This window comes from Oratosquilla oratoria, chromosome 12 (assembly GCF_046742065.1).
Source record: "Oratosquilla oratoria isolate Oo_2021 chromosome 12, ASM4674206v1, whole genome shotgun sequence".
NCBI classification, from domain to species: Eukaryota; Metazoa; Arthropoda; class Malacostraca; order Stomatopoda; family Squillidae; genus Oratosquilla; species Oratosquilla oratoria.
Window position 1 is genome coordinate 36,344,487 of NC_134788.1, and position 72,089 is coordinate 36,416,575.

The window sequence follows — 72,089 nt, forward strand, 5'->3', positions numbered from 1 at the left end:
ACATTATGTACATTTCATTAATATAGTATGAAAATTATATATATTATCTGTCTTTTATTCATTATGAGTGCAGACCAATAACATGTGCATATTATGAATCCTTGTGTTTTAACAATAAAGTGATAAATGTTCTTTATTTGTCTATTCATTACCTTTGCAGACAAAAAAACATGCATGTTTTATGAATATACACAATCTAATAAAGTGATACAAATCTTTATTTATTCATTATATTTGCAAACCAAAAAATTATGTACATTTCATTAATATAGTATAAAAAAAACATTCATTTTGTCTTTTATTTATTATGTGTGCAGACCAAAAATATTAGGGTCTATATAACTGATATATTTGCACAAAATAAACCACACACCTTTTATGAATCTTTATATTTTGATAATATACAGTTATCATTGTATTCATTATAGGCTATCTTTTTCCAACATATGTACAAACTAAAAAAAGATACACATATAATGATTTCATATTTTAATAACATGGTAAATATTCATTATTTGTCAATTATTCATTATGGGTGCAGACATAAAAGCATCCATATTAGAATAAGATTTTTATTCATTGTATCATTCATGTGTGCAAATAAAAGATATATGAATATTCCTATTATTCAACAATTATAATATTGTTTAATATTCATTATGTGTGCAGACTAAAATAAATTGCAAAATTTATAAATCTTAATGTGTGTATGTCTAATGGATTTGTTATCTCTGTGCACCCAATTATGAATTGATTATTGGTGCTGCAAATTTTATGAATAATAATGTGTGCACATCTAATGGGCCATTTACATGTTCAAACAGCTTGACAAATCCAATTTGTCAAGCCTATTTGTCAATGAGGTTTGAAGAGGTATCAGATGGTCAAACCAAATTATCCAACCTCAGTGTGACTGGTGTAGTTAAGCAAAGATGCCTCTCAACTAAGACATACTAATTGCTATTTGTTTCGTTATGGCATTATGGAAAAATAAAAGATCAAACTGGACAAAGGATTAGTTGTTGAAAAAGAAACCAAAGTTCACATACCAACTTGTATGTCAATTGGAAAATAGAGCTGGAACACATGCGGTGGTATACTAAGAATGAGGAGGAGATTGAAGAATAGTAGATGTGAGGGCTAGCAAGAGCTTGAAAATTTGCTCCAGTCTTCTATAACAGAATCAACCTAAAACAAAACATGCCTTAGATGTATCTACCAGACATGTTATTTTACTGCCAGGCATTAATACAGTACAGACAACAGTAATTATTTTCATAGGTTTTTAGTGGGTCAGGGTTAAGGTCTGAGCAGGTACCAGCCCTGCAAACCATGAAATGCCTCAAGGGTTTCATGCCTCTTGAAATAAGAGAATCAATTGAATAGATTGATCTAGTAAGTGTGCTTGAGGGGACAACTGAGGATGAAGGGGGCACTGAGTAAGAGGGGAATGTCTGTTGAGCAAGGAAGGGAAAGGGAAAAGGCAGGAAATAGAGATGAGTGGAGAATAAATGTGCATGGATGATACTATTATGCAAGGAAGGGAAGGATGGGAGGGTAGGGGGTGCATACATGCGAACGATATTTTGACACATCCTGTTTTCTCTTTTCCTGGATGAGGGAATGGAGATGGAGGGGGTTGTTGATTAAGTGGAGCAGCCTTGCTGTGGATGTACTGTGTCTTGCTGCATTGTGTTTGACCCATGGCGGTTGGTGGATACAGGGTTGACCTGTCATCCAGGAGCTGAGATGGGTGGGAATAGGTACATGCCTCTGACTTAGTCACCTCCCCTATAATGGGGGAAAAGCTCTCAGTACATAAGTTGATCCAGTGATTCTGCTTATTTGCATTGGCTAGTCATGGGCTACTTACTCTTCTGCTCTCCTGTTGTGCTCCATATGCAAAGAATTGATTAAACCACATGAAAAGAGAACCATCTTTATTATTCAAAAAAGGCCCTTCTCCAACATCATTCTTCAATGAATTACTCTAAGAACCAGCTTGACCCTTACAGGTCAAATGCTCACACAAAAACAAGTTACAAGGATGATGAGAAGCATGTTAGACCACTGGTTCTTAATTGGGTAGGGTGGAGGCTCTTTGGGTTCAATGAGCATTCAAAGGGGTGGACATAGGCCAAGGTCAAGTAGTCAATAAATGCTTAGTGGTTTAGTCCAAGTTGAAATTAGTTAATCTCCAGGAAGTTAAGAGGTAAAGGATCAACATTGCATATGGGATCTGTGAACATTCAGTGGAAATCCACTGTACCCCTTGATGGCTCATCTTTACCTTTCAGTACACACTAACGATGATACATGACGTCGTAAAGCGGATGAAACATGATGATCCGGTGAGAAGATAGTGGAATGCACCACCACAACAGGGCCGAGGTGTAGTGTGGTGCAATGTTAGCAGGATAGCAACCGGCGTTGTCTTGGAGATAGGAGGCGTGGTAGTCGAGTCCAAGATGGAGCGTGGCAGCGAAAAAAAGAATGGCTACCATCACATCAACGTATCGGAGTTGGATGCGGCTACAAAGGAAGTCAATTTGTCGCTGAAATGGGGACTGCGTGAGATCGAAATCAGGACTAACTCAGCCAGAGTAGCGGGGTGGATGAACTCAGTGCTGACAGCTGAGAAGAGAGTACGCACGAACGGGGCTGCAGAGGTCCTTGTGAAGTGTCGTCTTGGGATCCTGAGGGAGCTAATAGACGAGTTCGACATGAAGATGAGAGTGACCGAGGTGCCGTCGGGGATAAACAAAGCTGATGCGCTAACCAGAGTGAAGAAAAGCTGGCTGAAAATGAAGAAAGAACCTAACGAGATGTTTGAAGTGTGCGCTGCAGTGTCCCTCCGCCCGAAAGAGTTGCATGGAACTCACCACCTAGGTGTCAATAGGTCATCGTTCCTGGCAAGCAAGGTTGACCCGAATATATCGAGGTAAGAAGTCCGGCGGGCGGCTAGAGCGTGCGTCCGATGTCAGTCAATAGACCCCGCCCCCAGACCGCACGTGGCGGGAGAACTTAGCGTGGGAGAAAACTGGAGGAGGCTGGCGGGTGATGTAATCCACTCTCGGCGAGGCAGGTACTTATCGATAGTTCACTGCGGCCCGGGACGCTTCGCCGTCTGGTGGGGGCTGAAGACGGAGACTGGAGAGGTGATTGCTCTTGTATGAGCATGGACTCGCACATAGAGACATCATATGGAAGGCACCACCACCACCATCATCGAGAGGAACGACACCAGAAGACTAAAGATGACAGAAGCGGTGCTCATTTACAATAATAATAATAATAAAACGCTATCAATACCCAGCAGCGACCTGAAACATCGCTACCAACCAGAAGACAGCGAGCGCTTCCCGTGCGCTGATTGGCGGGCGGACGTTTTAGCTCTTCGCTCCACAGCTGATATATATCAGCAGCATGCCAAACTGAGTCATTCACCTAGACCACACCGTACAGACTATCTGTCAGCTGCGCCCGTCCCACGTGCGGTGTACACGAGAAGACGTGTATAACCGTACCTACAAGTAACACACCCCTTCACCGGCTTGACTGGTGATAACCGCAATAATGTAATAATAATAATAATAGTAATGGTAATAATGATAATAATAATAATAATAATATCGCATTAACTGACAGGCTACTCAAACCCAACCTGGGGTAAAACAGGAATTCTCATGCCTTACCTGGGGCTAATCAGGAACGCCCTCTACACGCGGGAAGTGAAATCTACTCACTAACCGTAAATTACACACACACACCTCTCACGAACATAGCCGCATCCCACGCACAAACATATACACTTCCATTTTCTTCGACTAAAATTCGTTTCCTTTCTCACTTTCTCTTATACTATATCTTCTCATTTCAGTTTACCTCCCACTAAAGATTTTTCCGTTTTTCCTCCTTTCTCTCCTACTACGTCTCCTACCATTTTCCAAACTTTCGTTGGTGATATAATATGCTCTTCCTCCCGGCATTGGCGCCGCCGTCCAAGTTCCTAGCCCAGTTCTCCTAAGCCACGACAACAAATAAGCCCCAAATCGCTCGCAATTCGCCCGGTGGCAATAGCCCTCTTTTATACACTACTATCTTTTCATTTTCCTACAGACATTCTTCCCCTCCCACAAAACCCGATCCCGCGCAAGCGAGGTGGTCTTTCCTTGGAATCCAGAATCCAGAATTCTCCGTCAACCATTCGACCAGTTAACACTCCTGAAGATGGCCAGTTAAGGCCGAAAGACGTCTAGAGGAAAATATACCATGGACTTCAGTACTCTACTAAGAGATCTGCATCTAGACGAACGCACATTGGTGCGTGACATAGAAAGGAAGTTCTATAAAGAGAATAATGCTATCGCAGCTGTAGACTTTAACAACGCATGCATTACCAATGGTCTATTTCCAATATATGTATGTATCTACATATATTTCAGAGTTGTATTAGGAAAGATCCAAAGAGGATTTGTGATTATCATTTCTTTATTTGTGTGAATATTAAGGGATAAGACCCATCAGTAAAATGAATACAGCTAAGTTATATAAAGGATTACAAAGGCGGAGCATGCCGACAGGAGACCTTTTGGTCCATATCTAGGTCGGATGCGAAAAAAGAACATTACAATGATAAATAAATAAAAAATATAATCATGTAAATACTAAATAAAATACATATATAGGTATAGTTATATAATAAACAAAGAGGTAAATAGTAAACAAAAATAAATTGACATATAACTGATAATGAGTGAGTATCAAGCAAACAATAATAAGCAAAGAGACAAACGATAACAAAACAAATAAGCAAATGATATAAAATAAATGATAGTCACTACAGCATCTTGCTTAGATGTTTATCTAAATGATTCTAGCTTCGAACTGCACTACATTGCACTGCCTCTGCAGAGAGTTTATTCCATTCATTAACTACACGGTTGGCGAAGTTCTTTCTACCCACTTCCAAATTAAATCTGTTTCCAGACAGTTTGAGACCATTGTTTCTTGTCTGAGTCTCATTCAGTGTGAAAATTTTGTCACTTTTGTTTTGTCAACTTACGTTAGAATCTTAAAGACCTGTATCAAGTCACATCGGAGTCTACGCTTTTTTAAGGAAAATTGATTTATATGATTTAGTCGATTTTCGTATGATTTATTTTTGATATTTGGAATCAGTTTTGTGGCTCGCCGTTGTACTTTTTTCAATCTGTCAAGGATTACAAATATTCATAAAATGTGCAACACCAATCATGAGTTCATAATTTGGGCAAACAAATAACGAATCCATTAGGAATGCACATGAATATTCATAGAATGTACAGCTTTAATAAAATCATATGTGGGCGCATATAATGATATATAACGCATCCATTAGACACCCACACATGAAGACTCGTTTCTTTTTTGTGCATGGTGAATAATAGGCAATATTCATTATAATTATTGATAATAGAAACGTTTATAGTAATGTATTCTGTAATTATTATAATTTTGTTTTATTCTGCCAATTTCAGACAGAATAGTCGTCTCGAAACGTTTTTTTTTTTTTTCGCATGCTAGGTATGCAGCGACCATAGATACGAAACTACATTCTCTTGCTACAGGGTTTTATATATTGTTTGATCAGGAGTACTCAAAATTAGATTAAATCACTGTCTCGCCAAAGGAACCATTGACTCCCAGAATAATAGGGGTAGTGAATATTATCTAACCGAACCTCACGTAGCTGTAGGTTTGGTTGCGTTTTGAGTTGGTAGAAATCTATGTTGTACAACTTTATTCATGGAAATAAGATAAAAGAGCAGGTGATTACCGGTAGAAGTAAATCTAAGATTCACAGGAAATAAAATATTCTGTCCTAATGTAGATTTCTACAGACCGCTGTGAGTAACGTAATGGAATAATACGCCGCCATATTGGGTGACAAGCCACGAGCTAGAAAGATCTAGTGATGTTGATGATTTCCTGTTTATCATACATAAGAAGCCATTAAAATTATCAGAATTTATTCCAAAATATAAGGTAACGAAGCTTCATTGTTGCTAGATTGGATTTGTGTGTTTAAGTGGCCTGAATCAGAAAAAATAGCATGTCTTAGAAGATTAAAACTTTGATATGCATATTTTCTCTAAGACAGATGGCAGTTTACTGAAGGGACAACCGCAAACTGCCAGTTGGTGATCCATATATTGACTGGGAGGAGACCAAATTATTCACCAGTTTGATTACACAATTTGGCAGTGTGTACTCAGATGCTGGTACTAGTCCCAAAGAAGTGCAGGTCTTCAAATAGTATTCTCAGGTTAGAACGGTCAGCACAGTCTTTGACGATTTATAATATGTTTTAGTGTTTGTTAAGAAATATGATTTTATTAAGTTTTTCTATCCAATAAGGGACATTTTCATTTAATTATATGAGTGTCCTTTTTCTGGAGAAGCATTAAGCCTGGTTCAGAGTAGTTCCATGAGAGTACATAATTAAATCAATTACCAATCCAACTCACACCCAACCTAAATAAACCCTGGTAGAAATACATTTTTCTGCCACTTTTAAACATCTTTCTTGCTACTCCCTTCATCCAGGGACACACAATTTATCTACAGTTAGGTAAATACATAACTGGCAGTAGTAATAGTTCTTCATGGGAACTGATAAACAAGGCCCAATCCTTCCTAAATTAGATCATATTAGAGACCATTTAGTCACTCATTGCATGCATTTTTACCATTTTGCTCTTCAAATATCTTTCTAGTGAAACATTAATACAAAATCACCTCTAACAAATTATTATAACTTCAAATGCAAACCAGAATGCATTTGAGGTGGAGTAGAGATGCCTGAGGGATACCAATGCATGTATGCCAAAATATCAGAATTTGCAAAGAGTATAAGTCTTAGAGATATGTATCACCCCTAAACACATATTCTAAATTGTAATTCTGCAGCAGTCTAGAGCAGTTGCATACCTTGTCAATCAACCTTGTTAGAGTAGGTGGTGACCCTTGTATTCACTTGCCTTGTGCTGTACATTCTAGGATCTAACCCATCCAAAACCTTGCAATGATGAGATAGGGGTGTTTATGTCCAGTGCTCCATCCTTGTACAAATGAAAGAAGACAGAAAAAAAATCCAAAATAAAACAAGTTACATAGTTTATATTATATACCCTGCAAAATATAGCATGATGATCAACTCTTATGAAATTATGAATTGCAACAAAGGATCATAAGGAACATGGGAAATTGTAGTATTTCACTAGAGATCATCACAGCATGTGATTTAATTCTTTCCAGCTCTTCATAGGGAGGCAGTCCCCCTGGGCCTGGGCACTGAGTTCCCTACATTTTTCTCCCTGGATGGTTAAAACAGAGGGGATTCTGTAGTAAGATTTCACCATGTTCCACTCTGAGCATCCTATGACTGCTTAAAGTTGACCATGACAACAATTCTCTGACAATCTAATTGCCCTCTCTTCTCGCTCTTGGTTTGTCCTCCAATATGGCTTAAACATAAATCACAAAACTCCTGATATCATGCGGCAGCAGTCTGTTGGCCAAGTTGGAGGCAAATGACTACTTGAAGATGAACAAGCCTGATATTGTGTTTACTAGAGACCAAACTCCCAAAAAACTTTGATCTACAGTTGGGAAACAGTGGAGACATATGGAGACAAAGATGATAGAATAAGTGAAGGGGTAATTGTTGTGAGAAGTGACATGAAGCTGGAAGAAGCAAATCTGAGTGACTGCAAGGCCGTAGCAATCCACCTGAATATTAAAACTAAAGGGCAGAATAGAAGAGACTTCATGGTACCACATGCATCCCCCACCCCCAAGACAAGAGCTTGAAATGAAGGTGAATATCAAGAAATTGTATGGGACACATCTCTTCTTCAGATATTTATTAAGGAGCAATTCAGTTGTTATTGAAGATTTAATTGCATTGAAATAAACTGGGAGGAATGGAAAGCAAGTGGCAAGGCAGATTCCTGTTAAGTACAGTAATGGAGAACACAGTGACCGAGTGGGTAAAGGAAGTGACCTGGGTAAGAGGAGATGACATTCCCACAACATTAGATCTACTACTAGGCAAAGAGCTCCTTGAACTACCTTTGACTCTTTGCAAAAAATTGCTATAGTTAGTTACAGTTGGAAATGAGGAAATAGAGCCAAGAAATGAATGCCACAGGCAAGGGAGACTCAGTTTTGGAGAGGCAGATTATTAAGGGTTGAAAAGATCTTTGTAGAAGCTAACTTGGAGAAATTCGTGAATATCACAGGAAAAAAGAGGAAATGGGAAATCTTTCTTGACATTTACAAATGGAGAGTGAATAAATGTGTGCCAAAGATTAGTAGATAGAGTGAGAAATGAGGAGGTGAGGAGTACAGGGGTGGAAAGGGAGTTGGGAGATAGGGTTGATGAAAGAGTATTAGGATGGTTTGGACACATGGAAAGAATGAGTGAAGAAAGATTAGTGAGAGAAGTGTGAAAGGCAGAGGTAGAAGGAGTGAATATGAGGGGGCATCCTGGGATGAGATGGATGGATGGGGTGAAAGGGGCTTTACAAAAGAGAGGGATGTCTGTAGAGGAAGGACAGGAGAGGACAGAAGATAGGGGTGAATGGAGAAGGGTTGTGTATAAATGATGCTGTGATGCATGAGGGGGAGTGGGTGGGGGATGGGGGGAGAGGGAATATGTATGAGAAAAGATTTGATGCAGCCCGAAGGGATTTCTCCCCGTCTTCTCCTTTCCTGCATGGGGGGACGGAAGGGGGGGGGGTCGCCGATGTAATGAAGCAGCCTTGCTGTGGATGTGTTGTGTCTTGCAACACTGCTTCTGACCCAGGGCAGTGGACAGGCTGCAGGGATAACCCGTCATCCAGGAGGTGCCAAGATAGGAGGGAGGGAGGAGGAGGGAGGGGAGTGGAATATATGGGAAATGAAATGGGTGGGAGTGATTTCTATGCATTTTTCTTTTTGGCTAACCCCCATGTAAGGGGGAGAAAGCCTCTGGTATATGTATGTGTGTGTGTATATGTATATATATATATATATATATATATATATATATATATATATATATACATATATACATGTATATATATGTATATATACATATATATATATATATACATGTATATACATATATATATATATTTATCACTGCCAAGTAATGTCGTAACACATTAGTAAATACACTAAAAACCCACTGTTGGTTAGATTAAGAAAAGAAAGGAAATAATGTTATTTCCTTTCTTTTCTTAATACAATCAATAGTTGGTTTTTAGTATATATATATATATATATATATATATATATACATATAGATATATATATATATATATATATATACATTGAAAATACTGTGGGAGGAATTGTAACTGATTGTTATTTGCTTGTGCCTTTCCAGTACTCAATCAAAACCTGTTTGAACACTCATACACGTGAGCATTGTCAAAGAACTCATTTCCCTGACCATACCCTGTTTGAAAGCAGGGTTATGTGATACCAGAATACACCACCCCTATCTTTGGCAGTATCCTCTTTGATGGATAGGGCAGGACTTAATTTTCTTCAGGAGAAAGGTGCTCGATTACCTCTAAGTTGTTACATATGCGATCCCCTTTTCCTTCTTTATCTGAAGTTCTCTTTGGACTCTGTTGAGCCCGATGGATGGGCCAGTCGTCTTCTGGAACCCTTCGCCGAAGGACAACCTCCGCTCCCAGTGGGGGAACCTCTTTTGGTACAGCCACTCCTTCAGCATTTGCTGGAGGAACCGTCTCCGGTGTGAGCGCCCAGACCATTGGAACGTCATCACAGTCCACCAGCACTGGGGGGCCATCGACCACTACCGCAGGAGTCACTGCAAGTGGAGGATCTTCTGGTGGTGCGACCGGTTCTTCGACCTCCACCACTGGACCCAACATTCACAGGGCCCTAGGGGATGGTGAGATCAATTACACTAAAGGACTGAAAGCTATTGACGAGATTTCTCGCCTGGTCATGACAATGTTTTTCAAGACCCATTTCCAGGGAGGCCAGCAGCCCATCAAGGACTGGCTGGCGCAGAAAAACTGGAGTAACTCTGAACTGAAGAAGAGGGGCTTCATGAAGGAGCAGCTCGATGTGATTAATGCTGGCACACAGTTCCCAGACATGGACATATCACTTAAGTACGCCCTTCTTCTTCATTGTTGCGACTTCAAAATATCACCTCCAGAGTGGAAAAACCATCCCAACAGTGAGGAATATTCGCTCTACCATATGAAACAGAAACGGAACGAGTTCAGTCACGATAGGAAGAATTTGATAGACAGTCTAAGAGATCCAGTGAATTTTCAAATGTTGTTTGATGAGCTCAAAGATATATCTTTCAAGGCCTTGGACAAGTTGAGGATCTATCTCATCGGCCAGGGTCAACCGGTTGTCGATATTGATCAGTGCGAAGTGGATGTGGAGGCCCACTTGGACGCTCTTAAATTTCAGGATATTATCGTGGAAGTGGATCCTACACAAGCAAAGTTGAAAGGCGGTATGGCGGAGGTGGTGGATCAACAGAAACAGTTACTGGAAATCGAGCCCTTCCCCCACATACTCGGGTTGGCGCCGTTCAGGCTTCAGGACATTTACGAAAGTCCTGACCTTTACATCGAAAAGAGAGGTCTGCTTCCCGAAGACACCCAGAAAATCCCACTGCTGATGGAGAACTTGTTAACGACACCTCTTGTCGGAAGCAGCAATGTGCCCCGTGTCATTTGCGTCGAGGGTCCGAGTGGTGTTGGCAAGTCAACGCTCCTGGCTCGGGTTGTGTCCGATCGTCTAGACCCTGCAGGGACGATCACAGGTCTGAAGTCATTCGATTTGGTTCTTCACTTTGCGTGCAAGCGAAAACACTGTCGAACACTGCGAGATTTAATCAAGTCCTCCCTTCCCTTGGCGACCAGAGACATCAGTGACGATCTCCTCCTGCGTGCCGTCCGTAATCTCAGCCTCCTGGTCATGGCCGACGGGTTCGATGAAGTGAGTGTGGATGGGAGAATCCTGCTGGAGGATCTTTACCAAGAAGCAAGTAGTAGCCAACTCCGAGTCATCCTGACAACGAGGACGGGTAGCTTGGAGGAGGCAGAGTCCATCATGGGAGGCCTGAAGTATCTTCGCGTAACGCTGTCTGCCCTGTCGCCACGGAAGTCAGAATCCATGGCCAGTAAACACTACGGTGCCCTACACACAAAAATGAATTGTCCTCCCTCCGAGGCTCAGGTAGTGAAGGACGTTTGTTTTGCAGCCGAGCGCCTTGCGCGGACGCCACGGAACATTCTCCTACTAACCTACCTCGCCTGCGTACAGCCGGAGAAAGTCAAAGCTCCATTGACTCTCCCCGAGCTGCTTGATACTCTGGACGAGATCTCACTGAAGATGCTTCGTCAGCGACTGCACAGGAAGGACCTCTCTCAGTACGAAATAGAGAACGAGATCAGACTCTTCACTCGAGACCTGAACGCCGCAGCGCTGCAGAGCCTCTTAGAGAGGGAAACAGATATCCCCACCCAAGATCTGCGTCGAATTGCAAACCAATGTAGGTACCCAACAGATATGCTGGACACGTTCCTTTCATGCAGGTGGGAACAGAAGGTGGCGGGGGACCAAGCCTCGTACGTTTTCCCTCACCAAAGCCAACTCGAGTACCGTGCGGCACTGGGTGTCTGTGACAGACTCGGAAGGAACTACCTGGAAGAGGCCGCGACGGTGGGACTGAGCCTGACTACCAAGAAGGATCCTATACATGGCAGAAGATGGAGCATAGTCACCAAGTTTCGCAGCAGACTATTTAAGGTGAAAACAGCCGAGAGTGCCCAGGACCAGGACCAGGACCAGCAGGAGGAACTGAACCCCAACACTGTCCTGTGCCACATCCTCAGATTAAAGGCACGTGGCCAGGGAGAAAGTAACGAGTTGTTAGACTATCTGTGGAATTTCCTCCTGTCTCTTGTTGGCGCCCTTCGGCTCCGCCAGCTGCTGTCTCGCCACGCGGAAGAGATGGCTGAGTTAGTGGTGTCCTCATGTAAGAGGAGTCCCGACGAAGCTCTGGAAGCCATCGGCCAGGGTGGGATGGACAAAACATTCACCGAAGCCGTAACCTCTAAGCTAGATCGTGAGTGGACGGTGACTAAACACTTGCACGTACTGAAGGATCTCCATGTCTTCCCGAGCGAAGTCACCATCAAGCTCTTCGGATGCTGCAACGATGAACCGCAACTGGCTGAAGCTCTCGGTAACGTGCGGAGAAAAGATGTGACAGTTGATCTGCTCCTTTACAGCTGCCTAAGGGAGATGTGCTTTCAGGGGTGCTGCACGTGGCCCATTCAGGCGTTGACAGCTCCTGGCGCACTCTGCACCGTACGAAAGCTGGACGGCCCCTGGGGCCCTTGCACAACTCTTCAACCGTCAGTAAAAGATCTTATTCTTCTCATTCATTCGCCAGAGGGTTTGGTGGCTCTCCAAAGACAGATCAATGTCCTTCCACATCTAGATAAATTAGGTAGGTTGCAGGCTATGGTCTTTACTTATATATATATTTTAACTACGTATTTTTTCAATGGAATAGATATAACCATACTGATTAGATTATAAGATATGATAACCTTAAATTATTGACAGTATTTGACATCTTACATTTTCATGTTTAACACTGTTCAGTCCTGCATGTGTCTGCTGCAGTGGGTGACAAGCCACTAGGACCACCCCTGAAGAAGAAAGTCGAAGAAATAGTGCTTTATGATGTCACCAGTTCTAACTGGAGGTGGACAGTCAACTTTCTTGTTTCACTTCATGCCCAGGGGTAAGTGATTTCTTGAGAGTATTGATGGTATCACAGAAGTGAATCTTCCTAAGCCTTCCAGCGAGTCACATCCTTTTAGATTTTCAAAAGTATTTGGAAACTCACTAGTTTCAGTGTCTGTAGACCAAAGGATTACAAAGGAGGAGCCAGAGGCCAACAGGGGACCTTTTGGTCCATAACTAGGTCAGGTGCAAACAAATTATAATAATGATAAATAAAAATTATAACAGCATAGATAATAAACAAAATAGATAAATGCATAGGTATAGTTAAATGATTAACAGGAAAATAGTAAATAATAAATTGACATATATAATAATAAAAGCCAAGGAAATAATAAACAGACAATAACAAATACACTATATAAAAATGACAGGCATTACAGCATCTTTCTTAGGTGTTTATCTAGACGAATCTTAAAGCTTCAAACTGAACTACATTGCACTGCCTCTGCAGGAACATCATTCCATTAACTACATGGCAGAGTTGTTTCTACCCACTTCCAAATCAAATCTATTTCCTGACAGTTTGAGACCATTATCTCTTCTCAGATTCTCAATGTGAAAATTTTGTCACTTTTGATGTCAATTCCCTTTAGAATCTTAAAGACCATACTTCAAGGTCTTGAGACCTATTTGTCTTAGCCAGTTACTTTCAAAAGTACCCATGTATATGGAGCACCTAGTAACTGTATCAGGATCAGAAGTGCACTAAATGTGCCCCTATGTTATCTAAACCACTTTCCCTTCAGCAAAAAGCTATTGTTCTTTTTCTCAAAATGTCATTCAATCTTTTCCAGAAAATAATTTCTTTGAAATATTTTTTGCTTGCAAACAAATCAAATGTGCTTGTAAGATACAAAGATAGGACATTTTGAAAATAGGGAGATTTCTTCAATATTTTTCTCCTTTTTCTATTCAAGACAACTGGTGAATCATGTAGATACACCATGTTAAGTAACATGAGCTGTCTCATTACTGGAACAATTTGTAAATTGGCACAAGAAGAAATGAATAATTTTAAATTCACAACAATAATAATTGGTTTCAGGGAATTCGGTGACATAATTTTCTACGCGAATGACCTGACAATTACAGACTACAGGTGTCTGATAAAGGAGTGGGCTGTGGCTGGGGTTAAAAACATCGATGACATTCATGTATCTTCAACCCACACGTGGCATACATGGGAGAAGGAGTATAATGATTTGGTCAGTCTTGTCAGTCAGAAGTTTAAGGCAAATTTTTATGTGCTTGTAAGTACTAGTTGCATAACCATGTATGTGTATGTGCACCTCCCCACTTTCATCTACATCAGTGGTTCCCAAACTAGGGGGTGCGCCCGCCTAGGGAGGCGTGAGGAGGAGGATACAAGGGGGACGTGAAGTCATTTGCTCAAAAATATTTGTTTAATTAGAATAATAAAATCATTCAAAGAACAAATATTTGCCATTACATACATACATATACCAAGGCTTTTTCCCCCTTACAAGGGAGGTAGCCAAAACGAAAAAGGCATAAAATCATTCCCACCTTTTCCATGCTTAAATACACTCCACTCCCCTCCACCCTCCCTCTCATCTTAGCACCTCCCGGATGACGGGTCATCCCTGCACCTTGTCCACTGCCCTGGGTCAGAGGCAGTGTCGCAAGGCACAGCACAGTGACCCCCCCTCTCCATCCCCCCCATGCATAAAAGGAGAAGACGGGGAGAAATCCCTTTGGGCTGCGTCAAATTTTGCTCACACATACTACCTCACCCCCAATCCCCCCACCCATTCCATCTCATGTATCACAACATTATCCATATACAACCATTCTCCATTCACCCCTGTCTTCTGTCCTCTCCCATCCTTCCTCAACAGACATTCCCCTCTTCCTCAAAGCCCCCTTCACCCCATCCATCCACCTCATCCTAGGACGTCCCCTCATGTTCACTCCCTCCACATCTACCTTCCATACCTCTTTTACTAGTCTTTCTTCACTCATTCTTTCCATGTGTCCAAACCATCCTAATACTCTTTCATCAACCCTATCTCCCAACTCCCTTTCCACCCCTGTTCTCCTCCTCACCTCCTCATTTCTCACTCTATCTAGCCTAGTAACCCCCATCATACTTCTCAGACACTTCATTTCAAACACATTCAAGCTCCTTCTCTCTTCCTCTCTTATGTTCCATGTTTCTGCCCCCATACAGTGCTGTTGGCACAGTTTCCTCTTAGCATCCATTTCCAAATGTCTATTCCTCATTACACTTTTTAATCCACCAAGACATTTACTTGCTTCTCTCAATCTACATTCTACCTCCACCTCCACTCCACCTTTTCCTGCCACATTTGCACCCAAGTATCTAAAACTATCCACTTCCTCCAGTCACTCTCCCTTAATGCTCACTTCCAGTCTGCTTCCACTTTCACCCCTTGTACATCTCATCACCTTAATTTTACCCACATTTATCTTCAGCTTTCTTCTTTCACACACTCTCCCAAACTCTGCCACCAACTTCCTCAACCCCTCCTCTGATCCTGCCACAAGCGCAGTGTCGTCCGCAAACAACAGCTGGCTCACCTCCCACTTTTCTCCATTTTCTTTAACCATCTCCAATCCCTGACCCACCACCCTTGCATTTGCCTCTTGCACCACCCCATCAATGTATAAGTTGAACAGCCAGGGTGACATAATGCATCCCTGACGAAGTCCCACCTTTACCTTGAACCACTCACTCTCCCCATTTCTAATCCTGACACATGCTCTACTACTCTCGTAAAAACTTTTGACAGCTCCTAGAAGCTTTCCTCCTATCCCATATATCTGCAAATCCTCCCACAGTGTCTTCCTGTCTACCCTATCATAATCCTTTTCCAGATCCATAAAAGCCCAAAAAACACCCTTCCCCTTTCCTATAGCTTTCTCACATATCTGTCTTACCACAAAAATCTGATCTACACAACTTCTACCTGTCCTAAATCCACACTGTCCCTCACCAATTACTCCCTCTGTTTCTCTCCTAATCCTCTCAATCAAGATCCTCCCATAAGCCTTCCCAACTACACTTAACAAGCTAATCACTCTGAATCTACTACACTCACACTTGTTCCCTTTTCCCTTGTAAAGTAGAACTATACAGTCACTCCTCTAGTCCTCTGGCACTCTACCCTCTCTCCAGCAAACATTAAATAACCTCACCAGCCAGTCCACCATCACTGTACCTCCTTTTTTTTTTAGACATTCTGCATGGCATCCATCCAGACCAGGTGCCTTACCTGCTTTCATCATCTTAACAACTGCCTTCATTTCATCTTTCCTTATTTCTCCTCCATTTTCCTCACTCATCATGGTCATTTTCTTAGCACTTGCCACTGCAACTATCTTTCCCTCCCTAGCCTCCTTCACATTTAGCAACTCCCCAAAATACTCTGCCCATTTTCCCCTTACTGCCTTCTCTTCTATTATCATCTCTCCATCTGCACCTTTTACCTTTTCTTTTCGACTTGATTTCCTTCCTCTTCCTCTCTAAATTTCTTTCCAAAACATCTTTTTTTTTTTTTTTCAAAATTTTCTGTCATACACTTACCCCATTTCACATCTGCTCTCCTCTTTGCCTCCTTTACCTTGTGCTTTACTTCTCTTTTCTTTTTTGTATAATTATAGCAGTCACTCCAACCCTTTTTCTAAGCTAGTTCTCCTTACACGTTTTGGACATGTCACCGATACCAACCACAATTTGCTAATGTTCAAATCTTTTTATATGCTCCCTTTGAACCAAATGTTTCGTTTTTATTTACTTAGAAAAATGTCTCTGGAATGTACTATTATTTGTTTGAGTGGCTTTCATGATCAAAATTTAATACAAACAGAGATCTATTTTCCTGAACAATGCTAAGAAATAAATGCAAGAATCATTTCACATGAACAAATGAGGGAGTGGGGGCATGCAGGTCTACTGGAAGCAAAAAGGGGGCGTCAGGTAAGATAGTTTGGGAACCACTCATCTATATATTCTTTGCTTCAAATATGTCCACAACTTTCCACATAGCATTTCTGCCCCACTACTATATGAATTTTTCACATCCATAAAACTTTTACAATTAGAGCCACAATAAACACAAATAACCTATATTTCTACAAATAAAAGTCCTCACAACCAGGCGGACCAGTCTTTTTCCTTTGCTGTATTTCCAATAGGAATAAAGCAGTACATCAGCCCAGTCATACCAGTATTTCTTGTGTTCAAATAAATGTATCTCTCCCACTTTCCATTTGTTTGAACATTGGCTCATACATCCTGCCCATCTTTAAAGTCCTTTTTGTTATTCTCCCTCTTTTCTTTTAGTTGTCTTTTTCCTGTCGTCATAATTCAACTATACACCTTCCTCATAGTATTCTGTAAGGTTATTCCATTATGCTTCTTATATTCCATCATGTCACCTTTTCCATCAACTCCTCATGCATTATCTTCCCCTTTATTGTGATCCACCTGGTAAGGGTTGACTATCCTCACAATGAATACCAGGCACTCCATAGGGATAGAATAATGATTGTTGTAGATGCAAATTCATTCCCCATGGATTTGACATGGGCATTATACATGTATTTTCCCCTTTATTGTGATCCACCTGGTAAGGGTTAACTACCCTCACAATGAATACCAGGCACTCTATAGGGATAGAATAATGATTGTTGTAGATGCAAATTCATTCCCAATGGATTTGACATGGGCATTATACATGGCCATGCTCTTTTCATGTGGAAAGCAAACAGTAGGCAATTTACATCCACTAGGTAAATACACAAAGTTGGAACTGTACATGAATATGAGGCTAGGTATGATAAATTGGTGAGTAGGACACAGAACCTAATGAGCATTGCTCCTTTCCTGTATACTATAATTAGATAAGCATACACACATGCACATGAAGTCTTGTTTCTTACTCTCCAATTGTCATACCTGACTACATATTCACATTTAGTTCAAACTTAAGATATAGATATATATCATACAGAAAAGGAGCAATGCTGATTGGGTCCTGTTTCATGTAATTGATCATAGCTAGCCTCAAATTCATGTACACTTCCAACTTGTTCTATATCCTTAATTTCCAATTACAATATTCAGATTTGAATTCATGTATTGTTCCCACTTGGGCCATATCACCTAAGCTGGTCCAAGTATTTATGTGTCCATATGGAAAATTGTATTTTTTCACATTCTTTAGACATGTAGTCTTTCTTGATTTGTTCTCAAGACTTCAGCCCTCCTCTCCCTAATGAAGACATCTCTTCTGTTAGTACATTCCCCTTTAGCAACCTGAATACTGTAATCATATTTACTCTTTCTCTTTGATCTTTCAAAGTTGGCAGAGCCAGTGCTTTCAGTATCTCTTCATAGGGTTTATCTGCCAGGCTGGGAAATAGTTTAATTGCTGCCCTTTGTATTTTCTCAATCCTGCTTATATTCTTCACTCTCTATGAGGATCATACCATTGATGCATGCATGACCTCTTAATGCTTTGCCATCCCCATTCAAATGATCTCTTTTTTCGATATAGTCCATCACCTTTAGTGACTTGAATATTGTAATCATATCACATTTTTTTCTTTCTTTCTTTTTTAGCTTTGAAAATTGACAGACCCAGTGCTTTTAGTCTTTATATGGTTTATTTGCTAGGCTGGGAATTGGTTTGATTGCTTTCCATTGTAATTTCTTGATCTTATACTCTTCACACTGTATGGGGACCATGCCATCAACACATATTCTAGTCTTAGACTCATCAGAGTTACTATGAGTTTTTCATTATCTTTTCATCCATATAGTGAGAACCCACTTTAATCTTCTGCAGCAGCAGTCTGTATGTCTCTTCCACAATCCTGCTGGTATGTCTGTCAAATGACAGGTTGCATTTCATAAAGACTCCCAAGTCTTTCTCCTCTTACTTTTGTAATGGGTTCACTTCCAAAGGAATAGCGTAAAGATGATCTTTTGCTGTTATTGCCTGTTTCCAGTGCTTTGCATTTTTTCTAGTATTGAAATTAATTTTCAATTCTCGACTCCATGCAAAAATGTCTAGATCTTTTTTGCAATAACCTACAGTCCTCCCATTTTTCACTCTACTCATGATTTTTGCATCATCTGCGACCATGTTGGTATAGTATGTTATACCTGCCATTATATCAGATGCACAAGGGGTGAGGATGGCAGTGAGTTGGAGGTAAGTCTTAAAGGGAAAGGGGAGGAGGTGGGAAGGAGGTAGATATTTAAGTACTTAGGGTCCTATGTAGCAGGAAATGGAAGAGCCAGGGTGGAACTGATATTTAGAGTGAGGGAAGGAAATGTCTGGTAAGAGCAAAAAGTGTCATGAAAATTAGGTATCTGGGGATGGATGGAAAGAGAAGACCATATGAATGGGTGATTGTGCCTTCAACATTGTATGGGCTAGAGACTTGGAATGCAAGGGAGACAGGAAAGAGGAAATTAAATGTTTTTGAGATGAAATGTTTGGCAAGTATGTTGGGGGTTACAAGGATGGATAGTGTGAAATATGAAAATGTGAGGAGAAGAGATGGGGTGGAAAGGGGACTGGTAGATGAATACTGGAGTAGTTTGGGCACACAGAAATAATGAGTGAAGAAAGACTGGCATAAAGAGTGTGAGAAGCAGAAGTGAATGAACTTGAGGAGAAGACAGAATGAGATGTATGGATGGGGTGAAGGCAGCCTTGGGTAAAAAGGGAGTCTGTTGAATTGGGAACCTGAAGGCAAAAGATAGGTATGATGAGAATGATTGTGAATGGACAATAAATTTATGCAGTCTGAAGGGATTTGTCCACGTCTTCTCTATTCATACATGAAGGGATGAAAAGAGAAGATTGCCATGTAAAAATTGGGATAAGATAGCTTTGGCTATTGGTCCCAGCTGTGAATGTGCTATGTCTTACTGCATTGCTTCTGGCCCAGGCAGTCAGTGGAAGAGGGAATGGATGGCCCTTCATTCTCAAAGAACTACCACAAGATTAAAAAAGTGCATGCCTTGGCTGGTTACCTCCCTTATAAAGGGGAATAAATCATAGCCACCACAACCACCCCTATACCTGTCTGCCAGCTGAAGCTGAAAATGCAGTGCTTCCATGCCCACCTAAATGGCATGCAGTGCTATGTGCCAGGACTATGGGATGTGGTAGCAGCAGTGCAAAGATACCTTTATGGTCATGGGCTACCACCAAAGCCAAACATTTGTTCCTACTCCCCAAACAAACTAAAAACAAAATGAAAAGCAATCTACTGAGAAATGATGTGTGACAAAACAAAGCACTCAGATTCTTGCCAAAATGGTAGGCCACTCCACAGCATGGCTAATTGCCACATGCACTATATAATCACCAAAACCCATGACCCAAATTAACATATAGATAACACTCAGAAGGGCCTATTTATGGTAGGCAAATATTAAAAATTAATAGATAACTGAATAAAAATAGATTACCAAAGACTGTTTTCTCTATAAGGTAGGTAGCCAAAAAACAAAGGCATAACAACCACTCCCACCCATTCCATCCCCAACATACTCCACTCCCACCCATTCCCTTCCCTCCCTCCCTCCCTCCCTCTTATCTTGGCCCCCCCTGGATGATGGGTCATCCCAGCATCCATCTTGCCCACTGCCCTGGGTCAGAAGCAGTGTTGCAAGACTCAGCACATTCACAGCAAGGCCACTTCATTAAATTGGCGACCCCTTCTCCGTCCCCTCATGCAGAAAAGAAGACGGGGAGATATCTCCTTGGACTGTGTCAATTTATTTTTCACACATACTCCCTCACCCCCCATCCACTCCTCCTCATGCATCACAGTGTCATCCATACATAACCATACTCCATTCACTCCTATCTTCTACCCTTTCCCATCCTTCCTCAACAGACATTCCCCTCTTTCCCAATGCCCCTTTTACTCCATCCATCCATCCATCTCATCCATGGTTGCCCCCTCATGTTCACTCCTTCCACATCTCTTTTACTAATCTTTCTTCACTCATTCTTTCCATGTGTCCAAACCATCCAAGTACTCTTTCATCAACCCTATCTCCCAACTCCCTTTCCACCCCAACTATAGATTAATGAAATAAAAACAACTATGTCAACTTTAACATGGTAAAGACATTACTCACAGCTACCATACATGGGCACTTCAAATTTGTCAATTTATTTACCTGTACCCTCTGGAGCAGATATGGATGGACTTTTGATTATATAAATTTAAGTCATCATGTTTCTGAATTATAAAGCAAATCAAATACTTGTCCTCTTTTTGAGGCCCAACCAAACTGGAGAGGGCTAACAAGTGAACAGACTGGATCTGTAGTAGGACAGGATTCACCAGCAACTCAGAAGCTCCAGTTCCTTGTTGGATTTTCTGGCTCCTCACCACATATGCTGGACAAGTGGTTGCGGGATTGTATGCTGGTAGAGCTGCCCCGGGAACTTAGCGTCCCCTACATAGTCCAAGTTAAGCTGCGAGCCACCAGGTAAGGTGCTGGAAAGGGTCTATGTGACAAGGGCTTGCAAATTTTAGAGAAAGATAGATTAAATTCAACCAGAATAGAAAAGAAAAGAGCTCATGGTTGTTATAGGTGGCACTACAGGTTTTGTGTGTCTGATTAGTTGATGTAGTCCAGACACTGACTGTCAGACTCTTAGGGCTACATCTTAAGATGGTGAGGATGTTGATGGGCAGCAAGATCATTTTCTTTTGTATCTATCTTGCAGGATCACTTCATGCTGGTACCAATCATTGGTCCCTTTCTTTTGTCTTGGTTAAATATATAAGATTTACATAAGATGGCTTTCAGACATAGGTAAATGAAGATGAACTGCGATAGTAAAGGAATCTGGCATGATGTGATGCAGTATATGATACAAAGAGCTGTCTCGGGTATCATGGTAAGATTAGATTCTTAGGCTTTCTATACGTGAATTATGATCAGAATCTCAATAAATTTCTGCCTCAAGTTTCATTGACCAAAAAACCTGCAGCTCCACTGTAACTGGTAGTGGACCTTGGTCACTCCAAGAGTTCTTCAGGAAGATGTTAGATCACCACCCACTTTGTACAAATTTGTGATTCCATGTTAAGGGGAGCAGTTGGTTGTTGGCTTTCTTCATGTGAAAAAAAAAAAAAAAAATTGTATAAGTTGATAAAAAATCATAAGCTTGATATAGAGGCTGAATGCCAGATTCTTAGGATTGGTACTTATAGGTGGAGATGAGGGTGTTGATGGGAGTTAGAGATGGACAACAGGGATGTTTTCTCCTACATCTGTCCTATATGAACACCACATGTAGGTGCTCATCTGTGTTGAGACATGTTGGGTGAAATTAAAGCCAAGACTTTCTAACATTGTGACTTAGGCCTTTGTCTTACAAGGGAGGATACTCAAAGAATTTTGTTCAAACTTGCCAAGCAAGACTAAAAGGACTCATGTTCCTTAAAGGAGGATATTATGTATCTAGTTCAGATTTGCTGTCTGCAATCACAAAGCTTAAATTGTGGTTATTTACTTTCCAGGGAGGAATCTATGTGCAATTTACAATACAGGTCTCCTAATAACATGTATATCTTCTTCACCACTACATTGTACTTTGATGATGACATAATCCTTTTGATGGAAAACAATCCCTATGATGATGTTGACATTCCCTCCATCCGATTGATTGACTGTGGTCTCCAAGTGGACACTGTCCATTCCTTGGCTGTCAAAGAACAAGAGGACTGTGTGAGTATGGGCTGCCTGCTCCTTTACAAATACCTTTGAGTTCAGGTGATATATAAGAGAGAGGTAGGGATAAATGGAAGGAATTCACTTCTACCAGCTGGAGGGATGGAGACTAGACTCAGTAGTATAAGATCGAGGTAATTGTATATCATGCTGTTAGAATACAGAAGTGTAAGTAAAATTAGAATATCATGGGGCCATAGAAGTGCTGTTGGGAAGTTAAGTGATTTTGAGATTAGAGTGGGATTACCAGGAAATCAAGTATCAAAAAATTATTGCTTGATATTTGTTTAGCTAGAAATGGAGGAAGTCTGATGTCACTAAACTAAGCAGGGTTCCTTAGATTGGAAATGGGATTAGTATGTAGGGAACAATTCATCTGAGCTACTTGGCAATAATGTAAAGGAAATAAAGATTGGGATACAATCCCAGTGGATTTGCAGATAACTACCTGAATGTTTAAAAGATTTACCTGGAATGTGTACTGTTCTAAAGTAGTCATGGTTTCCCAGGAGTTTGGTTTAGACAAGACAGCATGGTATGAATGAAGACCATGAAAGTAACTGTGAAAGAGAGCTGCCTTTCCACTATATATCTTTTTTTTTTTTTTGGTGAATGGATTAGGGCCATATCATTGGTAATTGTTTTTATTTGTTGTAGGACTGAGTTTGCACTTGTTAATCTTATATATCCCTACACATATGAACTTGATTGAACCAAATTTGGGAACACATACTATTTTTTCCCCTTTTTCCAGTATGATGTGGACCTGGATGGCAAGCCACTTGCTAGATGTAACAAGTTTGGCCATTCAGAGGATGTCACTCTGTGTGGCAATATAGAAATGGATGGAGCAGATGGCATAGAAGTTTGGTCTATCAACATTTTGAAGGACTACAGTGACCAAGATCTTGCAGCTGTCAATTGAAATAGTTTGTGTCCTAAGGCTGTAATGACGCATCACAGTCAAAAGCAATAATGTCATGAATGCTTTTGCTGCACTTGACTTAAATGTACATGACAATGATATTAGATTTTATTTTCTTTAGTCAGCAGATGTCGCAGGATACAGGTTGTCATATCTTATTATGAACTAGAGATCTTGACATCTTGGTGGAAAAGCATTTGCTTAATGTCCATACTGGATACAAAAATGAGTATTATCAATAAAGGGACATATGTACATGTTTGCATCCTGTTGGGCTTCCATAATGCCTTATCTAGACAACACATACATGATTCAGTCAGTCAGTTACCCCAAGTCTCTTGCAGGAGACCCATTGCTACCAGATAACTGGCATTAGTCACTGGGCAGGACCATAATTCACACAAAGAATAAATACTGTGTTGTTGTCTAGGGGTTGTTAGAATGGGGTATTGTAGAATGAGGTGCTCTGGGTCTTCTGTGATGATTGCATCAAGGACAATTTGATTCTGTAGGCAGGCCTAGTGTGTGTTGATGCCACTGTAATGCTAGATGGCATCCTGAATGCAAGCATGCTAGTATTATTTTTCTCTTGAGAGGATTTTTCCATGGGACTGACTGATGTTTTGGAGGGTGTTGATAGAATACTGAGTTTCATGGTCTGTCTTGGAGAGGTTGTTTAGAGATCATATTGTGAATGTGTTTTGCATGGATATTTTTTCATGTAGATATATATCACACTCTAGTGTGCTGGTGGCATAATTGAAAATGTGCTGATCTCATATCCATTTAGTTGTGGATTTGAATCTAGCACTCTTGATTCCCAGTAGTGACTGTTACCTGCCCCAACAGTCCAAGCATATAGAGCAAAGGAGGTGATGATAGCTCCATACCCCTTGGGATTGTCTCCTCACCTTCTTCATAAACTTATGTAAATATACACACACACAGTCATATAAACAAACACGCACAAACAATACGTCATGATAGGAAGGGTAAATCACTACTAGAAAAGGGGATTATTATACCTTTGTGGGACAATCATACCAGTTATAGGCATGGAAAGGAGCATCTTGATGTGGGGGGGGGACAGTTAAACTGCTGCTTCAGGTTTCACTAAGTGGAAAACCTGCAGCAGCCCCACAATTATTGCAAACAGTCCTCCTCAGGGCATCCCACAGATCTCCCTGGGAAGAAATTTTGGACTCTTGTCTGTATTGTATCAATGTGGGAGGACTGCTTCTATGTCACTAGTTGAAAGTGGAAGGGGAAGGGGAGCAGTAGCTTGTTGTCACCTCTCCACGTGTGAGAGGGGGATGGCCTAAGTAAGACATAATCCCACCCTTCACCCATTTGTTGTCCCAGCACATGATCCCATGGTGAATCACAAACAAGGTAGATACAATTTTGGGAGGACAAACTTCTAGTTTGAGAGAATATTTTGAACAAGCAGATTGGGAGGAATTACTGAATACAGTAAGACCTCGTTATACAGTACATATGCGTTCCTGAAAACCTTACCCTTACCACAAATTGAAATTACCATATACTGAACTCATTATAATATGTAGTAATAGGATATGGCAGACGTACCTTCTCCCTGCTCTTTCCTCTTCAAAATATCTAGCGGATACCGTATCTGTGAATTTTTCTTACCGTAAATAGAATTGAGGGTAGTAATTACCAAATACAGTAACTGTGAATTTACCAGATAAAGAATTACTGTATAAGGAGGACTCACTGTCCTATCAAAACTGAGACAAAAGAAGAGAAAACCTTTAAAAGTCTCTACAATTTGAGCATGAATTAAGGTTAGCCATGAGACAATTCTATTAAAGGACTGGCTTAATAATGTGAGGCAGAAAAATGGGAATATAATATAAAGAAAATGGAATATTAATTTTTGTCTCTGGTTTCATTGACTGGAAACCCATAGTTCCACAGTAGCTGGCAATAATCCTCAGATCCTCACATAGATTGTTCTGGGAAGAAAACCTGGACCTGTGTTTGCATTACATTAGTGAGGGACTGTTTCTGTCAGCAGCTGAAAGTAGTAAGAAAAGGGGAGCAGTTACCAATTGTCAGCTTTCCTTGTACTTGATAGTTTAGGGAAATACAGTTGAAGTTGATAAGAGAAATCTTAGGCACAGTTCAAACTGGAAGATGATTCTCTCTCGTGTCCAAATTGAAAGACCACCTTATGCAGGCACCCATTATTATACCTGAGAAAATGGAAGAGAGGAAACAGAATAGTTGGAAGAGTAAAGATGAGCCAGAAATTGTTACATGAGAATTCATAGACAGGAAACTTTGGAAAGGGTATTACTGATAAATGCAAAGGTGGGCCTAAACTATTTTAATTTTTTTTTTTTTTTTTTTTTTTAGTTATTTCAATTATGTAAATTTCAAGCCATTTTACCAAGTCTCAGGGATTCTATTAAAAGCGTGGTCAACAACTTTTTGGAACACACTGCATCAGTTTCTTTAATTTACAAAACCCTTTGTACCAACAGTATTTTCAATACACAAGTTACTATCAGATTTATGTAGCCATTGTCTTACAAAATGAGAAAACAAATGAAGTTCTTGGATATCTATCTTTTTTATCTGAACTCATCACATGTTATTTGAAACTGCAGTTATTTTATGATACACTACATTTTTCAAAACCACCTGGTTTTCTTTGGTTAACCTGTCAAGTGCCAAGTTTGGTATACATGCTTGGGGTTGTCAGCCATCTACAGTACTAAATGGTACTATTAAAATGTTTAGTATCTGACCCCCAACTGTATATGCTTGAACTTGAATAAAAATAAAGCCAACCTTTAACTTTCCATATAAATTGATCCAAAAGGTATTTTTCAAAATGTCATTTGAGTTCAAGTTCTAAATTGGCTGTGGAATTATCTCAGCACCAAAGATTTTCTTAAATCAACTGAAACTTTTTTTATACAATTCTTTTAACATATTAAGCAACGAGTCTCATGATACAATTCTAACCCAAGTATTTTAATAGTAATTTGATATAGTCTTTGAAGTTAAATCTCACATATAAAAAATGGGTTTCATGAAATAAATCTAACCCTATTATAGTAGTTTGATATACAGTCTTTGAAGTTAAATCACACAACAGGACTGGTTTGCTTTTATGAAAATATTCAGAATTACACAATATGATTAACAATTGCATTTTACTGCTACAGAATCCATTACATCTATACCCAAATTGAACAAACCTTTAATGGACGACAAAATTTCTGAAGCATAATTTCCTTGCATGTGAAACCAATAATGTTTATTTCCTTGCAGTGTATACCATATGCCATGGTTTATCAAGTACCATATAATTTCTCTTCCAAATCTAACCCAAGTCTCTGACTAAATAGCTGCATCCTCATTTCCACTAGTGTTCTACTCTGATACTCACTATCACTTCCTCCCCTGCCTGAGAATCATTAAGATCATGTGATATTCCAATCCAGATAAATAAACTTTCTTGTATTTCTGCCTTTATTTTCCCTTGATAATCTGATGCTCTGCTGCACTTTGTTGGGGATTTTGGAGAACTTCTAAAGCTACATGACAAGCCAACAATTTCTTTACTCTCATTAGGCATAAAATTTCTTATTGAAATTTCTGAATCATAGTCTTTCGACTTGGTAACACAAATGTCATGCTCATCATAATATTCACCTGAATTTGGTACTTTATTTCCTTGTGTACAATTTGATGTAGACTCTGAACCCACTTTAGCATGAGAAAGCTCTTAAGATTCCTTGGACGAGCATTCGTATCATTGCAAAGAGAACATTCATGAGGTTTCTTATCAGAATGAACTGTCCTCCTGTGACTGACTCACTCCTCACACCTGAGGAGTCAACAAATGTTGCATCACAAAAAAAGGCACACTTGTAGTGTATTCTATGTCTCCTCATATGACGTCAATGGAGGTAGGTGGCAGTGAATGCAGCATCACAAAGGGTGTATTTATGTGGTTTTCCAAAGGATTACAAAGGGGGAGCATGCCGACAGGAGACCTTTTGGTCCATATCTGTGTGCGTTCTGACCAGCTCGCTCCGGCAAGCCGCCAGTAAGTCGTCTCATTCCCTCTTCGCCCACAGCCACGACGCTCGATGAGGCCCTTGATCATTCCGGACCTTCTCCTAACAAGACTACGTCCGTTCCCTCCGAGCATATTAACCATTAAACCTTAGTTTTAATGTTATTATGAGTCATTTTTCCTGGCTTGTCCATACCCATACGCACGACGTCACGACGCATGCACAAAAGCCAACAAATGCAAAGACGACCAAAAATTAATTCTTTCAAAATTAATTCCTTCTCCTTTCTCTCTTTTCTTTATTATTTCATTTTATCTTTAATCTTTTTGATCTGTTAATGTATTTCTTGGTTATTTATCTATTTTTTTTATCTAGCAGTCTCTGCCCATGACGTCACGACGCATGCACAAAAGACAACAAAGCCAACGACGACCAACGATTAACCTGAAATTCAAAATTAATTATTTCTCCTGTCTCCCTTTTCTTTATTATTTAATTTTATGTTTAATATTTCATGTATTCTAATGTATTTCTTGGTTATTTATTTTTTTTATCTAGGAGTCTCTGCCCATGACGTCAAGGCGCATGCGCAAAAGACAACAAACCCGAAGACAACCAACGATTGATCTAAAATTCAAAATTAATTCTTTTTCCTTTCTCTCTTTTCTTTGTTATTTCATTTTATCTTTTATCTTTTTGATATATGAATGCATTTCTTTATTATTTATTTTCTTATCTAGCAGTCTCTGCCCATGACGTCACGACGCATGCACAAAAGACAACAAACCCGCAGACAACCAACAATTAATTTTTTCAATACTAATTCTTTCAACTTTCTCTCTTTCCTTTATTATCTAATTTTGTTTTTTATCTTTTTGATCGACTAACGTATTTCTCGGTTATTTATTTTTCTATCTAGCAGTCTCTGCCTATGACGTCACGGCGCATGCGCAAAAGACAACAAAACTGAAGACGACCAACGATTAATTCTTTCAAAATTAATTACTTCTCCTTTCTCTCTGTCCTTTGTTATTTAATTCTATGTTTTATCTTTTTTATCTATTAATGCATTTCTTCATTATTTATTTTTCTATCTATCAGTCTGCCAATGACGTCACGACGCATGCGCAAAAGACAACAAAGCCGACGACGACCAACGATTAACCTAAAATTCAAAATGAATTCTTTCTCCTTTCTCTCTTTTCTTTGTTATTTAATTTTATGTTTTATCTTTTTGATCTATTAATGTATTTCTTTATTATTTATTTTTCTTATCTAGCAGTGTCTGCCCATGACGTCACGACGCGTTTGCAAAAGACAGCAAACCCGAGGACGACCAACAATTATTTCTTTGAAAATTAATTATTTCTCCTTTCTATCTTTCCTTTGTTATTTAATTCTGTGTTTTATCTTTTTGATCTATTAATGTATTTCTTGGTTATTTATTTTCTTATCTAATAGTCTCTGCCAATGACGTCACGGCGCATGCGCAAAAGACAACAAAGCCGACGACGACCAACGATTAACGTAAAATTCAAAATTAATTATTTCTTCTTTTTCTCTTTTCTTTGTTATTTAATTTTATGTTTTATCTTTTTGATCTATTAATATATTTCTTCATTATTTATTTTTCTTCTCTAGCAGTTTCTGCCCATGACGTCACGACGCATGCACAAAATACAACAAAGCCGACAACGACCAATAATTAACCTAAAATTCAAAATTAATAGTTTCTCCTGTCTCTCTTTTCCTTGTTATTTAATTCTATGTTTTATCTTTTGTTGTAGTAATGTATTTCTTGGTTATTTTTTTTTTTTTATCTAGCAGTCTCTATCCATGACCTCACGGCGCATGCACAAAAGACAACAAACCCGAAGACGACCAACGATTAACCTAGAATTCAAAATTAATTCTTTGTCCTTTCTCTGTTTCCTTTGTTATTTAATTTTATGAATTATCTTTTTGATCTATTAATGCATTTTTTATTATTTTTTTTTCATCTAGCAGTCTCTGCCCATGACGTCACGGCACATGCGCAAAAGACAACAAAGCCGACGACGACCAACGATTAACCTAAAATTCAAAATTAATTCGTTTTCCTTTCTCTCTTTTCTTTGTTATTTAATTTTATGTTTTATCTTTTTGATCTATTAATATATTTCTTCATTATTTATTTTTCTTATCTCTGCCCATGACGTCACGACGCATGTACAAAAGACAACAAAGCCGACGACAACTAATAATTAACCTAAAATTCAAATTAAATTATTTTTCCTCTTTTTCTTTTCTTTGTTATTATCTTATGTTTTATCTTTTGTTGTATTAATGTATTTCTTGTTGTTTTTTTATCTAGCAGTCTCTACCCATGACGTCACAGCGCATGCGCAAAAGAAAACACGGAGACGACCATCGATTTATCTAAAATTCAGAATTAATTATTTTGCCTTTCTTTCTTTCCTTTGTTATTTAATTCTTTGAATTATATTTTTTATCTATTAATGTATTTCTTTATTATTATTTTTTTATCTAGCAGTCTCTGCCCATGACGTCACGACGCATGCACAAAAGAAAACAAAGCCGACGACGACCAACGATTAATCTAAAATTCAAAATTAATTCTTTTTTCTTTCTCTCTTTTCTTTGTTTTTATATTTATATTTATATTTATGTATTTATATTTATATTTATATTTTATCTTTTTGATCTATTAATGCATTTTTTTTTATCTAGCAGTCTCTGCCTATGACATCACGGCGCATGCGCAAAAGACAACAAAGCCGACGACGACCAATAATTAACCTAAAATTCAAAATTAATTATTTTTCCTATCTCTCTTTTCTTTGTTATTTAATTCTGTGAATTATCTTTTTGATTTATAAGTGTATTTCTTTATTATTTATTTTCTTATCTAGTAGTCTCTGCCCATGACGTCACGACGCATGCGCAAAAGACAACAAAGCACACGACGACCAACGATTAACCTAAAATTCAAAATTAATTCTTTCTCCTTTCTCTTTTTTCTTTGTTATTTAATTTTATGTTTTATCTTTTTGATCCATTAATGCATTTCTTCTTTATTTATTTTTTTTATCTAGCAGTGTCTGCCCATGACGTCATGACGCATGCGCAAAAGACAACAAAGCACACGACGACCAATAATTAACCTAAAATTAAAAATTAATTGTTTCTCCTGTCTCTCTTTTCTTTGTTATTATCTTATCTTTTATCTTTTGTTGTATTAATGTATTTCTTTGTTATTATTTTTTCTTATCTAGCAGTCTCTACCCATGATGTCAGAACGCATGCGCAAAAGACAACAAACCCGAAGACGACCAACGATTAACCTAAAATTCAAAATTAATTATTTTGCCTTTCTTTCTTTCCTTTGTTATTTAATTCTATGAATTATCTTTTTGATCTAATAATGTATTTCTTTATTATTATTTTTTTTATCTAGCAGTCTCTGCCCGTGACGTCACGACGCATGCACAAAAGACAACAAAGAACTTGACGACCAATAATTGACCTAAAATTAAAAATTTATTCTTTCTTCTGTCTCTCTTTTCTTTGTTATTTTATTCTATTAATTATCTTTTTGATCTATCAATACATTTCTTTATTATTTATTTTCTTATCTAGCAGTCTCTGCCTATGACGTCACGACGCATGCACAAAAGACAGCAAACTCGAAGACGACCAACAATTATTTCTTTAAAAATTAATTATTTCTCCTTTCTCTCTTTCCTTTGTTATTTAATTTCCTGTTTTATCTTTTTGATCTGTTAATGCATTTCTTGGTCATTTATTTTTTTTATCTAGCAGTCTCTGCCCATGACGTCACGACGCATGCGCAAAAGACAACAAAGCCGACGACGACCAACGGCTAAGCTAGAATTCAAAATTAATTCCTTGTCCTTTCTCTGTTTCCTTTGTTATTTAATTTTATGTTTTATCTTTTTTATCTATTAATGTATTTCTTCATTATTTATTTTTTTATCTAGCAGTGTCTGCTCGTGACGTCACGACGCGTGCGCAAAAGACAACCAACCCAAAGACGACCAACAATTAATTCTTTCAAAATTAATTCTTAATTCTTTCAAAATTAATTGTTTTATCTTTCTCTGTGTCCTTTGTTATTTAATTTTATGTTTTATTTTTTTGATCTATTAATGTATTTCTTGGTTATTTATTTTTTCTATCTACCAGTCTCTGCCCGTGACGTCACGGCGCATGCGCAAAAGACAACAAAGCACACGACGACCAATAATTAACCTAAAATTAAAAATTTATTCTTTCTTCTGTCTCCCTTTTCTTTGTTATTTAATTCTATGAATTATCTTTTTGATCTATCAATACATTTCTTTATTATTTATTTTCTTATCTAGCAGTCTCTGCCTATGACGTCACGACGCATGCACAAAAGACAGCAAACTCGAAGACGACCAACAATTATTTCTTTAAAAATTAATTATTTCTCCTTTCTTTCTTTCCTTTGTTATTTAATTTCATGTTTTATCTTTTTGATCTGTTAATGTATTTCTTGGTCATTTATTTTTTTATCTAGCAGTCTCTGCCCATGACGTCACGACGCATGCGCAAAAGACAACAAAGCAGATGACGACCAACGATTAACCTAAAATTCAAAATTAATTCTTTCTCCTTTCTCTCTTTTCTTTGTTATTTAATTTTATGTTTTATCTTTTTGATCCATTAATGCATTTCTTATTTATTTGTTTATCTAGCAGTGTCTGCCCATGACGTCATGACGCATGCGCAAAAGACAACAAAGCACACGACGACCAATAATTAACCTAAAATTAAAAATTAATTGTTTCTCCTGTCTCTCTTTTCTTTATTATTATCTTATGTTTTATCTTTTGTTGTATTAATGTATTTCTTGGTTATTATTTTTTTTATCTAGCAGTCTCTGCCCATGACGTCACGACGCATGCGCAAAAGACAACAAACCCGAAGACGACCAACGATTAATCTAAAATTCAAAATTAATTCTTTTGCCTTTCTTTCTTTCCTTTGTTATTTAATTGTGTGAATTATCTTTTTGATCTATTAATGTATTTCTTTATTTATTAATGTATTTTTTTTATCTAGCAGTCTCTGCCCGTGACGTCACGACGTATGTGCAAAAGACAACAAAGCCGACGACGACCAACGATTAACCAAGAATTCAAAATTAATTCTTTGTTCTTTCTCTGTTTCCTTTGTTATTTAATTCTATGAAATATCTTTTTGATCTATTAATGTATTATTATTTATTTTTTTATCTAGCAATTTTTGCCCATGACGTCACGACGCATGCACAAAAGAAAACAAAGCCGACGCCGACCAACGATTAACCTAAAATTCAAAATTGATTCTTTCTCCTTTCTCTCTTTTCTTTGTTATTTAATTCTATGTTTTATCTTTTTGATCTATTAATGCATTTCTTTATCATTAATTATTTTATCTAGCAATTTCTGTCCATGACGTCACGGCGCATGCGCAAAAGACAACAAACCCAAAGACGACCAACAATGAATTCTTTCAAAATTAATTGTTTCTCCTTTCTCTGTGTCCTTTGTTATTTAATTTTATGTTTCATCTTTTTGATCTATTAATGTATTTCTTAGTTATTTCTTTTTCTATCTACCAGTCTCTGCCCGTGACGTCACGGGCAGAGACCATTTCAATGTACTTTCTGTAAGGTTTCATTTTCTTGATCAGGTGATCTAACAGGTTATATACAGACACACACGGGTGAAAAGTATAGATGTAGTCTTTGTGAAGCTTCTGATTCTTAAGTATTACAGAGGAGTGTGAAATGTGTGATCTGGTCATTCAGATAGTGTTCTACTGATTACATTTAGATTGATGGACTAAATGTAATATCATTGCAGAGAGAGAATTTAAAGTTGTATCTGTTTATGAGAGGGGAAATTGGAGCCTTATTTCACATAGAATAGTTTATGTTAGAATAAATTTCGAAAGGTATTTGTATCTCATTTGGATAACAATAAAACCTGGTCAACCTATATAGTCACTACCTTTAAATATGACCATTGGAGGCCATTAGTGGTGTCACAGGTCTTCCTTCTACAAGATAGACCTGGGGCGATGGAACAGTTAGTTGATGGCCAGCCATAGACCTGCAGTGGCAGGCACTATCCCTTTGGCCTTCCTATACATATTTCTCTGTGAAAATTGTCTGTTTTGTATGTGATTATTATTATCATTTTAATATAGTAGGGGATGAGCAGTTGCCAGTTGGTTATGTGAAAAGGTGGATATACAGTTGGAAAAAAATAAAATAAAGGTTAGACCATCACATTCTGCTGCTGGTAATGAAAGATGTGAAAGTTTTGGAATTTCAGCCAATATTTGGCAAAGCATTACCTATGTAGCTTATTGAATTACTACTTAATAAATGTAATATTTTTCATATCACATTATTGAAAAGTACATAATTCTTTGGTTTGCACTTATGATAAATAAAGATTTTTTATCACTTTATTAAATTGTGTATATTCATGAAACATGCATGATTTTTGTCTGCAAAGGTAATGAATAGACAATGAACATTTATCACTTTATTGTTAAAACACAAGGATTCATAATTTGTACATGTTATTGGTCTACACTCATAATGAATATGAGATGATGTATAAGGTGTTACTAATCCGTTGCTTAAGATCAAAGGTGTGAAGACATCAAAGGTTTCAATACATGAAAGTGTCAACTCTCTTAGAGATTAATTATATCACATCTCAGCTGCATAGGTGTTCATTGGTGTTAAATAATACATAAAAGGTGTCAATCATAGAATTAACAGCTGCAAAGTAAGAACTGCTAGACTGATTTTACTTTACTAAGATGTTGAAAATATACACACATATACCAACAGCTTTTTCCCTCTTACAAGGGAAGTAGCCAAAGTAAAAGGCATAAATCCACTATCATTCAATTCATCTCCACATACTCCACTCGCATTCACCACCCCTCTCTCTCTCCCTCTTTTCTTGGCTTCTCCCAGATCATGGGTCCTTCCTGCATCTCACCCACTGCCCACTGCCCTGGGTCAGAACCGATGTAGCAAGACACAGCACATTCACAGCAAGGCCTTTTAATTTAATCAGTGACACCCCCTTCTCCGTCCCCTCATACAGAAAGAGAGACGACAGGGAGAAATCCCTTTAGGCTGTGTCAAAATATCATTCATACATACTCCCTCACCCCAACCCACTCCCATGCATCACAGCATCATCCATACACAACCACTCTCCACTCACTCCTGTCTTTTGTCTTCTCCCTTCCTTCCACAAAAGACATTCCTCTCTTTCCCAATGTCCCTTCTACCCCATCCATCCATCTCATCCTTGGTCACCCCATCATGTTCACTTCTTTCGCATCTCTTGTATAATCTCTCTTCACCCATTCTTTCCATGTGTCCAAACCATCCCAATATGTTTGCCTCTCATGTTGAGGCTTCTCTCCAGTGTGGTTCTTCATGTGACGTGCGAGACGATTCTTTTGTGAGAAAGCAGCAACACACAGGTCACACTGGAAAGGCTTCTCTCCAGTGTGGATCATCATGTGATGTGCGAGACGATTCTTTTGCGAGAAAGTTGCAGCAACACACAGGTCACACTGGAAAGGCTTCTCTCCAGTGTGGATCATCATGTGACCTTTGAGATGACTTCTTTGTGAGAAAGCGGCATCACACAGATTGCACTGGAAAGGCTTCTCTCCAGTGTGGGTCATCATGTGAGGTTTGAGATCACTCCTTCTTGAGAAAGCTGCATCGCACAGGTTACACTGGAACGGTTTCTCTCCTGTGTGGGTACGCATGTGAGGTTTGAGATCACTCTTTCTTGAGAAAGTTGCATCACACAGGTGACACTGGAAAGGCTTCTCTCCAGTGTGGATAACCATGTGGCATGTGAGACTATTCTTTAGTGAGAAAGCAGCATTACACAGATCACACTGGAAAGGCTTCTCTCCAGTGTGGGTCATCATGTGAGGTTTAAGACTACTCTTTCTTGAGAAAGCTGCATCGCACAGGTTACACTGGAAAGGCTTTTCTCCTGTGTGGGTACGCACATGACATTTGAGATCACTCTTTTGTGAGAAAGTTGTATCACACAGGTCACACTGGAAAGGCTTCTCTCCAGTGTGGGTCATCATGTGACGTGTGAGGCGATTCTTTTGTGAGAAAGCAGCATCACACAGATCACAACCAAAAGGCTTCTCTCCAGTGTGGTTCATCATGTGACATCTGAGACGACTCTTTCTTGAGAAAGTGGCATCACACAGATCACAGTGGAAAGGCTTCTCTCCAGTGTGGGTCATCATGTGAAGTTTGAGACTACTCTTTCTTAAGAAAGCTGCATCACACAGGTTACATTGTAAAGGCTTTTCTCCCCTGTGGATAAGCTCATGACATTTAAGATGACTCTTTCTTGAGAAAGTGGCATCACACAGATCACAGTGGAAAGGCTTCTCTCCAGTGTGGGTCATCATGTGAAGTTTGAGACTACTCTTTCTTAAGAAAGCTGCATCACAGGGGTTACATTGTAAAGGCTTTTCTCCTGTGTGGATAAGCTCATGACATTTAAGATTACTCTTTCTTGAGAAAGTGGCATCACACAGATCACAGTGGAAAGGCTTCTCTCCAGTGTGGGTCGTCATGTAAGGGAGCTGTGCTGCAGACATCACACCAGACTCTCTTTGTTCTATGATGGATATATGGAATCTAGGAACAGCTCTTCCAAAGAAATGTTGAAAGTTACTCTCGTCCTGAAAAAAACTCTAATTATAAGATCAACTTCGAACTCTTTGAAATAATGTAATAACAGGAGTGCAGAGTATTCATTCATAAATAATTTGATACACAAATCCCTTTGTACCTAAATCAATCAATCCATTGCCCTTGATCTCAATTGTAGATGACCCTAAATAGCCCTTATATACATGTCATCCCTTAACATAGAATATGTAGAAGCACTAACAGATATGGTACACTCTATTTTTTCATTACATATGCACTTAAAAGCACCCAACAGCTACATGCCAAATTTCTGATGGGAACAGTGGTCTCATTGAACTCTACATTAGTTAATCTTGACAGGTAGAGACACCTTCTAACCTCATGTAATATCAATATCAATTAAAGGTTCCAGAAAGAGGATACAAAAATATTTTGTCAGCATTTTCCCACAAAAGTGTTAATTATTCTAAGTTCCAGGATCGCTGTTTCCATCAGAAATTTGTCATGGCCATGGGTTTTCTGTTGAGTGGACCTTGCCAATATGTTTATGAATTTTTTTTAGAAGCAGGACAATTTGCTGACATCATTCCTGAATATGTGACCTGGCTGCACTATGTGGATGATATCCTACTCATCACACCCAGGCAATGCAATCTTCATCGGTTCCAAACTGCATTGAACGATGTAGAGCCCACCATTCTGTTTTCCCTAGAAAAAATAAACAATTCCCTTCCTTTCTTAGACACACGCTTCTAAAACATGGTAACCAGCTGAAATTTAAAGTATACAGAAAACCCACTAACAAAAATGATCTAATTCATGTCTACTCCATGACATCAGGGTCAAGGAAAGAGTAGTGTAGAATACTTAGATACTTAGAAGAGTGCTGGTATATCAGGGAGGCTTTATTCAAAATGCTAATTTCCAGATTTCCTTTTAGAGAAATGCAGAAAACAGGCCATTAAGATTCTGGAAGGCCATGGGCACGAGGGCAGAACAGACAAATGTCTTGTGTTACCAACCAGCAACGTCACTACCAACCTTACTCATATTTTCAAAACCACCAATTTGGAAGTAGTGTGACAGACCAGTAGGGCAATTAAAGACATCACAAGAGAGTGAGAGAGAGAGTGCCACAGAACAAAGCTGGTGTTTATTGAATTTTATGCTTGGGGTGTGAAAAATCCTACATTGGGGGAAACCGTACGTTTTAAAAACCCAGATCCAATATCCACCAAAATGTCACCACCGCCAATGCATGTGTTGCACAGAGCAATAGCAACCATCTGATGGACTGGGAGAATGCAGAACTTCTGGTACATAAGCCCAACAAGATCTGTAGAAAATATTTGGAATCAGCCATCAAACAAGGAACCAACACAACTGAACAAAATAGAGGCATGTTCAATATCTCACCCCACCTAATTCCTTTAAACCCATTGCCAACAAAATTTGTAGCTATCCCTAGTTGTTCTCCAAAACCCCCTTTTTTCTCTCAAGGTTGTTGTCCGCCTTTAGTAGACAATTGCCCACCCTTCTTTTCTTCTCCGGTTGTGAGCTAATGTCCTTCACCCAGCCAACTGCTCCATCCTATCTTTAACCTTTCCTGTTCCCAGACATTTGGTCCACCTTCTTAACCTTTCCTAGTATTCAATGACACCCCCTCCCTACTTCCCTTCCTCCCTCCTCCTGTTACTCTTATTCAATCTCAGTCATGTGTATGACCATGTCATTCAAAAAGCTGACAAGTGAAATGTTGTACTAATAAAGGCTCCATCCTCAAATGGTGTTTATTTCGATGGATTTGTCTGCAAATGCCACTTTCATACATAATAAATGAAATTGATCTAATAAATTGCTGAAGTACTATCAAAAAAAATTCTTGTCACATTTAGTAATATACTTGTTCAACTGATAGGAACAAATTATTGGAAATACCTACTAAGAAAAATATTGACAATCAAATGTGCAATCCTAGTAATTGAGGAAATACTATTTTAACATTTTTGACTCAAAGGATGTTGAAACACAGAGGCAATTTAAACATGTCCCCGATCATCTTTCAGGACACCTGGGACATTTTTTTTTAAGCTGGTTGTGACATTTTTGTGGGAAAATGCTGACAAAATATCTAAGTATCCTCTCTGGAACCTTTAACTGATATTGATATTATATGAGGTTAGAAGGTGTCCCTACCTGTCAAGATTAACTAATGTAGAGTTCAATGTTCTGTAAACTTTGGTCTCATTTAAGTGTTCCCCATATTACTACTTCTTAAATGGACATTTCCCATATAAGCATCTTACACAAGAACATAACATAGGATATACATACCAATAGGCCCTTTCACAGTGAGGGGTGGTGGTGGTAACATAGTCAAAGCATACACCTACCTTTCAACCATCCCACACCCTTCTATTGTTCCTTTTATTGTAGCTCCCTGGGTCATATAGTCTAAACCTATTGCTGAAACAACTTGCCTTTTACTTTTGATTATTTCTAAAGATTTGGGTATTATTTCTACAGCAGTCCACCACATGCCTCATTTTTACTATTCTAGGTCAATTTACCTACTTCACTCCACCAACAATTTTTATTTAACATCTTTCACAAATGTAGTTATGGGCTTGAATCCCACAGTTCCTTCTGATTCCTAACAGCGACTATTCCAATATCCCAAGTACATATAGCAAGGTGATGGCTATGGCCACAGCCATGCACCTCCTGGCATTGGCTCCTCACTTTTCTTCTTTGTAAAGATTTTGTAGAGGTCCACCATCCCTCCCCAATCAAGGATGTCAGACAGCAATGCTCTATAGTGTATTTATCTAATTATAGTATACAAGAAAAGGGCAACACTCAGTGTCCCATTTTCTACTCTCCAATTTATCACAACTAGCCTCAATTTCATGTACAGTTCCAAATTAATCTATATCTATTCCAATCATATCTAGATTTGAATTCATTTATTGTTCCTGCTTGGGCTATATCACCTTGTAAGCTATTTCAAGTATTTATGCATCTATCAGGAAAACTTTTCTTCTTCACATCCTTTACACAAGTAGTATTCCTTAATTTATTCTCATGTGATCTTAAAGCCTGAATGCTATTATCATATCTCTTCTTTCTCTTCAATTTTTCAAATTTGGCACACCCAGTGTCTCTCCTAATATTGTTTACCAGTCTGGCTGGGGACCAGTTTGCTTGCTGCCCTTTGCATTCTCTCAATCTTACTTTATATCCTTCATTCTGTGTGGGGACTATACTACTGATGTATATTCCAGTTTTGGACAGATCAAGATTTCAATGAGTTTTTCATCATCTTTTCATCCATATGGTGAAAAGCAGCAGTTTGTATGTCTCTCCCACAATCCTGCTGAAATGTCTGTCAGGTGATAGGTTGTCTTTTGTCAATACTCCTGAATCTTTCTCCTCTTTAGCTTGTGTGTAATGGATTCACTTCCCAAGGAACAGTTTCAAGATGGTCTTTTGCAGCTGTTGCCCATATCCACTATTTTTTTTTTCTTAATTCAGTTCCCACTCTTAACTCCATGGAAAACTAGTGTCTAAGTATTTTTCCAATAATCAACAGTCTTTGTTTTTCACTCTTCTCATGATTATTACATCATCTGCAGACATTTTGGCATAGCTTGTTGTACCTTCCATCATGTCATTGACAAGAAACATTATGGATGGAAGCAGTGCTGAACCTTGTGAAACTCTGCGCATTACTGCTCTCCATATAGCCATGTTATCCTTACTACTGTCATATATCTTATCTTCAAAAAATATTTTATCCATTTGAGTAGTCTGCCTCTCTATCCTCCAACATGCTCTAACTCCCACATAAGTCAATTGTGAGGTACTTTATCAAAAGCCTCTCTCAATTGAGGCAGTCCACCCGCCCTTCTCTTGGAGGACACCATCCATTCTCAAATAAAAGCTTAAAAAGTTTGATGCATATGACTTTCCAGATCTGAAGCCAAATTGTCTGTCTGAATATTCATCTCTTCTAGATATCACAATCCTTTTACATAATTACACTATTGTGTTGGTCAGTGCTACCAGCTTATAATCTAGTGGTGTCTCCTTACTTCCATCATTTTATTCTGTACGTTACCACTGTTCATCCAGGAGGTGCCCAGATAAGAGTGAGGGAGGAGAGTGGAGGGGAGTGTAATATGTAGGAAATGGAATGGGTGGAAGAGGTTTCTATGCCTTTTTCTTTTTGGCTACCCCCCGTGTAGGGGGAAAAAGCCTTTAGTATATGTATGTATCTATTTATTTATTTATTTATTTGTTTATTTATCTATTTATTTATTTATTTATTTATTTATTGATTGATTGATTGATTGATTGATTGTGACTGAAGGATTTTCCTGGAATAATGCATGTGCGTATACAACTGACGGAGCACCAGTAAAGCTTAGTAGTCGATCAGCATTTCGAGTGAGAATGAATATGGCGAATCCTGAAACAAGGCATCTTCATTGTGCTTCATGAATATACGGCACTCTGGCATCCAAAACTCTCCCACCTGAGTTGATATTATTACTTGATGACATTATGCATAAGATGAATGCACACAGAAATGTATGTTGAAGCAAGTGGCGTGAATCAGCTTTGGCTGTAGAATACTACTGTAAAGCAGCTATGCCTTGCTGCACTGTAAATGTGCCAAGAGGTATAGTGAAAGCAGGACGCTCAGTCGTTCCTGTGATGGGAAGGAAGGGTGCTTCGGCTATCCCCGTTATAAGAGGGAGAATAGAACGAGTGTAACCTGGTTAAAAATGTTCCTCGGCGTTTTCTTGTGTGAGCACCTAGATTTTGATAATAAAGATAAAGATCTCTAGTGGTAGTTGACCATGAAAATGAAAAAAAAAAATGCTTATTGACTTTTTTCCAGAATTTGACTGGAAGACTCTCTTTTACCTATATTTGCAACTCTGAATTCAGGTCAGCCAAGGTGAGACCCAGGGCTCCTGTTCATGTTCATCTTCCTTGTGCTCTTCAAATCAAAATATGCTTGCTCAGGGGCCCAATAGGTTTCAATAGTTGAGGGTAATTTTAATGACATTTCCAGTGACTCTAAGCAGCCAAGGAGACATCTTCGGCTTAGGCGGACTGGAAGAGGGTGAGAGATACTACAACAGAACAAAATTAGTTACGGATGAGAACGGAGACACCTATATAAAGATATATAAATATAAACTATATAGCGTGAAAACTCTTGTGCAGCCTCTGAACAAGGAATTGTCTAATTTCCTTTTAGGTAATCACGTCCAGAGCCAAACATAGAGACCGGAGACAACGGAAAGACCATCTCCAGGCATTTCATCTGGGCCGCAGAATCTCCAAAAGCCTGTAAAAAAGGAAAGAGATATTACTGATATAGAAGCACATACTGAAAGCAAAGAAAGAAATGTGGAATTAGAAAATTTAGAAAAGAGAACAGAGAAAGATAATACAATGTATGTAGAAAAGAGAAGTATGGAAAGTGGAAAAACTGTAATGGAAAGCAATATGAAAGAGAGAAAGAGAGGAAATAAAGAAGAAAATGAAAATAAAAAGACAGAAAGTAAACAGGAAGAATGCAAGCCTCAGAAACCCACAGTGATGTCCACAGCCGCCACATGCTTACCACAGAATATGGAAAGTGAAAATACAGAAGATAAAGAGGAAAGTAAGAAGCCACAGGCAGATACCAAGAAGGAAGTGGGAAGAGCCCAGGAACCTGTAGTGATGTCCTACAGGGACGCTGCTGTCAAAGGACATACACAGCAGTTCCAAACAGGGGTCCGCACCTCACCCCAATACCACCCAAGGGTCATCAAAAAAGCCCCGCGGGTCATCCCGACCCCAAAGGACTGGAATGAACGCAACAAAGAGTCCAAGCCATCACACCAGCTCGAGAGAAGCCAAGTTTAGTCGGAGAAAGCGCCATAGGGTAAGGGAACCCTAACATCCCTCCTGAATAAGATATCGTCCAATAATTTTGGAAAAGTATCTGGCCAGATTTGTTCTTTAATCGCCCAGAACCCGTCCGTCACTGCAAAAGCTGCCGGCACAATACTGGAATTCGCCTCAAGGCAAAAGTTCTATGCCGGAACGTATTCAAGGCTCTGTAGAAAGCTAGTAGATGAACTAGAAAAGACCAGTTCAGAGACCTTCCGGTGCAGTTTAATCCACCAGTGCCAAAACTTATTCCAGCTGCACGCGGAGGCCGGACCCACTCTGGAGGCCGAAGAGGAAAATCCAAATTCCTGGACTCCAGAACAACGTACTGACCACGAGCACAAAAAGCTCATAAAGCGAAAGGACTACATCGCCTTATGCACGTTTGTGGCGAGCCTCTCGCTCGATGGCATCCTCCCAGCGAGAAGAATCGCGGAATGCATCCAGTCTCTTGTGAAGAAAACGGACGAGACGTCCATCGAGGCTGTTTGCGCTTTCTTACAACACGCGGGCAACAAATTAGAGGAATCGTCCAGAAGGTCCAAAATTGGCACGCGAGTAGTCCAAGCCATATTCACGGACATCAAAAATATTGTAGACAATAGGCTGGCTCCAGGTCGATTGAGGTACCTCTTAATCGACATATTGGAAATGAGGCAACGTGGATGGAGACCACGTAATCAAGGGAAATGAACAGTTAACAGAATAGTTCTTTCGCCTACAAAAATTATTGCAATGCGTTAACAATTCATCGACCGTTTCGTTCCTCGTTTCATCATCTAGTTCATCGTAATGCGTTAGTAAATTATCGATTTTATGGATTTTTTTCATCTGATTTGATGATGATGATGATGATGATGATGATGATGATGATGATGATGATGATGATGATGATGATTGTTGAATTGTAAAATTGTAAAATTGTAAAATTGTAAAATTGTTAAATTGTTAGATTGTTAGATTGTTAGATTATTAGATTTAGATTGTTAGATTGTTAAATTGTTAGGTTGTTCGATTGTTATATTGTTAGATTGTTAAATTGTCAAATTGTTGTTAAATGGTTGTTAAATGGTTGTTGAATGGTTGTTGAATTGTTGTTGAATTGTTGTTGAATTGTTGTTGAATTGTTGTTGAATTGTTGTTGAATTGTTGAATTGTTGTTAAAACGTTGTTAAAACGTTGTTAAAGCGTTGTTAAAACGTTAAATTGTTAAATTGTTAATTATTAAATCTGAAAATTTTTAAATAATTTTTTTTAATTTGTTAAGAAATTAAATTGTTAAATTATTAAATTGTTAAATTGTTGAGTTGCTGAATTGTTGAATTGTTGAATTGTTAAATTGTTAGTTTGTTAGGTTGTTACGTTGTCAAGTTGTCAAGTTGTCAGGTTGTCAAGTTGTCAAGTTGTCAAGTTGTCAAGTTGTTAAATTGTTAAGTTGTTAAGTAGTTAGATTGTTAGATTGTTAGACTGTTAGATTGTTAAGTTGTTAAGCTGTTAAATTGTTAAACCGTTAGATCGTTAGATCGTTAGACCGTCAGACCGTTAGACCGTTAAATTGTTAAATCGTTAAATCGTTAAATCGTTAAACTGTTAAACTGCTAAACTACTAAACTGCTAAACTGCTAAAATGCAAATTTGCTAAATTGTTTAATTGTTACATTGTTAAATTGTTAAATTTTTAAACTGAGAAATTGATCATTTAAAAAAATGAATGAATTAGTATATATGAATTTAATTTATCAATACATAAATCTCGCAAAGGAAGGATGCAGATTTTCTTTAATGCAAGTAGAATTGAATACGATAGTATTTTGACAATGAATCAACTCTGACCTGACTTCACCTGTCTGACCTGAATTGAACTTGCTTCGTCCGGCTTGATTTGACCTGACCTGGAATATCTCCTTTTCAATGATAATCTGTGTAATGATATTACTCCAATTCACCAAAATCAAAGAGGATTGGATGATGATTACTCATAGTTAACTATAAAAACTTTATTAAATATTTTCTTTATTACACACACACACACACACACACACACACACACACACACACACACACACACACACACACACACTTACACACACACACACATGCACACGCAAACACACGCATACACACCACACACGCTTACTAAAAACAAGATTCACACTTGAAGTAGAAACTATAGAATGGAATGGTTTATAGAACATTGCCTTTTGTTAGTCCATTATGCTGCATGGCGGCCCACACAAGTTAAGAAGTCAAGTAACCTTTGTGTTGCAGGTTTTTCACAAATTATCATCAATGTCACACAGTGACCCTGTCACACTGTATATGTATGGAGGCAGTATATGTTTAATAAAAACGAGATGCATACATGAAGTTATGCCCCAAATAAATATACTAGGCCTGTAAAAAGCTAAGATGTTGTAACCCTTTGCTGCATTTACAAATGTAGTATTTGATTTATCCTGCCTTTTTTCAGCCAAGAGTCCTATGCATCAATAACATTACACAGGGTCCCTCTGTGCCCCCCCCCCCCCCATGCTCCTTTTCTAGGTTTGAAAGGGGTCATTTGGGACGAAGTTGATTACCATTTGGCTTCATTGGTGACTCCTTTTGTAATGAGGTATAATACTAATAGGTTAATAAATCTCAAAGCAGATGTTTGATTAGTGGAAATGGAATAGATTGGTGTGTGTCAAGAAGAAAAGTTTGTTGCTGCACTTTGTTGAAATTTAATGAAATGGCATAGAAGAGTTGAAGTTCCCACCTGACATGGACTCTGCTGCCCCAGCACCGGGTGGGCATGGATGAATGTACAATTGTTTCTTTGGCCTATTTGTGTGTGCACTGTTGAGGTATTTTGATAATGCATGGTTTATACTATAGTATCAATATGTTTTAAGTTTAATAAAAGTAACACAATGAAAGCAATGATTTTGCCTTAGTTCCCTTCACTGGTTGTTGCATCGGTAATGTGTTAGCCCTAGGAGACAGGGCATAACATGATATTGGGAAGGATTCCATAATCCTTATGAATACAGGTATAGGTATTAAGTGCTATGTCAGGTATGTTTAAATGCTAAATAGACTGAAATAACTTAATAATTTATGATAAATGAACTTCCCCCACCCCTGTCCTATGGCACTCGCCAATAATGACCCACTAAAACCCCTGCCTTGTGTAACAGAAAAGCTTCTAGATACTTTCCTGTCACTGAAGAAGCACCAGGTGTGAAAACAGTTTGGCTACAAGCAACTTATGTCTGCTACCTATCAGCATGATATATAGAGAAAGACTTGGACAACTGCCTGTAGAAGGCAAGGGTGCTTGGAAAAGTATGACAAGAAGCTTGGTTATAATGAAGTTGCCATCCATTTCAGTGAAGTATGTTTAAGGGAAAATCTCTTGGACATACTGTGAATACATATATATCAAGACCTTTTTCCCCCTTATAAGGGAGGTAGCCAAGTCAAAGGCCTCCACTCCCATCCTCCACCCTTTCCTCTCTCATCTTAGCTTCTCATAGATGATGGGTCAGCCCTGTATCTCACAAATTGCCATGGGTCAGGGGCAATGTAGTAAGACACAGTACATCCACAGCAAGGCCGGTTCATGTAACTGGCAACCTCCCCTATCAGTCCCCTCGTGCAGTAAAAGAGATGGGGAGAAACCCTTTAGGCTGCATCAAAATATCATTCACATATAAGCATTCCTACCCCCTTATCCCCCACCCTTCCCTTCCTTGTATAACAGTATCATCTACACGCAGCCACTTTCCATTCATCCTTATCTCTTGCCTTCTCCATTCCTTGCTCAACAGATTTTCCTCTCCTGCTCAATGGCCCTTTCATTCCATCCATCCATCTCATCCTTGGTCATCCCCTCAAATTCACTCCCCACACCTCTGCCTTCCACTTTCACTAATCTTTCTTCACTCATTCTTTCCATATGTCCAAACAATCCCAATACTCTTTCATGAACCCTATCTATTAGCACCTTTGTCACTTTCTCTCTCCTCCTCACTTCTTTGTTTCTCACTCTATCCAACCTAATAACCCCTACTATACTTCTCTGACATTTCATTTCAAATACATTTAAATTTTTCCTCACTGCCTCACTTAAATTGTAGGTCTCTGCCCCTATGCAAAACTATTGGGACAATCACCCCTTCATACAATATCCTCTTTGCATCCATTTTGAGATGCTTATATATATATTAAGCTGCCTACACAGCTGACCTGACTACAATAACTCAGTATTGCCACTACAAAATATCCACCATCACCTCACACTCTTTACTGATGAAACATCTGTCATCTTCATTGCCTTATATATTGTCCACAGCTCCTGGTCCCCCCTCAACACCTGCATCCTATGTGATCATGTCATATTCACGAAGTGCCCTATGATCAATCTCTATCCTCAAGTCCTGCCACTCATTGGTTCACAAAATGCATTTATGGTTCATCAATATATCTACCTGCTTCAAATCTGTATCTTGTTGTATGCCATTTCATGGCAATTAAGAAGCTACCAAGGCAGCATCCTCCCCTTTCAATACTTCCACTCCACCACCAGTAACAGACAATTACCCAGTCCTTTGATCAACAATACTAAACCTATGACAAGAATGCAGGGAACATCCAACAAATCTTCTACAAGCAATCAAAACCCGTAAATGGCTATCACCACATCAACATAACCGACATTCTGAAACAACTTTAGTACACCTATGAACAAGACATTCCTGTCTCACACATGTCTACTTCATAACAAGAACCCCACAATTTGCCCATGTAAACATCCCCTCATAATATCATACTGTTTGACTGCATAATTTACAAACACTCCACAATAATCACATACTCAGTCATCTACCCCCTCAAACAGGACTGATTACACTAAATCCTGGGCGACAAAACACCAATACCTCAATCACCTCACTATTATTTCCTAAAGAAAACACAACATCTTACCAAAATACAGCTTGTAAAGTGGTGCTTCTCTGGACAAGGAAATCAGATCTGATAAGTTACCCATTTACAGAGAATATCAATATGGTTTATTTTTATTTATTATTATTATTATTATTATTATTATTATTATTATTATTATTATTATTATTATTATTATTATTATTATTATTATTATTATTATTATTATTATTATCATTATTATTATTATTATTATTATTATTATTATTATTATTACTATTATTATTATTGTTATTATTGTATATATTTTCTTTGGGTAAGATCAAATAATGTGAAAACATTTCTTAATGTGGCCTTGCACAGTTGCAAGAATATTTTATGTTGTTTGAACTTTTGTGAGACACTAAAGTGTCATGAAGATCATAAACAATTAGAAGTGGAGTTTCTCAGGGTTCCATTCTTGGGCCACTTCTATTCATAGTGTTACGTATTCGAATGTACATTAAACTCACCTTTTTCTATTGCACATGGGCCGTGATCATGGGAGCACGAGTTAAAGACAAGTTCACGCTTACAATTGTCCGGATCAGGGAAAGGCAGGAGTTCAGTCTTCTCTTGTTTATTCTGCTTAGCGAACATGAGGATTTTACACGTGTGTTCAACACCAATGCTAGGCTTACTCTCCCTATGCGAGGTATGGCGAGCGACGCCGGGACCCCCCCCCTGGCGTCCCCCCATGCATACCATCGCTACATACCCCCTTGCTTATGCTTCGACTCTCCGACATCACGCATCACTTACACGCATACCAACCATCCAGGCACACTATGCAACATTTATACATGCAATTTCGCCACATTATCCCCCTCTACAAAGCTTGACGACCCGTCAGCTTTCACCTACAAACTTACAAAAGAAAAAAAAAAAAACATTCTGTATCAAAAAGAAATTAAAACATCACTTCTACATTTGGAAAACATTACATATACTAAGAACACTTAATTACATACAGTGACATATCCAAATATCAAATAACATCAAATGGCATATCCTAACACATTGATAACATCAAATGTCAATCACATAGTCCGTTAACCACGCTGGTAGCTTCCTATTTCTGGGAAGTCGACCAGGTCTCTGGTCTCTCTCTACTCCATCTTCACTTTCTTTCCCCGAGTCTTCATGTGTTACACCTTCGTCACTTTCAGTGTCACTATCACTTTCACATTCACTTTCAACACCAGGACTATGATCATCATCACAACTACTACTACCACTGTCACTGTCTCTCGAACCTACATCACGTTCACCCCAGGTAAATTCCCCCTCGCCTGGGTGTTTCCATAACCGATCGACATGCACTACTTTACTCGCCCGTTTTCTGCCAGGCATTTCTAGTCGGTAATTCACTGCGGATATCACTTCCGTCACTTTATATGGTCCTTCCCAGTCAGACTGGAGTTTCGGTGACTTCCCAGGCTTTCTCTGTGGATTATGCAGCCAGACCATATCGCCGGGCTGATGCTCTGCATTTCTGGCGCGACCTTGGTACTGCCTCCACATAGCCTGACCTGACACTCGCAGATGCTGCCTCGCCCAGCGGGAAGCCTCCTCCAGGCGCCGCTGCATCGTCCTCACGTAATCACTGTACGTATGTGGAAGTTCTGCTCCCGGTGGTCGACCGGTAGAGAGGTCGACTGGCAGACGAATTTCCCTGCCAAACATTAACTTGGCTGGCGTGAATCCCGTGGCCTCATGCTCAGCTGAACGATAGGCCATAAGTACGTACGGAACCCACAAATCCCAGTCGCGCTGGTCCTCCTGACAGTACTTGGCCAGCTGCTGGACAATCGTCGCGTTAAACCTCTCCACCATACCATCACTCTGGGGCCTCAGGGGAGAAGTACGAGTCTTATTGATGCCAAGCAGACTGCAGCATTCCTTAAAGACCCGCGACTCAAACTCTCGTCCTTGGTCTGAGTGCAGTTCCCCTGGGACTCCATAGCGCACGAACACCTCCTCCACAAGGAACTGAGCTACAGTCTCTGCCTCGTGGTTAGGTAGAGCACAGACTTCCGGCCACTTCGTGAAGTAGTCCATTACCACACACAGGTACTTGTTTCCTCTCTCTGTGCACGGAAAAGGGCCGGCTATATCCACAGCCAGGCGTTCCATCGGCGCCCCGGTGTGGTATAACTGCAGGGAGGCACGAGTCTTGTGGGCGGGGCCTCTCTTTGCGGCGCACACACGACAGGTCTTGCACCACTCCTGCACGTCCAATCGCATGCCCAACCAGTACACTCGCTGCCTCAACTTTTCGAGAGTGCGTTTCACTCCCAGGTGGCCGCTGGTATTACCCTCGTGCATCTCTTTCAGCAGCTCCTGTCGCCGAAAGCATGGCACTACTACCAGCCAGCTTACCTCTCCTGTTCGTGCGTGCGTCCAACGCCGGTGTAGGATTCCCCCTCGCAGACTCAGTGCCTCCCACTGGTCAACAAGGCCTTTGGTAGCAGGACTCTCGGGTGATACTGTCTCTTTGTGAGGCCTTTCACTGCTGGCCTCTAACCACCCAATCACCAGAGACAGGTCAGAATCCTCTTGTTGGTCCCTCTTCCACTTCTCGTCTGCCTCGGTGGTGCTGTGAGCGACGGTTAATTTCCGCACAGCCACCTCAGACTCTCGCCATGAGCAATGCACACACTCGGGTGGGCAGGGACGGCGACTTAAACTGTCGGCGTTGTTATGCACCCGGCCAGGTCGGTGCTCGATCTCATAGTTGTACTGCTCCAGTTTTCCAATCCACCTGGCCAGCTGTCCTTCCGGTTCCTTCATCGTCTTCAACCATCTCAAGGCGGCATGATCCGTTCGAATGGTGAAGCGCGTACCATACAGGTAGTGATGGAAGTGAGCGAGTGCTTTCATCACCGCTGCCAACTCCTTCCGTGTGACGCAGTAGTTCCTTTCCGCCTTGTTAAACTTAGCACTGTAGTAACTCACCACATACTCCTTTCCACCACGAAGCTGTGACAGCACGGCTCCCACACCCTCTTGGCTCGCGTCCGTGTCCACAATGTACGGCAAGCCCATTTGTGGGTAGGGAAGCACTGGCGCTTCCACCAACGCTCGCTTCAGTGCCACGAAAGCTTGCTGGCACTCCTCGCTCCACTCGAAAACTGCTCCCTTCCTCGTCAGATGGTGCAGTGGGGCGGCGATAGTGGCGAACCCTGCCACAAACCTCCGGTAGTACGTGCACAAGCCCAGGAAACTGCGCAGCTCCGAGACATTCTGAGGGACTGGCCATCCTTCCACAGCGGTGACCTTGAGTGAGTCCGTCCTCACACCTTCCCTTCCGACGACATGTCCCAAAAACGGCACTTCTGACTTGAATAGAGTGCACTTCTTTGGATTCAGCTTCAGGCCAGCCTTCCTCATTCGGCTGAACACTTCTGTGAGCCTAGCCAGCTCCTCCTCGAAGCTGTTTCCAAACACCAGCACGTCGTCTAGGTAGACGAATGCCGCCTTCCATTGCATACCGTCGAGTACACGTTCCATAAGACGCTCAAAGACTCCAGGGGCGTTCATGAGGCCAAAGGGCATCACGTTCCAGTGCCACAGGCCTTGCCCAATCGAGAATGCTGTCTTCTTTTTATCCTCAGGCCCCATCTCGACTTGATGATAGCCTGACTTCAAATCCAGCGTGGAGAACCACTGGACCCCACTGAGAGCGTCTAACGTCTCGTCGATGCGGGGGAGAGGATAAGCATCAGGGACAGTGACGGCGTTCAGCGCCCGGTAATCTACGCAGAACCTACGGCTTCCGTCCTTCTTCGTCACTAGGACTACCGGCGAGCACCACGGGCTGTCTGACCGCTCAATCACTCCCGTTGCTGCCAACTCTCGGACAAGCTTCTCCATTTCTTCTCTCTTTGCTGGTGGGACCCGACGAGGCGCCTGCTTGATGGGAGGACTATCTCTGGTAAAGATGCTGTGCTGAACCAATGACGTGCGACCCAAGTCCATGTCTCCACTGCTGAACACGTCACGGTATTGTGCAAGTAATGCCTTCACTCTACTCGCCTGCTCAGCCGTCAGCTGCGTGATACTCCTCTCCGCCAAGTCTTCCAAATACTCAGGCAGGCCCTCTGGTAGGTCCTTTTGTTTCTTCTCCTCCTTCGGTGACTCCATCTTGCTGTTAGCGGTGGCGATATTGGTGGATGCGGGGCGGTGCAAGGTCGTAGTAGCAGAGGTGCGAGCCACTCTTCCTTTCCGTGCTTTACCTTGGCTGGGTGACTTGACGGCCGGAGATCTCTGCCCTCTGGGTTCCCTTACCTCATACTTCGTGGCGAGCTCTCCATTAGGATTCAAAGGCACTTCATAGCCTCTCACTGACATCCTACCCTCCTGGAGATCAACACACGCCCCCACGCGATTAAGGAAATCCAACCCCAACAGGCATTCATCTTCCATCTCCGCCACAAGCACAGGCAGGCGTTCAGTCACCCTGCCTACAGCCAGATTCACCCACACCGGTCCCTTCACCGGTACACAGTCTCCTGTAACACCGCACAGTTGCTGACCCACGCCCTTCACACCACGTTCTGGTAGGACTCCCTCTCGTACGAAGGTCCTCTCTGCCCCCGTATCCACTACCATCTCCACTTGGCGTCCATTGACACTCCCTGTCACCTTGATGGCTTCGGACGCCGCCACCTGACGACACCTTAGTTGGCTTGGGGCGCCCGAGTGCTCTGCTGGGAAGGTGCCCCGGCCCCCAGCTGCTTCAAGTTTCCCGCCGACGGCGTCACCCCCTTGGGCCGGCGGCACTCAGGGGAACTGTGTCCTCGTATTCCACAATTCCAGCAGCAGGGCTCGAACACCGGTCGCATTCCGTCCTCCAGCGACCGTGCCCTCCTTTTGCAGTCGTGCTTTTTGTGACCTACCTGACCACAGTTAAAGCACGACCCTTTGAAAGGCTTGGAGCTCACCTTCCCACCAAGTTGAGATGTTTTGCTACTTGCCTGCGCCCGCCTGGCCCAAGCACGGCTCGGACGACGCTTCCACGCGTCGCTGGGAGGGGGAGCAGCAGGGCTGACGCTCATGAGAAAGGCTTCAAACTCCGCTGCCCTTGCCAAAGCCTCTCTCACGTTCTTGGGCGCAGCCTGCTTCACGTGGATCTGTAACTGCCTATCGTGAAGAGCGTCCACGAAGCAGTCCTTGGCCAACATGTCCACGGTGTCCTCCGTGGCCATGGGGTAAGCGCCCCTCACTAGCGCTTCCACGTCCTGCGCTAGTAAGGGAAGGGCCTCGTCCTTCCCTCGCCTCCTCGTCTTCAGTTGAGCCCGGAACACCTCCGGTTGCCGCCTCCTGCCGAAACGACGCCGGAGAGCCCCAGCTACACTGTCGTAACATCGCAATTGCGCGGGAGTTAAGTGCTCCAGCACTTCCAACGCCTGCCCCTTTCAGCACACTCACCAGCTGAAAGGCCTTCTCTTCCTGTGACCAACTATGACGAGCTTCAACCACATCGTACTGTGCCTGGTACGCGTCCCAAGACACCTTCCCGTCATATTCAATCACCTTTCTCTCTTTCTCGTACCGCGTGACCTCACCACCTCCACAGGCCCCCCGGGGTTGCTGTTCAACTGAACAACTCCCCAGACGTCTCCCTGTGAAGTCGTCTTCTGGGTTCACGTGGCAACAATCGCCCCTCGGCTGTAGAGACGCCGGTGGCGGCGAGAGGCTACGAGGAGGTGAGGGTGGTGGGGTGATTGTGCTCACCGCTACGCGACGCTCAGCAAAATTGTACCATGTCACGGTATCGAGATTGGCTGCAATCTCCCCATTCTCCTGTCTCACCAAAACCGCCTCCAGTGTCGATACCCTGTCAAGACACGTCTGCATGTGCTCACGGTACCTCTCTTCTATTGCTTTCATCTCCTCCTTAACCTCTTCTTTCACTGCCACCACCTCCTCCTTAACCTCTTCCTTCACACGGTGGTACACGTCGTCAGTATACTGGTTAGCACGTGTTTCTAACGATCCCATGTTCTCCCCCATTATAGCCCTCAGTTCCTCTTTCACTTCAGTCATGACCTGTTTTTGTTGATCCATTTGGATCGCAAGCATATCTGCCATGACCTGTTGTTGGTGTTTCAACATCTCGGCCACTGAGTGTTGTGCCAAGAGCAACACTGACTGAGGAGATACATGTTCAGTAGCCTCTCGGTGCAACACCGTGTCCTCACATTCAATCGACGCCATGACACTCGACTCCTGCTTTCCCTCAATTTCTATGTCTTTACCCTCAATTTCTATGTCTTTATTATCACCGGTGACATCCATGATCACTTGAGTCACTTATCACTTCAATATCAAACCACTTATCATTTCGATATCAAGTCACTTATCACTTCAACCTGATCCCGCTTCTGACGCCATTTGTTACGTATTCGCATGTACATTAAACTCACCTTTTTCTATTGCACATGGGCCGTGATCATGGGAGCACGAGTTAAAGACAAGTTCACGCTTACAATTGTCCGGATCAGGGAAAGGCAGGAGTTCAGTCTTCTCTTGTTTATTCTGCTTAGCGAACATGAGGATTTTACACGTGTGTTCAACACCAATGCTAGGCTTACTCTCCCTATGCGAGGTATGGCGAGCGACGCCGGGACCCCCCCCCCTGGCGTCCCCCCATGCATACCCTCGCTACATACCCCCTTGCTTATGCTTCGACTCTCCGACATCACGCATCACTTACACGCATACCAACCATCCAGGCACACTATGCAACATTCATACATGCAATTTCGCCACAATAGTATATATAAATGATATAGATCAGGGACTAAAATCTATTGTCTCCAAATTTGCTGATGATACAAAAATGTGCGGAATGACAAATGATCACTTAAACCAATTAGATATTCAAGAAGATTTAGATAAACTACAGCAATGGTCTGAAAAGTGGCTAGTGAAATTACACAAGTAAATGCAAGGTTATGCACATAGGTAAAAATTACAGTATGATTACAAGTTATTTGGAAATTCATTAACAAAAGTGAATAGAGAAAAGGATCTCAGCATGATTATCAATAATGATCTCAAACCTCTAAGTCTTTGAGAAAGCAAATAAGATTCTAAGACTGATTACACGATCTTTTGACTTCAAAAGTCCATCTCTCATTAACAAGCTGTATAAATTGTTAGTTTGTCCACATTTGGAATATGCTGTTTCCATATGGTCACAGAATCTCGTTAAAGACATTGACAGACTGGAAAAAGTACAATGGCGAGCCACAAAACTGATATAAAAAAGAAAATTGACTAAAACATATGAATCTATTTTCACTAAAAAAGCATAGATTTAGAGGTGACTTGATACAGGTCTTTAAGATTCTAAAGGGCATTGACATCAAGAGTGACAAAATTTTCACATTGAATGAGAATCACACACACACAAAAAAATGGTCTCAAATTGTCAGGAAATAGATTTAATTTGGAAGTGGGTATAAACAACTTTGCGAGCCATGTAGTTAATAAATGGAATAACCTTCCTGCAGAGGCAGTGCAATGTAGTTAAGTTAGAAGCTTTAAGATTCGTTTAAATAAACACCTAAGCAAGATGCTTTAATACCTGCCATTTATTTCATATTGTTCATTATTTGTATTTGTTTATTATTTGATTATTATTCATGTCCATTTATTGTTATTTACCATTTACCTGTTTGTTTATCATTTAGCTTTACATCTTTACTTATCTATTGTATTTACTATTTATATTATTATGTTTGATAGCATTTGATATTCTGATGCGTTGGTAAAAACGCCTTATATTTATCATTATAATTTTTTTTGCATCTTAGTTAAGGACCAAAAAAATTTCCTGTTGGCATGCTCTTCCTTTGTAATCCTCTGTAAAAGAAAGGAAGAGAAGAAACAGAATGAGCACTGAGAGAAAGCCGTTTTTACCAGCGCATCAGAATATCAAACGCTATCAAAACTGTTTGATGTTCTTGCTTGGTTTTATCAAACGACTGGGACAGGCGTTTGATACGGCAGCGAATATGCTCGGAATAGCAAACACGCACTCTGATTGGCTGGAAGGTATTGCCATTCCTATCACATTCAATAATTACAATTCTGAGGCCCTAAGGATTATGATAATTGTTTTATATGAAAAGAAGATCAAAGTAGTAACTTGTTCCTGGCATTAGAATTCAAAAAAATTGTCCATAAGACTTGAAATAAATGGTTGTGTTGTCTTGTGATACGTCAACACTGTTCAGACATATGTCTAGTGAGGGACGTCCGTGTCAGTTCATGTGGTTGTGACTTCGTCTTCCAGTTATGTGAACTTGGTGTAGTTTATGCTATATTTCCGTATAATACTTGCTAAAAAATAAGAATTAAAGGATTACCTTATTGCTGTATGCTATTGACATCCGTATTAAAGCAAATATATCGGAGAAATGATATTTGTTTTGAAATGCTGCTAAGATAACACGAACATTGCGTACATCATGGACGCTCTACTGCTGTAACTGCTAAGATTTCATTCCAATCATTTATCCCAAAATTTCCACCAACGTTGTGTGGAAGGACATCACCAGAGTGTTGCAGGAATTGGTAAGTTATTATGTAGGTCATGTGAGTTCATTTTCTTATTGATATTCGCCATAATAATCTGTTAGTAACCACAATTCATTACAGCTGGAGTATCACATTTAATATATATTTTTTTCCTTCAGGGACTAGCAGGCATCCAACTGCATCACATTGAGGTATTAGTTAAATGAAAACTGTTATGCTGTATGCATGTCTATTATGTAAGCAGTGCACGTAATATGTTCCTGTCTGGATGTTGCCTACCACCAATGATGCTTTTCTGTATGTGGCATATGCTATGTGTCAGGTCCTTATGTTATAATGGGTAGCCTCTCAGTGTTACCTGCCTTTGATATTGGGAAGCTGGTTACCAACTGCTTGATTCGTACATGATTTTGTACATGCACGTATGAATACTAATAGCCTTTTAAGTGACAGCATGGGTATGGTAACTGGATTCTGTATTATAATTTTAGTGCTTCATCATTACTTCATTCCATTTTCCTCCTCAAGGTTAAGGTACCATCGTCATGAAGCATCACACTGTAATTCACAGTGTGATCTGCATTCCAAGACTGTAGTGCCCCTGCTCTATGTCTGTGTTTTGTATGCTATGAACCTAAAAAATGTCTTTTTGTGGCCAATTCCTCCTAAAATTTCTGAAATTGCACATGAATTCCAAGAAATGGGAGGAATTCCCGGTGTGGTAGGGGCTTTGGATGGATGCCACATTAACATCAAAGCTCCATCACCCACGCAGGCCGATTATGTTGATAGAACACAAAAACACAGTGTCATTTTACTTGCAGTTTGCTTGCCTAATAAATGTTTTTCCTACATTCAAGTGGGCTTCCCGGGATCTGCACATGACAGCCGAGTGCTAAAGTCAACTTCACTTTATAAGAAAATCCAAAACGGTGACCTAAATTATTTCCCATCACCACAATATCATATTGTAGGAGACTCTGCCTTTGGAGTCCAAAAGCATGTAATGGTACCATTTAAGAACTCTGGAAACTTATCGCAAGCACAAATTCTCTTCAATACTAAACTCTCCAAAGCAAGAGTTACCATTGAAAATGCTTTTGGTTTCTTAAAAGGTAGGTTTCGACGATTGAAGCATGTAGATGCCGATATTCTTCGGATACCTAAAATAATAAAAGCATGCTGTGTTCTTCACAACATATCAATAACTCAGCCTGATGAAATTAACATCCTCGAGAGGGAAGGGCTGGTGGATGACGCTGTTGAGCATTTCAGTTCTTCATTGTCGTCTGCCCTGCCACGAGACCAGGCTGGTGTGCTAAAAAGGCAGGCAATAGTGGCAATGCTACAGTGAGTGACAGGAAAAAGTAAAAGCAACCTGGAATATGACTGTTTAGGGTTTCAATAATTAGCCAAAATATATTGTTTTTTACATTTCTTTACATGTTACAAAAATATACAAAATTCACATATATGTACATGGTTTTTATTGATTGTGCCTCCCAAAATTTTGTAAAAGTGTTTTGACTCACTCTGAAATCCTCTTCAAGTGTGACGTGGCACATATAATTGGATGTACTTTTGCTTGTGTTCATATGGTAGGTTGGAGGGAATGCAGAGGGCAAGCACCAGTACATCCAATTATATGTGCCACATCACACCTGAAGAGGACTTCAGAGTTAAAACATTGTGTTATAGTCATTTGTCACCATGTAGTTATTTGGTATTATATTTTATTACAAAATCACTCATTGTTTTGCCTGCGCTCTAATTCAATTCTTTTTAATCTTAGGATATTCAACCTCTCCCTCTTTATCTCCATGTCCATTTCGTGGTGTTCTCTATCACGGCCCGCAATGCAAGACAAAAGTTCTTTTAGTTCTGCCATACTGTTTTGTTGTTTATCACTAGATGTTTTCAGTGTATTTTTAATATCTTTCACGCACAATAACAGTTCCTTTCTGTCTGCAGAGGGTCTTAAGCTTCTGGTTCTTGTTCTTCTTGGGTATGGGACATTCCCTCGGGCTGCAGGTGGCTCCTCACGTGTGGCTGGAGCAGGCTGTGGGGCTTGTGAGGCATGAGCAGGCTGAGGATCTGGTGGTGATGCTTGAGAAGGAGTTGGGGCACGTTGCGAGGCTTCACCATGCTGAGGGTCTAGTAGTGTGGCTTGAGTGGCTCCTGGAGTGGCTGGAATGTTTAACACTGGTGAGGCTTGTGTGGCTGGGTCTTCTTCCACAGGGTTGTCAACCTCCATTTCTGCCACACTCCTAGTACCCACTTCTGTGCCCTCCAACACACACAGATCTGGCCGGGACAGGGGACGATTCTTCAGAATTGAAGACAGGAGATTGTAAAATCGTGGCTCAGTCTTCTTTCCCCTCCCATTTGCCTTCTTGTAGTCCTCATAATGATGGAATATTGATTTGAGGTTGCGCCACTTGCCCTCAACTTGTCTCAGTTCCACGCCTGTGATCTAATTTGGGGGAAAAGTCAAAGTGGAATTATTATTTTTCAATATTAATTGATACATGCATCTTTTCATCATAAGGATTCCTAAACACACATTTGACAGAGAGAGGTCATTAATTGGGAAGCACATAATGTAATGGTCTGGTTAACCATTTTTAAACCAAAAATATGTGAAGAAATTTTTTAGGTTCATAGCATACAAAACACAGACATAGAGCAGGGGCACTACAGTCTTGGAATGCAGATCACACTGTGAATTACAGTGTGATGCTTCATGACGATGGTACCTTAACCTTGAGGAGGAAAATGGAATGAAGTAATGATGAAGCACTAAAATTATAATACAGAATCCAGTTACCATACCCATGCTGTCACTTAAAAGGCTATTAGTATTCATACGTGCATGTACAAAATCATGTACGAATCAAGCAGTTGGTAACCAGCTTCCCAATATCAAAGGCAGGTAACACTGAGAGGCTACCCATTATAACATAAGGACCTGACACATAGCATATGCCACATACAGAAAAGCATCATTGGTGGTAGGCAACATCCAGACAGGAACATATTACGTGCACTGCTTACATAATAGACATGCATACATCATAACAGTTTTCATTTAACTAATACCTCAATGTGATGATGCAGTTGGATGCCTGCTAGTCCCTGAAGGAAAAAAAATATATATTAAATGTGATACTCCAGCTGTAATGAATTGTGGTTACTAACAGATTATTATGGCGAATATCAATAAGAAAATGAACTCACATGGCCTACATAATAACTTACCAATTCCTGCAACACTCTGGTGATGTCCTTCCACACAACGGCCTTTGTAGTTTTCTTGTCATTTAGGCGCGTGTAGTTTGCCTTGACAAGTTGCAGGAGTGCTTCTGTAGCCTCATAATTCCACAGTTCTTTCACCTTCCCTGAAAAATTAGGCACTCATTATAGTAAGGAAGTCATATCATTTCAAGTGCAAAATTATACAGGATATAAGAAACAGTGAAGAAAAAATACATGTGTGACCTACATGTATATTTAGAAGCACAACACAATACTAAAGACTGACATAGTCATGCCACAAGGGCCTTAACATACAAAAATTAGAGGCTACCCTATGGTCAAGCTTTACTGTTTGGAAGAAACAATCTGTGAGACTGTTTACATAGAGTTTCATCCAAAGAATTACAGTACTGATGTATGCCCTGGCATACATGATTATTTTGTATTGTAATATTTCAGTATAAGTGTCCAACCAATACCACTAATTTACTTTGTTTTCGGACACCCTCCTCAGTGAGTGATTCACGTGGTGGGTTGTCCACTTCTTCTTCATCCTCTGAAGGGGAACAAAGTACTTATGTAGGAATCCAATATTCTGGTGAGTATAGTAACATGGCAGAGACAGAATTGATTTGGTAAGATGAATACTTACAATATAAACTGCATGTGCTTTGAAACATGTATGTATTTTGGGCATTGTCAAGGATAAAATTACTAAGTATATAATAACATAAAATCGTTTATCATAATGTATTTATGATGGTATGTACAAATAACAATGTACAGCCCTACACTAAAATTAAGGTCCTTGAACAGGCTGAAACTATTTACTGTAATAATATAAGAGGAGATAAAATACTTTTCATTCATTACTTACAGTTCTCGCTCCATGTTGGTGGAAATTTTGGGGATAAATGGTTGGAATGAAATCTTAGCAGTTACAGCAGTCGTCCATGATGTACGCAATGTTCGTGTTATCTCAGCAGCATTTCAAAACAAATATCATTTCTCCGATATATTTGCTTTAATACGGATGTCAATAGCATACAGCAATAATGTAATCCTTTAATTTTTATTTTTCAGCAAGTATTATACGGATATATAGCATAAACTACACCAAGTTCACATAACTGGAAGACAAAGTCACAACCACATGAACTGACACGGACGTTTCTCACTAGACATATGTCTGAACAGTGTTGAGGTATCACAAGACAACACAACCATTTATTTCAAGTCTTATGGACAATTCTTTTGAATTCTAATGCTAGGAACAAGTTACTACTTTGATCTTCTTTTCATATAAAACAATTATCATAATCCTTAGGGCCTCAGAATTGTAATTATTGAATGTGATAGGAATGGCAATACCTTCCAGCCAATCAGAGTGCGTGTTAGCTATTCCGAGCATATTCGCTGCCGTATCTTCAAACGCCTCTCCCAGTCGTTTGATAAAACCAAGCAAGAACTTCAAACATGTTTGATAGCGTTTGATATTCTGATGCGTTGGTAAAAACGCCTGATGTTATGATCCGTACGACACTTTTTCCGAGACGGTGCGAGCGAGGGTCGTCTGGTAGCACAGTAAGTCGTGTTTACCATAAGTGAACGGAAAACTGAATATAAGCAATGTAAAGAAACAAATTAAATTAAACCAAATTGGAGCGTGTTATAGATGGAAGTAAATAGGACATCGTATGCAAAACTTGAACCCGGTAAGTAATTTCTGAAAGTGTCCTTGCAGTTGCAAGAATATTTGAAATCCCTTGGACATTATGGGATGATGAAGGTTCACGAAGATAGTAACCAAATAGGGAAGCTACACAGGTAATAAAAAAAAAAAAAAAAAATCAAGGCGTTCATCAATCAGTTACAGCCTACATGTTTGCATTGATGCCTGGAATTTGCAGGCCATTATTTTTGTTGCTGTTTTGGTGTGGGACATTTTCGAAAGAATACTGTAGGTCAGTAATGAGATCAAATTAGACATTACTGCATTGAAAGAATCCCAGCGTTTAAAAACTTGTGGAAGGGAATAGCTGCAAGGTAGGGGGTGAATATACAAAACACAAAGAAAATATTTCTAATAACAATATCCCTCCAAGAACTAGGAAGTTATTGACATTATGATTATATAATGATGTTTTATGATTTTCAAAAGCAAATTGTAACTATAATTACATTTGGTGTTTAGAATACCCTGAATGGTAAAATCTAGCTGATGATACATGTAAGCAAAGGTGTGAGACGATTGACAAATATCTGCCTGTCTCATTTTTTTTCACCAACATACCATTAATTTGCATTAGTTATATATGGAGTTTCAAATGCTCAGAATACTAAGATCTTGATGTAGATACAGATAAGAATTACAGTTGTGAACCATAGCCTAACCTAACTCTAGGGAATTTTTGAAATATTCGCTCATCTTAGTTTTTTTGAGAAATTGCTACCAATATTACTACTTACTTATATATGGGATTCAAAAGACTTGGAATTTCAGCTGTGAGAGACTGGCAAGCATCTTAATAGACACCTAAAATTACTAGGAGGATAATAAATTTCAGCTGTGAGAGACTGGCAAGCACATAGACACCTAAAGTTACTAGGAGGATAATAAGACTCATTATGGAGACCATAAAGGGAAACATGAAAGTGGAGAACGAAATTTATCTTGGTGTAACGATCTAAGAATACCTAAGCATTATATTTGTGCCCCCCCCCCGAGAAAGCAAATAGAATGCTGGGGATAGTGGCTGAAATGATTTACTTGAAAATTCCAGCTGTTACCACCAAGTTGTATAACGCTGGTCCACCTAAATGGGTGCGTTATTTTTGGTATGGACTACAAACCTTGTTCAAGACTTTTAGATGGGTGAGAGAACAGTGACAAGCCTCGAAACTTGCATCAGATGTAAGAAACAAAACATACAAATGCCTCTGGAATAAAATATCAGTAAAAGATAGAGGGCGTAGGTTAGGTATGGTTAGCATAGGGTGTGCGTGTGCTTGTTTTATAGCTTATACTAACAATTTTGTCGTCGTTTCTTTGGCAAATCACTGGCTTTGCTCATTTCCCAGTGGGTTCCCCAGACATTGTTGGTCAGGGGTGGAGGTTAGTACAAACATGTGATTTCCGATTGAAGCAAAACATACAATTCGATCAAATCAACATTTAAAAAAATTGTAAAATGTGTTTCAGAATGAATTAGCCTGTTGGATGGTTTGCGAATATTAGGATTTATATCCCTAAATTAAATGTAACTTTGGATAATATTATATGTTTTCTCATCCACTTTCCCTCCAGTTCATTACATTAAGCTCCTATAGACCAGGTATCACATATGTGCATTTTTTTTCGTTCGTGGTTAGAGCCTGATTGTGGATCCTACAGGCATGTTTTTGCAACTAGAGACCTGTAGGCTGAGTACATTCACATGCAATTTGTACTCTTTTCCATTACTAAAGAAATACACATCTACGCGATATATAACTAGAAAATTAGATACTAATTTGGTAAATTATAGTACATCAATGTAATATATGTTTTTCGTGGCTGAAAAAATGACTACAAGCAAATACACTACCAAACGGAACCGCGGTGAGAGCTTTGAAACGCCATGTTTGTGTCGTCTGCTCAGTCCCGTCAGTGTCATTTTGACAATGGCGATGTGCAACGAGGTTTAGTTAGGCCAATTTATATACTTTAATTTCTTCAACTTCTGCATCTATCACAACAAACATGGCATCTTGTCGCGGCTTCGTTCGGTAGTGTATCACTTTTAGCAATTTTGTTATCGGTTTCCATTAGGGAAAACGTGTATTATGTTGATATATTCCAACATACATTTTTATATTTATTGTTCTATTACTGTATTGTCTAGATGCGCACTTTTTAAATTTATCGGTGATTGTCTTGATTGACATGCAATAAGTGTCAGTGAAATTTGCATCATCAGAACATCACGATCGGAAGAGGCATCTCCCATTGTTAATAGCATGTGCCATTAAATAGCCAGCGGTTACAGTGGCAAAGCAAAAAAGCTGCCAGGAGATCCCTCTGTCCATAAGACGTTCTAGTATTCTGTCGCAGGATGAAGTCCATGGAGTATCTAGCCACCAAGAACTCAATCTTTTTCATCCGTTTTAGACGCCAGAAGAGTAAAACTATTGGCAGAGGCCGTGTGGTATATGTTCTTTGAGCACTGGGTAGACCAGGGGTCTCCAAAGTGGTTGATGCGAGTATCCAAGGGGTCGATAAATACCCAACCTACCATTTCGGAGGAGACTGCTTGCAACCACCATCTGTTGCTCTACTCACATCTCCATATCATTCCACTTTTATTTCTTCCTAGAATACCATATCCTCCAACTAGACCATCAATTTTTTTTCATCAATGCGCTCTCTCAAGTCACCCACCACTACCACCGAGCAATTGTGTGATAGTGAACGTCACTGAAAATCTGGCACCGCCCGGTAATCAAACCCCAGGACTTTCCACTGTCACTAGTGACCACTGGCACAGCATACAATTCCAATGCTTCCCACACAAACTGACAAACCATCCCACAATGTTATCACGCCATGATGTTAGGTTTGTTATTGAAACTTGGATCAATGCAGATGTAGCGCACGCCCATAGCATGGGGATCCGGCAATGTGGGTCCAATTGTTGCCAAAATTGGAACTTAGATTGGTTGTTTTATAGATTGATTATCACCCTTATGTCAAATGGCAGCAAACAGACTTGGCTCTGTTTGCTAGGAGTGCAAGAGAGCATTTGCTAAGATGGTGTTGGTAGTGTCAAATGACAGCAAACATATTCTTCTGTTTATTTCTCAGTATTTCATGCGACATATGGATTTATCATGGTATGTTTATACGTATTTCGATAAGTTAAAAATTTTTACATTCAAACTTTACACTCAATATACAATATACATTTGTATATGTTTTATTTTTTCATTTTCAGGACCAGGATTTAACAATCCAGATTTCACTAGAAGAGTCGATCTTAAGTTCTGTACATTCGCTATTGACGCCGGAGACAAAGCATCCCAGTGTGGCTCATGTGATGCAGATTTCTACCACAGGAGTAGTCTCAAAAGGTATATAATGAACCACACAGGAGAGAAACCTTTTCCAGTGTGACCTTTGCGACGCAGCTTTCACTGCAAAAGGTAGCCTCAAATATCACAGGATGACCCACACAGGAAAGGAGCCTTTCAAGTGTGAGCTTTGCAACGCAGCTTTCCCAACAAAGACAAGTTTTGAGCGTCACGTGATGACCCACACGGGAGAGAAGCCTTTCCAATGTCACCTTTGCACCGTAGGTTTCTCACAAAAGTCAAATCTTCGACGTCACGTAATGATTCACACAGGAGAGAAGCCTTTCCAGTGTGACCTTTGCGACGCAGCTTTCATTGCGAAACGTGACCTCAAACATCACCAGATGACCCACACAGGAGAAAAGCCATTCAAATGTGAGCTTTGCGACGAAGTTTTTAGAAAAAAGCAACAACTAAAAGGCCACATGATGACCCACACAGGAGATAAACCTTTTCAGTGTGACCGTTGCGATAAAGCTTTCACACAAATGAATGGTCTCAAATACCACATGGGGACACACACAGAAGAGAAGCCTTTCAAGTGTGACATTTGCGGTGCAGCATTCATACGTAACTCAAGGCTTCGGTGTCACGTGATGACCCACACAGGAGAGAAACCTTTCGGGTGTGATCTTTGCGACGCAGTTTTCAAAACAAAGGCAACTCTTCGATGTCACATTATGACCCACACAGGAGATAAACCTTTCCAGTGTGATCTCTGCGACACAGCTTTCACTACGAAACGTGACCTAAAATATCACAAGATGACCCACACAGGAGAAAAGCCGTTCAAGTGTGAGCTTTGCGACGCAGATTTTAGAAGAAAGCATCATCTCAAACACCACATAATGACCCACACAGGAGATAAACCTTTCCAGTGTGACCTTTGCGACGCAGCTTGCACAACAACGAGTGGTCTCAAATCCCACATGAGGACCCACACAAAAGGGAAGCCTTTCAAGTGTGACTTTTGCAATGCAGCTTTCAGAGCAAAGGGCCGTTTTAAAAAGCACATGGCGATCCACACAGGGGAGAAACCTTTCCAGTGTGAGCTTTGCGACAAAGCTCTCACAACGAAATGTGATCTTAGGTGTCACACGAGGACCCACAAAGGAGAAGATCCTTCAGTGTGACATTTGCGACACATCTTTGACAAAAGAGATGGGTCTTAAACATCTCGCGATTACTCAGGCTTACTAAAAAAGTGATGCGTACTCAAGGTAGAAACTACGCAATGAAATGCTTGATAGAATATGACCTTTTGTTATGCCGCGAATAAATGAACTTGGCCTGTAAAAAGCTAAGACGTCATAACTCTGTTGCGGTTAGAAATGTATTCGACAGACGATTTTATTTCGGGCAAGAGAAGTCCCCTATTGGTCAAGTGTGACATTTGCGACGCATCTTTTACAAAAGAGATGGGTCTTAAACATCCATGATTACTCAAGCTTACTAAAAAAGTGATCCGTACCCAAAGTAGAAACTACACAATGAAATGCTTTATAGAATATGACCTTTTGTTATGCCGCGAATAAATTAACCTTGCCTGTAAAAAGCTAAGACGTCATAACCCTGTTGCGGTTAGAAATGTATTCGACAGATTATTTTATTTCGGTCGAGAGAAGTTCCCTACTGGTCGAGTACATGAATAGAGTCGTTCGTTAACCTATTGTTTTAGCTTGTATTTTTTTTTTAGAATACATGGATAAGTACTGTCAGGAATGTGTCTAGTTTTGAACTTAGATTTCCACGGGGAGGGATTACACGATGTGGAACATGCATGGGTAGTCTGTCTAGACTGAAATTATATGCGACTCACTTCATTGTACACCAGCCCGCGATCCTGTGCCCCTTAAGTATTACTCTGATATCAGGTTTGTGTTAAGATGGAGAACGTGTTTACTATATTGTTGAGAGCATTGTTAGTGATGATGCTTAATGTATTTTTTTTTTTTTTTTTAAGATCGATTTCTGATGTCTATCATATTATCACAATCAGACAAGAAACAATGGTCTAAAACTGTCCAGTAATATATTCAATTTGGAAGTGGGTAGAAACAACTTCGCCAACCTTGTAGTTAATAAATGGAATAAACTTCCTGCAGAAGTGGTGCAATGTAGTTCAGTTTGAAGCTTTAAGAATCATCTAGATAAACACCTAAGCACGATTCTGTAATGATTAACATTCATTTTATACTATTTTTTATCGTTTGTCTGTTTGATTCTCATTTATTATTAGCTATGTCAATTTATTATTATTTACTATTTACCTGTTTGTTTACCTATGCATTTATTTATGTATTTTATTTATTATTTACATTATTATAGTTTTTATTTATTAATTTATTATGTTTTCTTTTGCATCCGACCTAGATATGGACCAAAAGGTCTCCTATCGGCATGCTCCGCCTTTGTAATATCAACAGACTATCTGATTTAATGTACTTATGATAAGTTTATTGTATCCTAAAAGCTCATGTAAATGTATTTTTATAAAGGTGCAATAAACTATTTGAATTTGATAGATTTTCAAGGCTTTGATTTTAGATGTGTTCTATCATACTAGTGACTTTACGGGATCTACATTTGATGATGAAGTGATACACAAACGTGACAAACCTATTTATTGTGTCTTATGAACAGGTAATTCCCCTGGTGGAGGATGATTAATCTAAACTGAAACTAGCTAAGGTGGTGGCCGACAACTCCAGTATGTTGTCGGCAAGCTAAACTTGATATATTACAAAATCTGTTCATTCAAATGTGCCAAATCTTTGCACAGCTATAAAATATAACACAATGAATTGAAAACAAGCCGATTTATTAGCAATAGAGTCATTTGTCGGCATTTTTTTGCCTCTTGTCGGCTCGTATCGGCCGTCACCAGCTCAATATAAGCACTGGTCTTTTCAAATTCGATAATTTTGTCATCAACCAAATTGTAGTACTTAGCCATCTAGTGTGACATTTTGTCACCTGTGTCAATTGTCAACCATTTTATTAATCTTTTCTTGTCATTATTTATCTTTATTCTTATTATTTCCATTTTTGCTCCTTTGTAAAACAATCCTTATGTATTTATGTTGAGTGACATCTCCTGTTCTCTACAGTATTGTATTTAAGCTGTACTTTGTTGTGTAAGTATATACTTTGAAAATGTCTTGCATAGACGAAAACGTTCAGTATTCCGATATTTTATTTCCTTGTGGTTTCAGCAAAATGTCTTTATTCGCGTGTTTGATCCATACCACCAGTGATCAAAATACTAACTTACACAAAGGCAATTTTATCTCTCAAGAAATAAGCAAAAGAATAGTAGGTATAATGGAACCTTACGAGTGACCCAATGTCGTCCCTTCCTCACTAATGGGACGCATTGACCCTTGTGACCTGACCTACCGCCTTCCAAGGGGGAAATATCCTCTGCTCTTGTGCAAACTGTCCTTCTACCTTTTTCATGTATATATGAAATATGTATTTCTATTCAAATATGTATATCCTATTATAATAATACTATGAATATCCTATTATATTAATACTATGTATATCCTATTATAATAATACTATGTATATCCTATTATAATAATATTATGTGTACCCTATTATAATAATAATATGTATATCCTATTATGATAATACGAAAGAGCTCTGCTTCGTTAGTTTCTTTATCCAAGTGGTCTACTTTGCATAATACAATATATGCTACGTGATATTTCATAGACTATAAATAATCTATATCCTATTCTAAGCAATTCCTAATAACATTTTTGTATTCAATTGTATGTAATATATATATAATCTTGGTATTATAAAGAAATGACAGTTTTTAAAATAACATCATTTTTACTTTAGCATTATCCAAATTAGTAAGCAAATATGCCCCACTTGTTCGAACCCCACAAAAATTCAAAAAGTGTTATGTTTTTAGCCAAGTCCAATCTCAGTGATGATCTGCATTCGCCGAACATAGATGGCTGGCTGGACGGTAAATTCTAAGCTGTGGTCGGTAATTTTGCAGAGGCTAAAAACAACTTTTCTTTGATCAAATTACATGAAAATCACACATTTTAAAGAAAACAGTTCAAATAATTCAACTATATGCTATACTTTATACATAAGATTGTGCATTTGAGCAAAAACCGTCCTTGGGTTTGGTTGGTAAATTCGTAGCTGTGGTCGGTAATTTTGCAGAGGCAACTTTAATCAAATTACATGAAAATCACATGTTAAAAGAAAATAGTTCAAATAATGCAACCATATGCTAATTTTTACGGTATTCGTAGCTGTGGTCAGTAATTTTGCAGAAGCTAAAAACATAAATTCTGTGATCAAATTAAATGATAATCACATTTTAAAGAAAATAGTTCGCAGCTGTGGTCGGTAATTTCGCAAAGGTTAAAGATGTAATTTGTCTTTGATCAAATAATTCAACTATATGCAATCTATTACACTAATAACATAATAGTAAGAAACTTACTAGAGTGTAATTTGATCCATACCACCAGCGATCATAGAATGACAAGCTGGGTGGTCAACTCGTTCTCAAAATAATCTTTCTGAAATGTGTTCTCTATTGTTCGTATATATATTTTTTATGTTTTGGTGGTTTTTAACTTTATTTTTTAATTTTTATTTATGTTACTAAACATAAGATGAAGTCCAATGAAACACATTTGTGCTTCACCAGTAATGTGATGTGCTCTTATGTTTGCTCAAAAAATGCTAATCACATCTCTCACACCCCACTGCTCTGGCCACACCTCAGATGTGCTCTATGTTTGCTCAAAAATGCTAATCGCACCTCTTTCACACCCCACTCCTTGGGCCATACCTCAAGGTCGCGTAGATGAGAGCTGCTACCTTCCTCTGGCCTTTGCCTTGCTCCATCGCAAGACACAGACCAGCTAGGAGCAGGTCTTCCGTGTCCTGGAGTAGTACGATTGTGACCCCGCCAGCTGGCCCTTCTGAATTCTGAATTCCTAGGAAAGACCACCCGCTTGCGCGGGATCGGTGTTTGTGGAAGGGGAAGAATGTAAGAAAATGAAAAGATAGCGTATAAAAGAGGGCTATTGCCACCGGGCGAATTAGCCAGCGATTTGGGGCAGTTTGTAGTCGTGGCCCGGGAGAAATGGACTGGGAGCTTGGACGGCGGCGCCGACGCCGGGAGTAGGATTAGGGTCACCAACAAAAGTTTGAAAATGGTAGGAGGCGTAGTAGTAGAGAAAGGTGGAAAAACGGAAAAATCTTTAGTGGGAGGTAAACTGAAATGAGAAGATGTAGTATAAGAGAAATTTAGAAAAGAAGCGAATTTTAGTCGAAGAAAAAGTAAGTGTAGATGTTTGTGTGTGTGGCGTGGCTATGTTCGTGAGAGGTGTGTGTGTGTATCTAGCGGGAAGTGTTCGTGTGGTGTTCTGCTTTTATCACTTAAGCCAGTCCATCTGGAGGCAGATCCAGGGCCTGGGTCTCAAGATCCTGTATGAAGGGGATACCGAGTTCCATATCTTCTGCGGCGAGCTGGATGCCCTGGCGTTCCTACTCCCTGAGGAGGTCAAGACAAGCATGACTCATCTCCAGTCCACCATGCTCGACGAAGCTGATGCCCTAGTCGAATACTTCAACTCAACTTACGTCTCTGGGCCGGTCCGTCATCAGCGCCGAGTCACGACCACCCCTCGAGTCATCAAGCCTCTTCGACTTGGCCGCAGTCCACAAATGTTCGCTCCTGACCGGTGGAACCAGCACCATGCCACGTTAGCCAACGAGTCACGCACCAACAACATCTGCGAGGACTGGAACAATAAATTCTCCAGTCTAGTGGGCCACGCCAATCCAACCATATGGAAGCTCATCGAGTGTCTCCAGGCAGAGGCAGCTACCGTAAATGCAGTCCTCCTCCGGGATGACCGTGGAATCCGTCAGCACAAGCGGTCGAAGCGGTGTTACATCAAGCTCCAGGTTTGCCTGTACAACCTGATGACGGACTACGAGGAAGGCAGGAAAACTATCTCAGACCTACTGCGTGGCATCAGCCAAAACCTGCGAGGTGGTCAACCCAACGTCTAGGCCATTACCTGTGTATAATTTAGAAAATTGTTGTACATAATGTGGCGAAAGAGCATGAATGAATGTTGCATAATGCGCCTGGATGGTTAGTATGGACGTGACGTGATTTGTAACGTGTGATTGATGCGTGATTCGGAGAGGAAGCAAGGGGTATGTAGCGAGGGTATGCGTGGGGGACGCCAGGGGTAGTCCCGGCGTCACCCGCCATACCCTGGATAGCAGCAGAGTAAGCCTAGAACTGGTGTTGAGCACACGTGGAAAATCCTCATATTCGTTAGTTAGAATAAAGTGACACTCCTGCCTTTCCCTGACCCGGACAATTGCATGAAACATTCTGTCCATCGCTCGTGATTCCATGATCACGACCCATGCGCAATAGAAAAGGTGAGTTAATTGCAGAGATCCGTAACAGTATCATTCATTATGTGTGCAAGAAAATTAGAATATAGATATTCCTACTGTTAACAACTATATTAAATATTGCCTAATATTCTTTATGTGTGCAAACAAAAAATACGAACCTTCATAATGTATAATGGAATAAATATCTGTGCGCTCAATTATGAATACATAAATGGCGTTGTGTATTTTAGGAATATTCATGTGAGGAATTCTAATGGATTCGTTATATGTGTGTCCAACTATGAACTCCTCATTACTTTACATTTTATGAATATTCATAATAAGTGTAGACTCGCGAAATGTGCGTGACAAAAACATTAATCAACCTAGTCTTATGCAGAGATCATGTGTATGTGAAGGTTACAGGTAGGCTACATATACACTATTATATTGGTATCCTAACAGTTCATCATTCCTTGTTAATGTTACGATTCTTTTTTTATAGTAAGAAGGAAATGCGCAACAAAAATAATGTATCCTATATGATAGTTGTATACTTCACTGGAGTCGTCCTATATTAATTTTGAGAGACATGTTTGGGCAAGGTCTAAATATACAGGTCTGACCGTTTGAATTATTGTGCGCAGCTTCTGACGTCATTAGGCTGGGTCCGTTTTCTCTTTGTGAAACACTGAAGAAAACTGTGAAACGCCAAGGAAGACAGGAACTATAATATTTTATATATTATATATATATATATATCATATATATTCATATATATAGACAGGAACTATAATATTTTATATATATTTATATATTTTATATAATATTTGTCAGTATATAACTAATTGCGTGGATCGGTGCGAGCGAAGGTAACAACATTCCCGGACGACGCGCCAGCTTCAACTGACAGCTATAGGGCCCGCGAACCCCACTTTGAACAGCCAGGTGACGTTCACGGGCCCGCTGCGCCAACTCCCTCGAAATTCGGTCGGAAGTGGTTAGACCTTATATTCTTAGATCTTGTGTTTGGGTATAGAAGGGTTTCACCGACGTGATTATATCACGTGACTTGTTAGTCCGCCACATTGGACGTCTAGCTTTCCCCGCAGATAGATAGATAGACTTTATTTGGCAATAAATCAATGTACATGAAGTGCAAATAATGACAAGGACACATAGTTCGAAATAATAAATGTAAATTGCCGAGGATAACACAAAAAGCATGAACGCTTATTTCCATTGTGGTCCTCATCAGGTTATTTTTCTACATAAAGTCACACGGACAAACATACATAGGGGGTTGAGGGGACCAGAGACACTCATGAGTAATACCAGTCAGTACACATATGACACATAAACATTGTTATAGTTTTGCTAATATTACTGAAATGTTTGTACACATAGGAACATTGAGTCCAAATATTTGAGCACCATCCAAAAGGAACATTGCATTAAGCAAAGGAACAACAAAATAATGTTAAACTGTAACAA

The 72,089-nt window shown here is 39.9% G+C and overlaps 3 protein-coding genes across 7 annotated transcripts; 2 read left to right on the forward strand and 1 right to left on the reverse strand.

Annotated features, from left to right (window-relative positions):
- The first annotated feature begins 9,398 nt into the window (after positions 1-9,398).
- Positions 9,399-26,985, forward strand: LOC143031407 (uncharacterized). Of its 2 annotated transcripts, XM_076195185.1 has the most exons (6): positions 9,399-12,544; positions 12,703-12,844; positions 13,895-14,099; positions 21,147-21,358; positions 22,399-22,606; positions 23,364-26,985. In XM_076195185.1, the coding sequence occupies exons 1-6, from the start codon at positions 9,679-9,681 to the stop codon at positions 23,532-23,534; spliced, it is 3,804 nt and encodes a 1,267-aa protein (XP_076051300.1). In that variant the 5' UTR covers positions 9,399-9,678; the 3' UTR covers positions 23,535-26,985. The 2 variants fall into 2 exon arrangements, with proteins under 2 accessions (XP_076051300.1, XP_076051301.1); XM_076195186.1 differs by lacking the exons at positions 13,895-14,099; positions 21,147-21,358.
- Positions 26,986-57,305: 30,320 nt separating this feature from the next.
- On the reverse strand, positions 57,306-60,532 carry LOC143030678 (uncharacterized). 3 transcript variants are annotated; one of them, XM_076193856.1, is made up of 4 exons: positions 59,959-60,532; positions 59,085-59,224; positions 58,926-58,961; positions 57,306-58,299 (listed from the first exon to the last, which is right to left on the reverse strand). In XM_076193856.1, the coding sequence occupies exon 4, from the start codon at positions 58,078-58,080 to the stop codon at positions 57,571-57,573; it is 510 nt and encodes a 169-aa protein (XP_076049971.1). In that variant the 5' UTR covers positions 58,081-58,299; positions 58,926-58,961; positions 59,085-59,224; positions 59,959-60,532; the 3' UTR covers positions 57,306-57,570. The 3 variants fall into 3 exon arrangements, with proteins under 3 accessions (XP_076049971.1, XP_076049972.1, XP_076049973.1); XM_076193857.1 differs by lacking the exon at positions 58,926-58,961; XM_076193858.1 differs by lacking the exon at positions 59,959-60,532 and having other exon boundaries at positions 59,085-59,946.
- A 134-nt stretch (positions 60,533-60,666) lies between these two features.
- LOC143031409 (uncharacterized) lies at positions 60,667-67,827 on the forward strand. Of its 2 annotated transcripts, none has more exons than XM_076195187.1 (2): positions 60,667-60,796; positions 64,055-67,827. In XM_076195187.1, the coding sequence occupies exon 2, from the start codon at positions 64,283-64,285 to the stop codon at positions 65,321-65,323; it is 1,041 nt and encodes a 346-aa protein (XP_076051302.1). In that variant the 5' UTR covers positions 60,667-60,796; positions 64,055-64,282; the 3' UTR covers positions 65,324-67,827. The 2 variants fall into 2 exon arrangements, with proteins under 2 accessions (XP_076051302.1, XP_076051303.1); XM_076195188.1 differs by having other exon boundaries at positions 60,779-60,908.
- The last annotated feature ends 4,262 nt before the right edge of the window (positions 67,828-72,089 follow it).

Coding starts and splice junctions, on each gene's coding strand:
- LOC143031409 (XM_076195187.1), top strand. CDS start 64,283: ATGACCCACACAGGAAAGGAGCCTTTCAAGTGTGAGCTTTGCAACGCA.
- LOC143030678 (XM_076193857.1), bottom strand. CDS start 58,080: ATGGAGGTTGACAACCCTGTGGAAGAAGACCCAGCCACACAAGCCTCA.
- LOC143031407 (XM_076195185.1), top strand. CDS start 9,679: ATGGGCCAGTCGTCTTCTGGAACCCTTCGCCGAAGGACAACCTCCGCT. Junction 12,545..12,702: donor TCCACATCTAGATAAATTAG/GTAGGTTGCAGG, acceptor AACACTGTTCAG/TCCTGCATGTGTCTGCTGCA. Junction 21,359..22,398: donor GTTAAGCTGCGAGCCACCAG/GTAAGGTGCTGG, acceptor TTTACTTTCCAG/GGAGGAATCTATGTGCAATT.